This window comes from Macaca mulatta, chromosome 2 (genome assembly GCF_049350105.2).
Source record: "Macaca mulatta isolate MMU2019108-1 chromosome 2, T2T-MMU8v2.0, whole genome shotgun sequence".
In the NCBI taxonomy this organism is placed as follows: Eukaryota; Metazoa; Chordata; class Mammalia; order Primates; family Cercopithecidae; genus Macaca; species Macaca mulatta.
The window spans coordinates 20814163-20886251 of NC_133407.1; the positions used below are offsets into that span (position 1 = coordinate 20814163).

The window sequence follows — 72089 nt, forward strand, 5'->3', positions numbered from 1 at the left end:
AAATGCTCATTTAGAATTACAACTAGGTTTATTGTAACTAACTTAGAAAGCATAGAAAAATATAAAGAAAAAACAAATATCACTCCTTACTCAACCACCTAGCCTGCTAACATTTTTGTATATTTCATTCCCGGCTTCCTTCATAAGTGTGTGAGTGTGCACACATGCACATGCAAATGTGCATATTTGTGTATGCTTTACAAAATGAATCATAGTGCACATAGGACTCTATTGGCTGCTTTTTTTTTACTTTGTATTACTCATATGTTAAGATTGTAGAGTGCTGGATGCTAAGCCAATGCTCCACACCGTAGAAGACATACACAGAAATGAGGCCCTTCTACCCTGAATACGTCAGTGTGTATTTCCTTAAACCAAGAATATTTATGTATAATACAACCACAGCACAATTATCAAAATTGCAAAATTAACATTTGTAAAATATGATTATCTAATCTACAAACCTTATTTAAATCTTCCCAATGATCTCACTAATATCCTTTATTTCAAAAGTAACAAACAAAAATAAAACATGGTCCATGATCAAAACTTGGATTTAGTTGCCGTATCTTTTTAGTCTCCTTCAGTCTGAAACAGTTCCTCAATCATCCTTGTCTTTTATGACCTTGACATTTTTCAAAAAGTGCAAACTATTTATTTTGTAGAATGCTCCTGCATTTGGATTTGACAAGTGATTCTTCATGATTAGCTTCACTTTACGTCGTTTTGGCAGAATTCCACAGAAGTGGTGTTGTCCTTCTCACTGCATGGTATCAGAACATACATCTATTTTCCCCATAATTGCTGTTATTAACTTTGAGCACTTAGATAAGAGGTAGTGTCAGCTAGGTTTTTCTGCTGTAAAGTTGCTTTTGTTATACTTATCATTAGTAAACATCTTATGTGGAGATACGTTTAGGCTCTGTGAATATCCTCATTCTCATTAAATTTTGCCTACTAGTTCCCAAAATTTCTTAAAACTTAAACATGTCTTTCTCATTGGTTCATCATTTCTAAAGTGAAACTCAAACTGAAGTGAATTGTTATGCTACTGGCCTCTTTACCCTTTACCTTTGGAGGTAAATGGCATGATCTTATAACTTAATAATTAGTCCAGTCCTTCCCCCCGCAAAAAAAAAGACCAAAAAAACTCCAAACCCATCTATTATTTAGCCAGCATTCTTTTTTTTTTTTTTTTTTTCTTTTTTGAAACAGGGTCTCACTTTGTCACCCAGGCTTGAGTGCAATGGAAAGGACATGGCTCACTGCAGCCTCAACTTTCTTGGCTCAAGCGATTCTCCTGCCTCGGCCCCCCAAATAGCTGGGTCTACAGGTGCGCACCACCATGCCCAGCTAATTTTTGTACTTTTTTGTAGAGACGTGGTTTTGTTACGTTGCCCAGGCTGGTCTCAAACTCCTGAACTCAAGAAATCCTCCTGCCTCAGCCTCCCAAAGTGCTAGGATTACAGGCATGAGTCACTATGCCCGGCCCAGCCAGCATTCTTCAGGCTGTGGGAACATGAGGTTGAAAAGATGACCACAAAACTCTGGTTCCACACCTTGGGCTTGGAACTCACTGTTAACCCTAACCCACCCCAGAGAAGTCTCCTCCATTCCCTGCCTGATGACTGTAAAGATGGTGTCCATTAATGAAGTCAAGAATTTTTTTACTGCCCCAAACCATCTCACAATCAGAATTTTATATTTCGTGACCAAGCTAAGGAGAAACTGGACCGTAATTTAGAGGTTAGCAGATCTTTCTGATTCTTCCAAACAACTACCAAAGAAAAGGGAGGCTGTGGAGTTTATTCCTGTTACATGTTAGAATTTTTTCCAGCCAGTCTTCCCTGGCTCTGGCTTCTTCATCTCTGTCTTCTGCTGGCTGCCTCCTTCCCTGGTTCCACCTCCACTCTTCTCCATGGACCTGGGCCATAAATGAGTAATTCTGATTTTTCCAGTCAATTTCTTATATCCTCAGGAAAATTCTGGCCAGCCACTTTACAGATAGACCACTGCTAGGTTCTAATTCACATCTGTGAAAATATGCCTAAGAATGTATAGAAAGCTGTAGAGCAAATAATAGAATAGAACCAGATAAGCGTATTAAAAGAAAAAAGACTGGAAGGAAATACATTTATAGTACGTGTTACCAGTGTTTATCTCTGGTAGCACAGTGTTACCAGTGTGTTGTGGGATAAAAGGTAACTTTGTTTGCTTCTCTTTATAGGGAATACAATCTATTTTGCCTTTCTCTCTCCACTTCAGCGCACACTGGCCCAAATTCCACTTACCAGCCCCTACATTTCTTTGCCTGAGGACTTCTTGCTGCTGGAGCCCACTCTGCCATCCACAGGGCTAGCAGAAGTGACAGGAATACAATGCTCACTGGTCGCATCCCTGAACAAATGACTGATGACAGCTGGTGTATAAATACCCCAGTTCTTTCTCCTCTCCAACACAATAGCTCTGCAGCCCAGGCCTTACACTTTCTTTCAGAGCTTTACTTAACCACAGTAGTAACTGCTTGATTGTACAAACCTTACTGGCTGCCTGTACTTCGTGTCCTATTCCCTCACTTCCCTACCAATGATACCATCATATCCCAAATAAATGATTTGCATTTGTCTTTGTCTTTTGAAGTAACTGAAACTCAGACAATGTTTTTTTTTCTTTTAGCCATAAAGAGAGGTTACTTTTATAATCAAGAAAACCCAGTGCCAAGACCCACTGTGTCTTCTAATTCCCAGTGTCATTTCTCTTCCTCTCTCCAAATATTGAATAACAGAAATGCATTCCTCCAAAGTCCCTAAAGCGTGCACTACCCCTCCAGTTCTGACACCACCGATCTTATAAAAGAAAAGTTAAAATGAGGGCATTTTTCTTCTTTTTTTTCTAAGGGGGAAGAAATAATCTATTTGCACGTTACCAGTTGTGTCTCTTCATTGCCTATCTCACCCCTGTGACCTGATCTCTGGGTTTTACAAAGCTGGAGAATACAAAATAAAGTGTAACCCCATCTTTGGAAAACAGTCTGGCTGAAGAAAGTTCGTAGAACTGAGAACCCCATCTTTGGAAAACAGTCTGGCTGAAGAAAGTTCGTAGAACTGAGAACACCCACCTTCAGATATTTCAATTAAGAGAAAAAAGAGTCTATCCCAAGTGGACCTCAGAGACCTTCTTAAAGATGGCAACGCCAATGATGCTAACATTTATTGATGACTTACTATGTGTTAGGTTCCTTCTCAGGAGTTAACTCATTTAATCTTCACAACAACCTTATAAAGTATGAATTATTATCTCTACAGAGGAAAAACTGAGACACAGAGAAGTTGGGAAACTGGTCACGTCACCCAGTAAGTGATAGAGCATGGATAGGTGCTCTTTTCTCTGCATTTTGGCCTCTTAATTAGATTTCCTGACTGCTTTTTGCCACCGCTCCTCTTCCCTGTGCATGTACACAAACATACACACTGTGCCACTGACCTGAGAGAGCTCCTCTTCAGAAAACAAGATTCCTAGCACCCTATTCAAACCTTAAAAAGATATATGTTATCTTTTTATGTGAAACCGGGTGGCAGTGTCTGCCCCAGCCCTTGCCTCTAACTGCAACTAAGCCAATTCACTCTCCAGACATTTGGCCAATATCCAAGAAGAAAAGTACAAGGCAACCCAGATGGCCCCAGAAATAGACCCAGGTGGCTTTACTTCATTCCCACTTTGATCCTTACCTGTACCCATTTCCATTCTTAGCATGTTCCTTGACAATTACGGAAGCAACTAAGTGTGGCTCTTCTAGCTGGATCTTGGGCCACTGTCTTAGTTAAAGGTATCTTAACTAAATAGATAAACCAGGCACTATGAGACCCCAATTACAACCTCTCAGGCCAAATAGGGAATGCCAAACAGGAAGCACCAGGAAACAATCCCCACTTCATTCATGCCTGTAAGGATTTGTCAACTTTACAATATAAATGTGAGTGTTTTTAACCATATTTCTGAGAAACATTGGAGCACTTCACTGGGAAAATCCACTAAAGTAGAGATTGTCTGAGAACAAATAAAAGCAGTTATGTTATATGTAAACAGAAGAAAAATCCTCCAGCCTGCCCTTCTGCGCATTACTGATAGATGTGAGGATCAAGCACATTGCAAGCAAATCCAGTCAATCAGGATTTAGCACTCCTTAATTTCAAAGATTTCTTTGACACCCCAGTAACTGACTTGCCCCAGCTATGGGTCTAGGCAACCAACTGTAATAAGAGTTGAGAAGGCTCTTTTTAAGCAAACTGAATGTGTTTTAATGAATATTATGAATGATTAATGTCCAATGACAAAATTGTTAGTGATTAATAATAAAATAAGGTTTTGTACATTTTAAAAATTACAAATAGTTGATTTTTTTTCTTTCTTTTTTTTTTTTTTTTTTTTTTGAGACAGAGTATCGCACTGTCGCCCAGGCTAGAGTGCAGGGGCACGATCTTGGCTCACTGCAACCTCTGCCTCCCAGGTTCAAGCAATTCTCCTGCCTCGGCCTCCCGAGTAGCTAAGATAACAGGTGCCCACCACCACACCTGGCTAATTGTGTGTGTGTGTGTGTTTTTAGTAGAGACGGGGTTTCACCATGTTGGTCAGGCTGGTCTCCAACTCCTGACCTCGTGATCCGCTTGCCTCAGCCTCCCAAAGTGCTGGGATTACAGGTGTGAGCCACTGTGCCTGGCCCAAATAGTTGATTTTTTTTTAAAAAGAAATGCAATGATAATAAACACATGAAAAGATATTCAACTTGTCATTAATTAATTTAAATTCAAATTTAAACTGTATGTCATTTTAAAAAACCTATTGGACTGAGCAACACAACAATTCTCAAAGTTAGGTATTCCTATCCTGATTTTGCATACATTTATTATACATACATTTAAGTGACAAAATTAGAAACCCAGAGAATTTCAGATAAAGAGATATTTCTATGGTATTGGCTGGAGAAGAGGTGTTGAAGGGAATGGGTTGGAGAGGTTACTGAGGCAAACTTCAGTTTTTGGTAAAATATATTAATATTTTTGTGATCTTTGATTCCCATGGATAAATTTGGTTCTCAGAGGATTAAATCTATTTATGACACCTCAGTTGATACCTTCACCAACATTAGATTTTGTCATTCTAAAAATGTTTATTTCTGTTAGGCAAAACAGCTACTCACTGGTTTGTTTTTGCTATTTTTGTTTTGCATTCTTAAATTACTAGCAAGTTATATATATTTTTATGAGTATTATTTTCTCCTATGAGCAGTTTTGTTCATTACCACTTAATATAATGTTATTATTCCCTTCTTTACCATATAATATTTATTATGAGTATTTCTTATTCCACTGTTCTATTTCATTTTGGTTTCTGGCTTTTTGAATTATAGACGTTTTCTAATTTTTACAGTCAAAATTGTCTATCTTTTCCTTGGCAATTATAAAAACATCTTTTCTAAATTTAGAAAATAAGCACTCTCTTTAAAATATGATAAATATTCAAGTATGTATTCTTATTTTTCATTTTTCTCATTGAAGTCACCTGGAATTTATTTCTATATGCCATTTTAGGTATGGATTTAAAATGAAGTCTCCCCTCCCAACAATAGCTAACTTAATCTTCCAATGTCATTTAATTAAGAAGTTTTTTTCTATACTCATTAGTGGTGGCTCTCTCATTTTTATCCCCTAAAGTTTTTGCAGATTTCAAGATTCTGCACAGGATCCAGTTCAAGTTCCATCTGTAGTCACTGTCCCACCCCAATCCCAAATATATATCACCAATCTAATCCATAAGTCCAGCATTCTATAACGAAAACTTCACTTGAAACCAGTGGTCTTCATGTTTATTGCAACTCCACAATCTCAAACCACCTTCATCTCTTGACTGGACCAGGGCAGAAGCTCCATAACAAGTTCCCTTGCTTTTATTCTTGACTGGTTCTTCCCTTTCTATATGAAAGCCAGAGGGATAATTTAAAACCATAAAACAAATCTTATCTCTCCTCTGCTTACAATCTTCTAATAGCTTCTTACTATATTTACATTAAAACGTCAAATACTTATTCGGGGTCCACCAAGCCCTGTCGATTGGCTCCTGCCCACCTCTCTCACCTACCTTATCTCATGGCATTTTTCAGCCACACCAGTCCTTTATCGGGTTCTGAAATACGTTAAACTGGTTACCCCTCAATGCTGTTCTACCTGCTGTCACTGTGCTGAGAATGCGCCTCCTTCTGATTCTGTCTCTGGTGCGTCATTTGAGACTCATGGACTGTAACTCCTCAGAGTGGTCTTCCCTGAGCTCCCTGTCCATAGCGGCTCTCCCAGGCAGTTTTCCATACCACCCTGCATTATTCACATCATCACTGTCCTCATGGTCTGAAACTGCCGTGTACATTTACTTGTTTGTTTTCTGTCTCTCCTTTTACATATTTCTTCAAAGGAAAGACATGTCTGTCTTCTTCTTTACCATAAACATAGTACTTAGAATAATCAACGACACTAGTAGGGTTCAATAACTAGTTGTTAAATGAATGAATGTACAATTAGGAGTCTTTGGACAGGCATGGTGTCTCACGTCTGTAATCCCAGCACTTTGCGAGGCCAAGGCAGGTGGATCATTTGAGGTCAGGAGTTCAAGACCAGCCTGACCAACATGGTGAAACCACCCCCTCGCTACTAAAAATACAAAAATTAGCCAGGTGTGGTGGCAGGTGCCTGTAGTCCCAGTTACTCAAGAGGCTGAGGCAGGAGAATTGCCTGAGCCTGGGAGGTGGAGGTATCAGTGAGCCAAGATCGCACCACTGCACTCCAGCCTGGGTGACAGAGCAAGACTCTGTCAAAAATAATAATAATAATAATAATAATAAGTAGGAGTCTTGAAGTTGGCAAGCCAGTTCCCTTCCCCAGCACCTCCCCTCCTTATGCTTATGTCTTATGCAGTGATTTGTTGTTTGTTGTCACCCTAGTATTCATTTTATCCTTCCCCATTCCTTACAACCCTAAGTTCGTGAGGCCGTTTGTGTGCCTTTCCCAGGTCCCGGAGTGCCTCCATCTCTTTAGGCAGAGATTGGTTTAGTGATGGGCAGAATTCCCAATTCACGCTTGTGAGACTGGAGGAAAAGCTGGAGCCTTTTGAGAAAGACTCTGCCTTTTTCTTTGATATTGTTAAAATGTGAATTAAATTCAATATAATTCCAATCAAAATCCCAGCAGGCATTTTTTAATAAAGAAAGCAACAATAAAATGAAATTACTAACCATAAATGAGGATACACATAAATGCATAATTTTTTAAAAAATATTCATTGAAACTTCTAGTTCATTTATTCCCCCTTTTAATTTGTATTACAAACTCATTTAAAGTTATAGCTTTATAGATATTGATGAGCTAATTCTAAAATTTATATGCAAAGGACCTACAATACCTATAGTTTTGGCTACACCCCAATAGTTTAGATATGTGCTGTTTATGTGTTGTCATGACTCTTTTAAACATATTTTAATTGTATTCTACGTTTTTCTTTAGAGCCAATAATGTTAGCAAAAAGTGATTGGTTTGCTTTTTATAAATTCCCAAGTGGTAACAGTTCAAAATATTCAAATTTGTATTGCTGCTTTAAATTTTTGTCCCAGTCTTCAAAAAACATGGTCTTGTAACTTTAACTATTTTGGACTGGAAAAAGAAACATGAGGATTTGTTTATGGAAAAGTATATACAATTTTTATAAAATTTAATTAAATGCTTAGAAATCATTTAGAGTTAGTACTGCTCATTTCAGTTATATGTTGTCAGATTGCTTAGCAGCCTGTTATCAGACAGAAAGGCTATATCCCAATTTTTTTTTTTTTTTTTTTTTTTTGAGACAGAGTCTTGCTCGGTCGCCCAGGCTGGAGTGCAGTGGCCTGCTCTTGGCTTACTGTAACCTCTGCCTCCCGGTATCAAGTGATCAAGTGATTCTTGTACCTCAGCCTCCTGGGTAACTGGGATTACAGGCGCCCTTCACCACGCCCAGCTACTTTTTGTATTTTTAGTAGAGATGGGGTTTTGCCATGTTGGCCACACTGGTTTCAAACTCCTGAGCTCAGATGATCAGCACACCTCGGCATCACAAAGTGCTGGGATTACAGGCGTGAGCCACTGTGCCCAGCCCGAAAGGCTGTATCTTTACAAGTTAATAATAATTTAAATGTCCGTCATCTAATAGTGATATTTTGCCCATTGTTCATTGTGAGGATAAGAATAAAACCCAGGTATGTCCTCTGTGGTTCTTCCTCTATGCTTTGTATCAATAAAGCTTTTAAGAGGAAATAAGTAAGAGTTTAATAGTGATTGTAGGTGAAGAAATGGCTTTACTGTTCTGGTTGTCACACTCTATAACATATGAGAATCTTCAAAAGAAAAATAGTTGGCCACTTTCCTCAAGTTCAGAAAGAAAAATCTGAGAGGAATGTCACCATTGTCATAAATTTGAGGTACTTATTATCGTCTTTCCCATAAGCATTTTGTATTAATGTGTACACAATGAACTCCTACGTACAGGGAGTTAGTTAAAAGTATTTTGTCAGCTGGGCACGGTGACTCACTCCTGTAATCCAAGCACTTTGGGAGGCTGAGGTGAGTGGATCACCTGAGGTCGAGAGTTCGAGAGCAGCCTGACCAACATGGTGAAACCCTATCTCTACTAAAAATACAAAATTAGCCGAGCATAGTGGCACATGCCTGTAATCCCAGCTACTTGGGAGTCTGAGGCAGGAGAATCATCTGGACCAGGGAAGCAGAGGTTGCAGTGAGCTGAGATCGCGCCATTGTATTCTAGCCTGAGCAACAAGAGCGAAACTCCACCTAAAAAAAAAAAAAGTGTTTTGTCTTTCCTAGACAAACAGACCATACTGGCAACAGTGCTACCTCCCAAATTTACAAGTGAAGTACAGTGATTAAAGTGACATCCGTTCCCCCCATCTTCTTTTTTTCCCCTACAGACAAGGTCTCGCTCTGTTGCACAGGCTAGAGCGCAGTAGTTTTATCATAGCTCACTGCAATCACAAACTCCTGGGCTCAAGCCGTCCTCCCACCTCGGCTGCTTGAATAGCTAGAATTGTAGGCGTGCTTCACCATGCTTAGCTATTTTCTGGGTTTTTTGTTTGTTTGTTTTGAGATAGGGTCTGGCTACATTGCCTAGGCTGGTCTTGAACTCCTGGCCTCAAGCAACCCTCCCTCTTCATAATTCCAAAACACTGAGATTACAAGCATGAGCCACTGTGCCCAGCCTCTTTCCTCTTCTTGAGAGCCACAAGTTTAATTGTTATGTTCAGCAATGATAACCCTAGACGTTTAAAGAACTAGGCATGTAAAATCAATAAGCAACAATCACTTCATAAGTAATAATTATTTTATGTAACTAAAACTTTCACTCTTTCTAGATAACATTTTTAAAGAGGAATTTTTTTTTCTTTGACATTAAATTATCTTGCTTTTGTTGTTCCTTGGCTGGCTAGGTTTGTATTACCAGTAATGTTTGTAAATTCTCTAGTAAGAGTGACAATGTTAGAGAACCAATAGACTCAATACTCCTCAAAGTCATGGACCTAACCTTATTAACCTTGGTATTCTCAGGGTTAGCACACGGCCTGGAATATAGGAAGTCCTTCACAAATGTGTTAAATGAGGGGACCTAACACTTTCTAAATGGTTCAATCCCAGAAAAATTTCCTAGAATTCAAACTTGAATTCTGGTTTACAGTTTACTTAGTGCCAAATGTACAAAGACCTTCTTCTTATGTTGTTTAATGTAATGAACACAGGCAACCGAAGCGGGGACTCAAGACTGACTCACTGAGTAATCCCTGGAAATATTTAGCTTTGAGATCCTATTGAATTGGACATTCTAACTGACAGTGAAATCAAGTTTTTTAAACTTACTCATGCTTCCAGCTCAGTCAGCTTCCTTGGAACTTCTATTTTTGGTCCTAGTTCTTCTACTTCCTATATCTTACACACATACACACACAAGCACACACATCCTATTGGTTCTCTTTCTCTGGAAAACCCTGACTACTACAGAAGATAAAAGAAAACTATCACCTGCAAAACTTTTCTGGAAAAATTCGTATAATACCGTAATCTCAGCACGTAAAACAGGTTGGAAGTGCAGAGGACAGTACACAGAAAGACTGGCATTGAGATCAGAATTCATATAATTATAAATAATGGCAAATCGTAATAGCAATTGGAGTTATGAAATGAGTCTTAAATGTTCTTTCTTTAAAGGGAAAACAACATAATGAAAAGCATAAGAATATAAGTATAACATTGATGTAATGGACTTGTACCTAAATCTCAAAGACTGCTGCCAAAAATTCAAAAGTGAAAGTCAGTGAAGTGCATGAATTCATTTACCCAATCAATTTATATTTATCAAATATCTGCTATGTCTGAGGTTCTGTGCCTGACATTGAGGATACAGCAGCAAATGATACAGACAGTATTGATTCTGTCATGATGCTTACATTCTAGCTGGTTCATGTTTTCACAATAGAGAGTTTATACACGCTGTTTTGTTTCTTAGGCTGGAAATTTCTTTAGGCTCATTATATTGTTTAAATCCATTAAAAAATAATTATAAATGAAAGAGCTGTATTTTTAGAAATACAAATAAAGTACAGAGAGAGAGAAAGGGGAAACGAAAAATATAGACTGTACAACAAAAAAGGCAACAAGAAAGAAGTAAAAACATAAAATAAGATGGCAGAATTAAGACTAAACATAAAACATGACTGACTATATTACTATGTAAAATAGATTACTATAATACATAACTACTTTATTTGGCATAACTCTGCTAAAACATTTGACAATCTGATAATTAAATAGATGAATATAAATAGAAGAAAAAAATTTAAAATATGCTGAGAGTATTCCCAGGCCATATTCATTTCACACATAAAGTCTTATGGAAGTGATACTTGCATTTAAGTCATTTCATAGAAAATAAAACAAATTTCCCAAATTATTTTTACAAAGTTAGCACACAATTGCTATCAAAACCTAACTAAGAGAAAACAGACCTTATAAATAGTGATGTAGGCTGGGTGTGGTGGCTGACGCCTGTGTTCCCAGCACTTTGGGAGGCTGAGGCAGGAGGACCGTCTGAAGTCAGGAGTTCGAGACCAGTCTGGCCAACATAGTGAAACCCTGTCTCCACTAAAAATACAGAAAATTAGCCAGGAATGGTGATGCATGCCTGTGATCACAGCGACTCAGGAGACCAAGGCAGGAGATTCACTTGAACTCAGGAGGCAGAAGTTGCAGTGAGCCGAGATAGCGCCACTGCACTCCAGCCTGAGTGACAGAGTGAAACTCAGTCACAATAATAATAATAATTAATTTGAACAAATTGATTTTATATTTTAAAAAATGCAATATTATCCACTTTGGGAGGCTGAGGTGGGTGGATCATTTGAGGTCAGGAGTTCAATACCAGCCTGGCCAACATGGTGAAACCCCGTCTCTACTAAAAATACAATAATCAGCCGGGCGTGGTGGCACATGCCTGTAATCCCAGCTACTCAAGAGGCTGAGGCAGGAGAATCACTTGAACCCAGGAGGCAGAAGTTGCAGTGAGCTGAAATCACGCCACTACCTTCTAGCCTGGGTGACAGAGCTAGACTCCATCTCAAAAAAAAAAAAAAAAAAAGCAACATTATCTCAGATAAAATAAGAATAAATTGTGAATTATTTAATTTTGTGTATGTCCACAAAATACATACACTACATAAATATTTTCAAAGGTTTTCATATGTATTTTTAAATATATATATTACATACACTACATAAATATTTTCAAAGGCATTCATATGTTTTATATATATATATATATAGAGAGAGAGAGAGAGAGAGAGAGAGAGTTGTTGTTGTTGTTGTTTTTTATTTGAGACTGAGTCTGGCTCTGTTGCCCAGGCTGGAGTGCAGTGGTGTGATCTCGGCTCACTGCAACCTCCACCTCCTGGGTTCAAGTGATTCTCCTGCCTCAGCCTCTTGAGTAGCTGGGATTACAGGCACGTGCCACCAAGTCCAGCTGATTATTGTATTTTTAGTAAAGATGGGGTTTCACCATGTTGGTCAGGCTGGACTTGAACTCCTCACCTCGTGATCTGCCTGCCTCAGCCTCCCAAAGTGCTGGGATTACAAGTGTGAGCCATCGCACCCGACACAATTACCTATATTTTATAGATGTGTGTGTGCGTGTGTGTGTGTGTGTGTGCATGTATTCAGAATTTAGCCCCAGGCTAGAGGATTTAACACTAGAAGCATTCCCACTAAAGTCAGGTACAAGAGGAGGATATTAGCAGCAGCAGTGCTATAGTATAAATATTTGTATCCTCCCTAAATGTACATATGTTGAAAGCTAGTCCACAACATAATGGTATTAGGCGTGGAACATTTGGGAAGTAATTAGTTCATGAGGGTGGAGCCCTGATGAATGGGATTAATGTTTACAGAAGAGGCCCAGAGAGCTGTCTTGTTTCTTTCTACCATGTGATGACAAATGGAGCCTACCATAGAAGGCACCATTCAGGAACCAGAAATCAGACTTCCCAGCCTTCAGAACTGTGAGCAATACATTTCCATTATTTGTAGGCTACCCAATTTATGGTATTTTATTATAGCAGACCAAACAGACTCACATAAGCACTAGGATTTCACATTGATTTTGAGCAATAGTTCAATATTCAAGAATTAAATGAAAAAAGGAAGAAAATTATCATACCCTATGGATCACATCCTAGGAAGATGTTCATATCCTAGCAGGTGATGTTATAAAAGAATAATCAAGTGCAAAGCTACTCGAAGTCAAAAGAAAACTCAGATAGGCAGTCATTAACTTTTTTATTTTTTTCCAGCTGTGATCTCGCTCTGTCGCCCAAGCTGGAGTACGGTGGCGCAATCTTTGCTCACTACAAGCACCTCCTCCCATTCCAGGTTCAAGTGATCCTCCCACCTCAGCCTCTGGAATAGCTGGGACCATAGGTGCACACCACCATGTCTTACTAATTTTTGTATTTTTAGTAAAGATGGGGTTTCACTATGTTGTCCAGGCTGATCTCCACCTGCCTCGCCCTCCCGAAGTGCTGGGATTACAGGTGTGAGCCACTGAGCCCAGCCACAAGATTTTTTTTTTTTTCATCCATAGCTTTACTATAACAGATAATATACCATTTAAGGCTGGGTAGGGTGGTTCAGGCCTGTAATACTAGCACCTTGAGAGGACAAGGTATGAGGATCACTTGAGTCCAGGAGTTCAAGACCCAGGAGTTCAAGACCAGCTTAGGCAACATAATGAGACCCAGTATCTACAAAAAAACACAAAAATTAGCTGGCCTTGGGGGCCACATGCCTGTAGTCCCAGTTACTCTAGAAGCTAAAGTGGGAAGATGATTTGAGCCCAGGAGGTCAAGGCTGCAGTGAGCCAAGATTGCACCACTGCACTCCAGCATGGGCAACAGACCAAGACCTTGGAGAGAGAGAGAGAGAGAGAGAGGCACCAAGATTTTTTTTTTAAGTGGCACATTATTTTTGTACTATGGGGGAAAAACTACATTATAAAGCTAAGATAATTAAAATAGTATGTCACTAGTAGAGATAAAGACAAATAGTTCAATGGCAGCTAATGGGGTCCAAAATTAAACCAAAGTATGCAGGGAAATGTGGTACATATTTTAAAAGTGTTCAAATTAAGGATAATCAGTAAATGGTATTTGGACAACTGGTTAGATGATTGCTAAAACATAAAGATGAATTCTAACTGTTCTTTCCCTCAACATTAATTTCAAATGTGACAAACATTTATGATGTGGTTTGAAAGCACTGGAAAAACTCTGAAGGAGAGCAGGATTTTCTGTGGCTTCACGTAAACCCCAACATGCATCAGGAAAGACACTTAACTTTCTGTACAGAATAAAATCTCATTAACTAAATCAAAAGACAAATGATAACAGAGGAGGAAATATTTGAAACACTCAACATAGTAGAGCTATATATGTGGTATCCAAAACCCTCTTACTAAACTTAAACATGATACAGAAATTCATCAATGATTTTAAAAATGCAAAGCAGTATTGACTTATTTTCCCTGGCCAGACTGAGGAAGACTAGAGGATGAATAATAATAGCTGGTTTTGGTGAGGATTGAAGCATTTTTATTGGGATTATAAATTGGTATACTATTTGTGGAAGAGTGTCTATTACTGTGTATCAAAATTTGAAACACAAATGTATTTCAATCTAGAGCTATGAATTCTAAGGATGTATTGTAATGAAATAGTAAGGCAAGTATGTAAAGATGTTCGTGCAAGAATGCTCATTGTGTGGTGTCACTTATAAATGAAAAAACTAAACTAATATTTGTATATTTACGCATTACGTATGTATATAGTGTATATGTAAATGTAGTACATTGGTAAATGGATATTTATGTAACTCCAGAGTCAATCATATCTGGAAAGATATATAACTCCATAGTTAGAATGTCGATTCACATCATTTTAGATATTAAGGTAATTATTGCCTCAAAATGTAGGGCAGGCCCAGTCATCAGCAGCTCGGAGAAATCCCCAATGATCCAGATTCTTTCCCTGTATTTGATTTGTTGTTTGATCATTGGGTTCCCCTAAAAAGATTTCCCTCATGGTCCCAAGATAGTGCCAGAGGCAATCACACCACTTGCTTGCTTTTTCTACTTAAGTAGGAATGTGAAAGAATAAAACTCTCTCCCAAGCATTGACTCTAAGTCTTTCCCTTCTGTCTGGGCCAGGAGCATCTGCAAGGAAATGACACATACTGATTGTCAGCCTCTCCTTAATGCAGCTGGGATCACTTTTCCCAGAGTCTTATGAGAGGGATGGATGCCTAAATAAAACAGGAATTCTTTTAGGAAAAACAAATGCAATGAGGGAGACACGAGGTAGGCACCCATTGGTGCCCTATAACCACCACTGTTCAGAGTAGTTATCACTAAGGGATTGGATTATAGATTGTGTTTTGTTGTCCTTGTTTTTACTGGTTCTCAATTGCTTTTTTTTTTTTAATGAAGATCATATAACATTATAACATCAGGTGGGAAAGTTTTTCCCTGATTATATTTTTTGTATAGAAATAATATATTTGTATAGAAATAGATATATTATTATATAAATATTTATATTTTATATAAATATAATATAATAATATTATTTTATATAGTAATATATTTATTTCTATGTATTTTAGTATGTATTTACATATGATATATTTTTACTTTAAAGATCAGTGGAAAATCCAGACTTGAAAATGTGCTGATATCAGTAACTCTACCTTCACATACTAGAAATGTTCAACCTAAGAAATTGTTTTAAAGTCATAAATTTAGAAGATGAAATGTAAGCAAGGGGCTTCCTCTGCATTCTAAATATTCCCTAATCCTTGTCTGCTTTGCCAACATGCTTCTCTGTGGGTGCTCAACAATTTGTAGGGGAAGTGTATTTATAAGTATTTAGTGTTGAACAGAAGAATACAGAAAAGTAAGTGTATGCTACAGCATAGCTTCTATCTATCTCCTTTTCATTTTTCCTGCTTTCTTTAACTTGATATCCCTTCCCTTAATACTCCCTAACATTATTACAATTAAATATTGAGAATATAAGGTACCATCTTCAAATAGCCCAAAATTTTTAAATGTTACTAATGTTCTTAAAAACTATAGTCTGACCTCCGTCCCAGCAATCCCACTCCTGTGACAGGCCTGACAGAAAGAAGATACTGATATTCACCAAAGGACATGTACAAGAATGTTCATATCAGCCCTATGTATAATAATCCAAAAACTAGAAACAACACAAATGTCTTCAATAGCAGAATGGAAAAATTATATATTTATGCAATGAAATATGACACAGCAAGGAGATGGAACAAATGCACATATGCAGTACAACATGAGTGAATCCCAAACACATGTTGAATGAATGAAGCCAGGCACAAAGAAGAACACAGTATAAGATTCCATTTATATACAACTAATCAATGGTTACAAAAGTCAAAATGATGGTTACCTCATGGGAAGCAGTGAGCAGAAGGAAGAATGCGAGGCATCTGGGATTTGGGCAATAATGGATTTCTTAACATGGATGCTGGTTATACAAGTGTGTTCAGTTTGGTAAAACTTATCAAGTTGTGAATTTAGAATACTTGTACTTTTTTGTATGTATTGTACTTTAGGTTTACTTTTTAAAGTTTACTTGGAAATTATGGCCTGAAAATATGCAGTTTTAAAAAATTTTTAAGAAATAAGAAAGAGATGATAACTTATTTCTTAAAAATAAGAGGTGATAACTGTATATTTTTATTTTTAAGGAAAAGATGATAACTGTATATTTTATCATCTCTTTCTTATTTTAATGGGTAAGAATACTCTTGGCTATATAGTATTGTCTTACCACATGATTCCTTCTACTCCTAAAATATTACAAAACAGATCAAGCGGAGAAGCAGATCCCAACCTACCACTTAATTGAGTTCTCAAACACTTTCTCTCACTTCTCACCCTGTACCCCTCCCTTCAACACTTCTGAGTCTCAGTTGGCTCATGTGGACAATTTTCTCAGGCTCCTATTGTAATTAAGCCCTCAGTGGGTTTATGCCCTATCTCTGCAACTTGGTAATGGTTTGAGTTAAAGTAACTTCGCGTTCAATGTCTCAATTTTCTCACCTATAAATGTTGTTAATAAATAATTGTTCCTACCTCATATCATATCATTGTAAGGACTAAATGAGCTAAAAGGTGTAAAGCACTGAGAGTAGTGAGCTCATTGGACAACACTGACTTGCATTAATTCTATGACACATCTTTTAACTTCTTAGAAATCAGATGTATTCTACAAGCAATGGTGTCTTACCATCACTGTTGATGAGGTGGCAGTTCTGACATAGCTGTCACTGCTTGTGAATACAGCTTTTATTTTCCATTTTATGTGAGCATGAGTGAAATATGAAAATAATACTTTCTCTAAATAAGCAATTATTGGCCGGGCACGGTGGCTCACACCTGTAATCCCAGCACTTTAGGAAGCTGAAGCAGGTGGATAACCTGAGGTCAGGAGGTCTAGACCAGCCTGGCCAGCATGGTGAAACTCCATCTCTACTATTATTAAAAAAAAAAAAAATTACCAGGGCATGGTAGCGTGTGCCTGTAATCTCAGCTACTCAGGACTCAGGACGCTGAGGCAGGAGAATCACTTGAACCTGAGAGGTGGAGTTTACAGTGAGCCAAGATCATGCAAGCCAGCTTGGGCAACAGAACGAGACTCAATTTAAAAAAAAGTATTTCAATAAACACAAAATTAAAATTCTAGGACACAGCTTTTGTTTTCTTTGTGGTAAACACATCAGTGATGCATATCAATGGATGGCATCTTAGATTTGTTGAAATGTCCTCACGTAATACCTCATGAAATTGCTGTCAAAAGTTTTCTAGCATTATTCTATTTTTCATATATTTTCATACATTATTTAACTTTAAAATTGTGTGTAAAATTCCATCATTTAAAACTAGATATTTTTTAGTGCTGTTTAAAGCTTCCCTATGGAATTGGGCAATTGAGAGACTTCCCAGGGATGCAGGGAACTGTGACTAGATGCTCTGCATCATATATTTCCTTCTACTTGTCAAATGTCTTCTTTTTCCCTCCCCCACTGCCAATCCCAGAGCATCAGCAGATTCAGGGCTGGTCACAGGGTGTTCCCACACGCCTTCTCCTGACTGCCACCTCCCTATTGCTGTCTCAGCTCAAATGTCAACTCTCCATAAAGAGCCTCCAACAACCCACAAGCGCAGTGACTTTCCAACTTTGCTGCGTATTGGAAGCAGCTGTGGATCTTTAAGTAATCCTGATGCCTTGTCTCACCGCCAGAAATTCTGATTTAATTGTTCCGTGGTGCTACCTGGGCATCAGGATTTTTAAGAACTCTCCAGATTATTCTAATATGCAGCCAAGATTGAGAATCACCGCCTTACCCCGTTTGACTGATATTCTGATATTCTCTTATTTGCTGGCTTGATGTTGTCCGGATCCAACATCATCCACTTTTGTACCCCAGCACCTCCTGCATTGTCTGACACACATACTAGGTCAACAAGTGTTTTCTAATATTGTGGAATCAACTGAATCTTACAGTGCGACTTCTGAGAAGTGTAAGGAGCTTCAGCATCTTCAAGAGTTGCCACTGGGACCGAGGAGAATTCAAGAAGTATTTCAGATGAGGTCCCTCCCTGGACCTTAGGTAACAAGCAATTCCTGGCCCACAACTGCCCAACCCTATCCAGGCCGCAGCTGGCAAGCAGAGCGGGGTGTTAATGGGGCTGACGGTCCCCTCTAGGTCCTCCGCTTTGATCTGACCTAAGGCAGCACTGGGACGGTCTAGCAGATCGCTCCCTGGCCCACGAGCTTCTGATCACAGGGCAGGGTATGCGTGCTTGTTTACCTGCTTTTGGGGTCTCAGAGGACAAACAATGAAGGAGTCTCAGAGAAAGGGAAACTCTCACAGCGGGGTTCCGCACACGCAGAGCAAGGGAGCGCTGGGTCTTCTGCGGCGCAAATCTTTCCACCCGCTGCTCGCTTCCGGGGGATGCGGGATAGCCGGCTGCTGGCCGGGGAAAGGACTACAGATTGTGGGCGCACTAAGCTGTAAGGAAAGGCCTCAAAGCACCAATATAATTTTTAAGCCATTTCCCGCCAATTGTAAGCCCGGGATGTGCCAAGCTAGCAAAAACTCTGACGTCTCCAAGGAACTAACTTAAAGATTTATTATAAGTGAAGAGAGCAAGGTGGTGAATAGAGTGTATAAAAGCGGGCAGATGGATGGGGGACAGATAAAGAGAAATTCAGGTGCGTTTACGTACTTGCTGGTGCAAACGTAACATTATAGCCCAGAAATACACAGGAGAAACTAAAAGTGATTGCCTTCACTTCGAGGAATTGGGAGGTGCAAGAGGTGGCAATCTGGTGGGTTTTGGGTTGCTTGGATTTTTTTTTTTTAACTCATGCAAGTACGTTAAGTATATATTGATTTTACGTTATATAATATATACTACCTATAATGTGTTGTTGATATATTGATATATGTATGTAAGTATTATCAGTTGTTAGAATCAAGGTGTCTAAATTAACTTCTGCTCTGGAAGATGACCTAAGGGTACAGAGAAACAGAGAAGACTCTCGGCGTCAAGGACCAAAGAGCGAGGGTGAGAGGAAATATGTGGGGTCCCCTACCCACGTATCTTTTCCCAGAAGCCAACCTGGAATGGATGTGTATTTGTAAGGGGCGGTGATAAGACAAACTGACGCGCTCGAATACCTGAGTGCCACCCCGACGGCATTTGGAGATCTAAGCCGTCAAAGGCTGGGGGTGGGGAGGAGGACAAAGGAGGGGGTGGAATTGCGAAACCATAGCCCTTATCCTTCTCCGCGTAATAAGCGCCAGGAACCCAGCCCCTAAGAGAGCCCTGCCTGACTGCAGACGCCTGGGTTTGAGCCCCTACGTGGACTTTTTTTTTTCTTTTTCCCGGGCTGCGCGGACCAGGGCGTGGATGGGAGCGACAGTGCATCACGGGGGAAGCATTCGCCACGCGCTCGGAGCCCTAAAAGACTCCTCTGAGGCGGAGTTGGTTGTTGTGCTGGCAAGTGCGCAGTCCCAGAAAGCAGTATTTCGGGATTAGGGCGTCCGCCGAGGTTCCGAGCTCAGAGGAGGGAGAGACCAGAGGAGGCTTTTCGTTTCCCAGCCCTTGCGCAATTCGAAGGCTTCAAACGTCTAGGGGGAGACGAGAAGCGCTCCTAAAGTCCCCAAACCCTAGCTTTAGAGCGCGCTTTCATGCGGCAGGCAGGGGCACCGCGAACCCCAGCGAGGAGTAGGAGAAAAGGAAATTTATCTGGAAGGGGATGAGGGAGAGAACTGGCTGTTGCTTCGCCGAGGCTCTCTCTTCGGATCGCCCCTCAGTAAAAGCTCGGGGCTGAGGGATCAGTTTTCTGTTAAAGGTTTCAGAGTTCCAGGCAGAAGGTACCACCTTCTCCATCTTCTAGGTCCTCCTGGACTTAAAGGTTCACAAGTTGTGTAACCTCAGGCAAGTTATTTTATAGCTCTGAGCCTGGGTTTTCTTAACTGTAAAGGGAAAGATGCTAAAAGCACCTACCTTCAAGAGGTGGGAGTGAGAGCCTAAATAGGATGATGTATGCCAAGGGCTTGGCCCAGCCCCAGCACTTAGAGAGTGGACAACCCATGTCGTGATTATGCCAAGCAAGGATGACCGATTCTACCCCAAAGTTGGGATTTACAGCGGAGTCATGGAGCCCGGTTTCCTCCAGAGACTCATTCTGAAGGTCCACCGGCTGTAGATGGGCACTGAATGCCGTTCGCTGGCTTCCTCCGAAGATTCACAGGGTCCCCGTTCCATAGCCTACGTCTGCCCTCACCCCCCCTCAAAGAAAACAACGACCCACCCCTGCCCCCATTCACACGTACTTAATCCCCCCACTAGGAGCCCCGCAGCCCAGACCGCTCGAATTCACATCCCCAGGCTACCATTTTCAGCTGGGTGCTTTGAGCCAGGGTCTTCGCCTCTCTGAGCATCACTTTAGTCTTCTGTAAAATGGGTTATAACAGTTTAGGGTGCTGTTTCTTTTAAAAGATTATACAAGTAAAGCAGAGCAAAGTCAGCTGCTGCTGCTTTTCTTATTCTCCTCCTTTGTGGATTTGCAGATAAACTCTGTTCTTGAAAAGTCAGCCCTAAGTGGTGGGAAAATGATCCTAGCTGCTCTTTGTTGCCCCTTTACTGTGGCTCCTTCATAATCTGTGGGGGGAGGGAGTTCCAGGGACCGTCCCGGCCCCTGCCGAGTGATTAAGCAGCCCAGGCCGGCTTGGCCTTCTGGGCCTCCTCCGGACTTCCCTCGACAGCCGCTCTCTGCGGTAGATCTTGCTCTGCACTTGCTCTGTCCCCTTCATTTGCAGATGCCGCCACTGAGGCCCGCAGGGACCCACAGCGAGTGGATCCAGATGGCCTCTTTTTCTGGACGTCGAGTTAAGGGTGCCTTCTCCTGGAGCGAGAACCCTGCGGGAGGCTTCCGACTACTCACTTAACTCCTTCGTGGTCAGGCCTTTAACCAAGTAGGTGGAGAACAAAAGCTGAGCTAAATACCCTATTTTCTTTCTTTGACAAGTAATCGGCCGGAACGGCAAAATCCCAGCGGGTGGCGGGAGATACTGGAGGCCTTGGGAAAAACAGAATGCTAATGGCCGCCTGGAGGGGGCGGAAGGCACAGCCTGGTTAGGGCGCCCCGGCCGCCTCGCTTTGAAGTGCACCTCTCCAGCCGAGCTCACCGGGAGGGCACTTGATTTCCCCTTGCAGGGAAATAAAAAAGAGCTGCTAGAGAGTAACTGGGGACTCTCTTTGGTTCTGACTGACTCACTCCTGCTTCCTACCCCTGGTTCAAGTTGCTTTTGACCTGTTTGCTCCTGGCCTCCCCCATCGGACTGGGAATCCCCGGGAGGAAAAAGACGAGGGTTTATTCATCCTCATTTAGCTCCAGTATCCTAGTAAGAAGGGTAAAAAGTAAGCTCAGTGGAAGTGTAATGGCGAGTAGCAGGAAAGACTTCCTATGTAGGTGCCAGGTACTACTCTAATTGCTTCATATTAATTATGCTGTTATTATACAAGTGGGAAAATGCACACAGAAGTTAAAGAGCTTGCCCAGACTCGCAAAGATAGTAAAGGTTACAGCCACAAATACATAGAATTCTGAATACAAGATTTTGTTTTCTCTTAGAAGCCTGAAAAGGGAGACCTTTAAGAAATGACGGCGTCGGTTTTCTATCCTGTTGTGTGTCCTTCCTTTCTCCTTCCCTCTCACTGTTTCTCACTTGGTTATCTTATGGGCTTACTTATTTTTGCTGAGTAATTCCCCCAACCCAAACTTCCTCTCCCTACTTTTCTCACATAGGGTCTGGATGGGCGATTCCAGCTACTCCTGTCATATTGAAGCCTTGGTCAACAGGATTTGGGTTCTGCCCACCTGTTGTGTAGACATCTTGCTGCACCTGTATCACAGGGGTGCCTTCTGTTGAAACATTAATTTTCATAGACTGTCAACTCTGTTAGTAACATACATTCAGGTAAACATTTCTCCTTGGTGACTTGGTGTTCGCTTCCCTTAACAGCTGTACTACAATTTCAGCACTAACTTTTCTTTTTTTCTATTTTGCTATGGAAGAAGCTTAGCATGAACATACAGACAAAAGCCATGCAACAATGTAAGACCCTTGAGATAGAAAAGGTCTTAAAAAATGATATATTTTAAAGACTGAAAAAGATGAAAATGTCAGGTCTATTAATTTAGAAAGATCTTTGTTTTCTTTTTCTCTTAGGAAAAAAAGTTACTTCAGTCCTTATGGTTATAAAGGCTAAGACCTGACACTGTCCCTAACCTATGTTAGCTGTCCTAGCACACAGATTTAGTAAATCTTCCGATTTAACTGATGAGCACCTACTGTGCTCCAGGCTTTTCAGGGTAGAAAAATGAGCAAGATAGATGGAGCCCCATATAACTTTCATATATAACGTAGCAACAATTAGCTAAACGTTCTCAAAATACACTTTCTTGAGAGTGTTTTACTTTCTTTGCCTAATGTGGCTTTTCTTATTAGTATATATTCCCATATATATGATGAGGAAGGAGAAAAAGATGATGACGATGATGATGATGAAACAGCAGCTAAATACAGAAATTCATTAGCAGTTTAAAAAATACTTTCATCAAAAAGGTAAGTCATGATTTTGTGCTATTGCCAAAGATTCCTGATTCAGTCTTTAGGAAAAGATAATTTATCTTGGTAATAAGCAACTATTAGTGTGTTTATCTATTAACTTCCATTTCAGGATTCCTTCACCTCCTCATATTTTAACAGTGAACCACAAAGTGCGTTAGCAATATAGATATATAGACTTAGAGCAAAGATAATAGTTTAAATTAGTCATTTTTATTGAAAAAAATACCATGGGTTTAATATAACACTTCACATCACACATTTGTAGCTCTGATTTGGGGTTTTGTTTGTTTGTTTTTGTTTTTGTTTTTTGTGTAAAGCAATTGGTCAGTGTATTTTAGTGTCATGGTGAAATATAAATTCTAAAAATTCTTATAAAAGTGAATTTTTTGGTGGGAGTATCTTGCTGTTGTCAGCAGAATCAACACTGCTTGTTTTTGCCAAGATGTTTTATCTTATGGGACATTTTCTTTAAAAAAAAAAATGAAACATGAACAACCTAACGGTGATTAAAGCTCCCTCCCTTTTTGGAAAGTACAGCAGAGGTGGCAGATCTGGCCATCAGAGAACAAAGGACCAAAGAGTGAACCTGAGATGGTGAAATAAAATGTAACATCAACAAAGAAAGGGCCATAGATAAATAGTAAAAGGACCAACTCACCACAAAAAACCCATTGACGTTTTCCCAGAGTCCAGGCGAAGCGCTGGTGACCGGTTAATGTTGGAATGTTTTCCTAGGGTTAAAAGGAGAACCGGCAGCAAGTCTGCTCAGAATTTACAAAGTGTTTGAATAACATGGACAGTGTTTTGATAACACGTTTTTAGTGGGGGTGAAAATAATAGTATTTATTGGGACATTTATATGGGCCCCCTTGGTTGTGGGGGGTGGGTGGCACATGGGGAGAGGTAAGCCATATATCATTGCACTCATCTATAACTCACCTCTGTAACGTATCCATATGTGTGTAAATGTATTCAATGTATAATAGTCCTGTTCCAACCAAATGCTTCTCAGTTTTGCTTTTAAAAGATCAATGCATGGATAATGGTTACCTTTAAGGGGGAGAAAGAGATAAAGAGGTCATCTGGTCAAGTTGGCAATAACTTTGACCAAGACAGTGGCATGAAGTTGGTATTATTCCTCAGAACAATACAGCGTGAGATCTTTAATATGCTCACACACAGACTTGACCTTGGCTTCCTGGTAGCCTTTAAAGATTCCTGCTTGCTCCATCTCAGGCTGAAAGGTGCAAGATTTGAGTTAATCCAGCCGGTATTTGGGTCTGGGGTTCCAAAGGGTCTCCATGTTTCCTCCCCAATGTTGATGTTTTTGTTCAATGTATTCCAATACACTGTCAGTAGAGCCACATAAAACCAGGCACCTTTCAATAAATGTCTCATTTGGATTTCATGAAGCTTGGGGTGTAATTGAAATCAAACAGCAAACAGGCTGGAAGGTTCTGTTATTTGCCCACCCAATCTAAGGAGGGTGCTGCCTGACATGTTCACTTAAGCCACTGCTTTGGCTTTCTTTTCTATTCCTACTTCTGGAAAGGAGTGCCTGGATTTTAAAGTGTGGCTGGGACACATGAAAATATTTTTTATGTCTCTTCCCCTGGCTATAAGTAATATTGAGCCAGCAAAAGGAAAGCCCATTTCAAGCAGGAAATCACAGACTTGCTCAGCTGTAACTCTCCGGGCATTCTAGACTAGTATATTCTAAATGTAATAATAATAATAATAATAATAATGTGATTAGCTAATTAACACAGAGGAACCATTAAATGAGATTTTTTAAATCTTCAGCCAGAAAAAAAAGGCCTGTAGCTGAAACAGTGCTTTTCCTTATTTTAAAGAGAATTTGTAACATATACTTACAAATGTAATACAATATGTAATATAATATTATGTACATATTTTCCATGTTCCAAAAATCCTGGGTCCTAGAGTAGTTTTATAGAAACTGAATTTTTATTCTCTTTGAATTTGTCTTTGCTTCTCCAGTAAAATATGTTGAACTTTGGAAAAATAATAGATTTTTTGGGAAAGTGGGTAGATATAAACCAAAATTTCCTGCCCCCAAGAATCAATACAAATTCTAATTATACACATCGTATATATATTTAATAATTAGGTGGTGCTCATACTGAACTCATGCGCTTTCAAAAGCTTGCTCTGGGGCTGGAATAAAATCAGCCCTTTCTGATGTGGCTCGGGGGACAGCTGGCCCGCGTTATTCGCGCCAGAGTGGGTCGGAACGATGCCTGTTGCCTGCGATGGCACTTTGCCACGAGAAGCGCTTCCCTGGCCGCGTCAAAAGCATTTTGAAGGGACACCGAGGCCCGTTTCTTGCTTTGTGAAAGCACAAAACTGTCATGTACCTTTGGCCACCCTAGCTCCAAATAACATGAGATTAGGTCTTACATTAGGGAGATTTCTCATCCGTAGTTTTCGCTTAGACATCTTGCAACTCAGGTTAAGGATAATGTAGAGGATCCCACGAATAGTAATCAGGACCCGCCAGCCCAGGGATAGATAGTCGTCAAAACCGCCCAAGCGGCGCGGCCCCTTTCTTTCCTTGAGCTCCCGTACCCCTCACGGGATCTCCACGTTGACAATCATGAAGTCTTCACAGCGCTATACTATTTGAACAATCAATGTTCGAGACTTCCTTGGGTCAAAATAACACTAAAGCAGGGGAGGAAGGCACGGACAGTGTAGTAACCAAAACAGCCGTGCCAAACACGAACTATACTGATGGGACGAAATGCAGGAAGCGCAGGGCAGAACGCGCTCAATACCAGCTTTCTGGCCACTCTGGCCCAGGACCTACAAGGCCACCGCCCCTGCCCACTAGTCTTAACTTGCCCCCTCCCCTGTGGCTGTGCCTTGACCCTGAAAATCTTCGCGCACTCCTGGGTTTCACCACCACATACACGCCAGCGCGCGAGCGCGCGAACACACACATTAAAAACACACACACACACACACTGTGATAAATGCCCTGGAGAGTCCAAGTGCATTAAGGACCTCGTTCTCGGAGACCCCAGACATGCCGATGTTGGTGCTGCTGTGGTTGGAAAGCTGGGTTGGAAAGCTTCGCGCTGTTCTACACTTGTGTGTGCGCGCTCAGCAATCCTTTGGCCACCTCATCTGTTGTGGGCGAAGAGTTTCCCGTGTGATCGCGTTCGGTTGGGGAAGCAGAGTCCCGACATCTCAGCCGGAAAATGCGCTCCCGGAGCGATTACTGGCGGCGTCTGTAATTGCTTATTAACAGCGAATATTCAGGCTTCTCCTTATCCGCAACGAAACGTGCCCCCCGCTTCTGTAATAATGAAACAATAAAATATGACGGCCCCGCTCTTGACTCTATCTGAGGAAACGCAGCGAAGAAACAAGCAGCTGGAGTTTAATTCAATATCAAACTGATTATTTCACTAATTATTCTACCTTCTGTATTAGCCGCAGAGTAGAGGCTCAGGGAATCCTAACAGCGGGGCTGCTAGGGAACCTTTGTTTCTTGGTGTCAGGCCTAACTGAAGATGGTGGTGAAGGGACGGAATCCGGGATCAGGAAAACTGAGCAGCGTGGATTTTAAGTTGTGGGGAATAAAAGTGATTGTCTCCGCGAAAGCAGGTGTGTTGGCGTGAGTATCAAGTGGGTGTTAGCTCGCTTAGTTTCACTCTTGTCCTGTCCCCAGTACCCTACTCTATCCAAGCTTCTGATTTAGAAGCTGAGGGCTTAGGTCCTAGAGGATGGCAATGTGCTCTGGCCCTCCCCGGAACCCCAAAAGCTTAGCGCGAGTTTCCTCTCTACAAACCTTTCCCACTGGGTAAAAGGATGGGAACAAACAAAAAGTGGCTCCTGTGCGTTGAAGGCCAGGGATTCCGCCTTCGACAAGAGGAAGGTGTGCCTTGAAGTTACAGCTTCCGATGAGGAAAGAGACTTCCTTGGGCCTGTCTCCAACTCGCCCCAGTTTCCCCAGCCTCCGGGACGGGCGCTTCCCTGCAAGCAATCAGCTTGAAGAGGCTTTCTCTGGCCTCTAAAATCTGCTCCAGCCATCTCATTCCTCCAGCAGAGGGCTGAGATGACTAATGTGCCAAGGATGGATATCGCTACGGAGACCCCAAAACTTGTCCCCCTAAATTCCGGCGAAATTACAGACACCAGGATTGATTCTCACAGCGGGACGCAGTCTCAAAAAAAAAAAAAAAAAAAAAAAAAATCAGGCTAAAGGAAAAGAAAGTAGCAGGCGACTTGATCCAATTAGTAAATGCCTAATTGAATTAGTGTCACCTCCATCAGCCAATAGGAGGGTCTCCGGGCTGTGAGGCCGCGAAGCCCCTCCCTGGCCGCAAATATATAAAGCAGCTAGTGACAGCCCATAAGTTTCCAAGTGGTCAACTTGACCGATGCTTTGGCAATCGAAAAAGGGCAGAAAGGCGCGGGCTAGTGGGTGGATGGGGACAAAGATCTAAGTCCCCTTCTTCCAGAGTGTGAGTCTGGGAGGAGGGTGGGGGTCCTGAGGAGCAAGAGGTACGAGGAAGGAAAAGGAGAGGGCTTCTGGGTTAGTTTCTACCTTCTGCTTTCCAACTCACGGCGCTTTCCTTCCGGAAAGGACGCTGGATTCAGGGCGCGCCAGTGCGCGCAGTAGCGGCCCGCGAGTCGGCAGGTGGGTAGCCCCGGCGCGGGAGGAAGGGGAAGTTACCTTCCCCTCGGAAGAGGGCGCTGGCTCCCCCATCCTGCCTTTATAATAAGGCCACGGGAGGAGAGGAAGCAGCCAGCTGCCGTCTGCGCTTTGCAAAGCATGCAGTTAGGGGAGCAGCTCTTGGTGAGCTCAGTGAACCTGCCTGGCGCGCACTTCTACCCGCTGGAGAGTGCGCGAGGCGGCAGCGGCGGGAGCGCCGGCCACCTCCCCGGCGCGGCCCCCTCTCCTCAGAAGTTGGACTTAGACAAAGCGTCCAAGAAGTTTTCCGGCAGTCTCTCCTGCGAGGCGGTGAGCGGGGAGCCCGCAGCAGCCAGCGCGGGGGCCCCCGCGGCCATGCTTAGTGACACCGACGCCGGGGACGCATTTGCCAGCGCTGCGGTAGTGGCCAAGCCGGGGCCCCCGGACGGCCGCAAGGGCTCCCCCTGCGGGGAGGAGGAGCTGCCTTCTGCCGCTGCAGCCGCCGCCGCCGCCGCCGCCGCCGCGGCTGCGGCCACTGCGCGCTACTCCATGGACAGCCTGAGCTCCGAGCGCTACTACCTCCCGTCCCCCGGGCCTCAGGGGTCGGAGCTAGCTGCGCCCTGCTCACTCTTCCCGTACCAGGCAGCGGCTGGGGCGCCCCACGGACCTGTGTACCCGGCTCCTAACGGGGCGCGCTACCCCTACGGCTCCATGCTGCCCCCCGGCGGCTTCCCCGCAGCTGTGTGCCCACCCGGGAGGGCGCAGTTCGGCCCAGGAGGCTCGGGCAGTGGCGCGGGCGGCAGCAGCGGCGGGGGCGGCGGCCCGGGCACCTATCAGTACAGCCAGGGGGCTCCGCTCTACGGGCCGTACCCTGGAGCCGCAGCGGCGGGATCTTGCGGAGGACTGGGGGGCCTGGGGGTTCCAGGTTCTAGCTTCCGTGCCCACGTCTACCTGTGCAACCGGCCTCTGTGGCTCAAATTCCACCGCCACCAAACTGAGATGATCATTACGAAACAGGGCAGGTGAGCGCAGCGTGGAGGGGCCCCTGGGTTCGGGGATAAATGAACGTGTGGTCCTGGGGAAGGTCCGGGATGAGGGAGCTAAACCCAGCCGTTCCGCGCGGTGCTGAGAGTTTATCACCGCGCGCAATAAATCTCCGTAGACACCGCATCTCCAATGCGGTGTCCCTCTCTGTCAGTGCACCGGCGGCTCTTGGCAGGGTGCCGATGTTACGGCTGTACGCCGCTTTTCCCTCCCATCATCCTCACCTGAACAGACCTGGAGGAGGCGGAAATGGAAATTAGGGCATGTACACAAGCTGGATTCGTTAGATCCTCCTGCTCGGCGGTATGCTGGTGCATGGCTGCAGGCAGGCAAGGAGCCACGGCTAGGGAAGGCTCAAGAGCTGGCCACCTGAGCGCAGTAGATGGGCTCCCGCAGTTTTAGGCGCCAGGGTCTCCACGGGGCGTCTCCAGGAGGTGGGCGTGAGGGCTAGAGCGCCGGCCTCGGAAGCTTGGTCCGAGTAGGTGGTTAGACCTGCCCTGGAGCCAGACCTGGCTCGGGTTCGGTGCGCGAGAAAGTTCTGCTATACATCCAACTGCTAACACTGGCTACTTCTGGGGAAAGGGAGGGATGGGTGTTGAGAGAGGAGCACTCAAAGGGGACTTTTAGCCTAAAGTTTAATATATATTTTTAACAAGAATAACCTCATATTGTTCTCTGGTACTTTTTTAAATGGTGCATTTAAAAATTAGTAGTTTTTAACATTCTAGGAGAAAAATTGTAATGAGCGTCTGAAAGGGCCGAGAATATGAGCGTTCAGAAGCATGCGAATTTGGGATATACTAATGTTGGAACAAGTTTTGTGTGTGTGTGTTTTGTTTTGTTTTGTTTGAAAAGAGAGAAAGGTTCCAAGAGTTGCCAACTCAAAAATATTTTACATAGTTTCAGACCACTTGATCTACCAGCCTTCTGTTCATTGCAAACTTTTAGATGTGCTCCCACCCTATCCCAGGTGTCTGGGGAACCCGCCGGGGTCTGGGCCCGTTCTAGGACATCCCAATTTAAATCGATTTTTCTGGTTCTATTCCCTTGCACAGGCGCATGTTTCCTTTCCTGAGCTTCAACATAAACGGACTCAATCCCACCGCCCACTACAATGTGTTCGTAGAGGTGGTGCTGGCGGACCCCAACCACTGGCGATTCCAAGGGGGCAAATGGGTGACCTGCGGCAAAGCCGATAATAACATGCAGGGTGAGCAGAGAAGAAACTCGGTCCCGGTCCCGGGAGGAACGGGCGGGAAGAAATCGGAACCCTCGACTCAGACAACTCACATTTAAATGTAGCACTTTTTTTTCCTTCCATTCTGAGGCCTAGAGGTGTTAGTATGAGTTTCTTTGTGTTGATTGTTTGACAGAGAGGAGAATTTGCTAAGTCAGATTTCTTGTCTGCCAATATATAGATATTTAGAACCTTTAACTAAGACATCACCCCACCCCCCCCATCCCTACGTTTAAGAAACTAGTAGTCATAAGCTCTCCAGGTGGGAAGGGCTCCTGGGATTCTAATGTTCACTTGAGAAAGCCCAGCCAAAGTTTTGTTCACCCATAAATGTCCAACTCTCTTCCACTGGATGTTGCCCTTACAGCTTTAGAAGGTCCCAAATTGACCTTCAAGAGTCATCTCCTGTTAGCTCCATTTCTAAATTCTGAAATGCCATTCAGGCGAGTCCCTAGTGCAAGGAAGGCTGGAAGCACAGGGGCCTGGGAGGCATATCCATGTAGTCCTGCTGGTCTCCACTGGCCTCTTTAAGCAACTTTTGCTGGGAGACCAGCTGTAAGTCTAGCTCTTATATCTTGCCCATAGCTAAGAGACATCCCTCCCCTTTCCCCATTTGTAAACAGCCCTATATGCTTGGGTTTTGTGTTTTGTTTCATTTTCTCTTAGGCAACAAAATGTATGTTCACCCAGAGTCTCCTAATACTGGTTCCCACTGGATGAGACAGGAGATATCATTTGGGAAATTAAAACTCACCAATAACAAAGGCGCAAATAACAACAACACCCAGGTAGAGTGACAGAGCAGGAGGGGGTATCTTCTGGCTCTGACTATAAGCCTTTTTTCTAATAAGAGTCCCTACTCTTTTCACTGTATTTATAATATTTGCATTTGTGACCTGTTTGCTCGCCCATTTCTAAACCTTTTTGTTCTTTTGACCTTTCTCATCTTCACTTTCTTATTGGATTCAATAACAGTGAGTTGACTATTAAGAACAGAAATACCGAAGTATTTGGGGAATTTAGGAAACCAAGAGGAAAGCATATCTATCAAAACCACATACCCAGCTATGTTTTAAATTTCAAAAAAAAAAAACAAAAAAAGTAGGGGGGGTAATAATGAAACCTTTAAAGTTGCGATAAACAAAGCTGTTAGTGCGAAGCGTTTAGAAGTCCCATGCCAAAATACATAATTTGTCAAAATCTAATTTTGTTGAACCACTGAGAGATTTTTTAGATTTAGCAACTTTTTTTCTGTACTCTTTCCAGATGATAGTCTTACAGTCCTTACACAAATACCAACCCCGACTGCATATTGTTGAAGTTACAGAGGATGGCGTAGAGGACTTGAATGAGCCCTCAAAGACCCAGACCTTTACCTTCTCAGAAACGCAATTCATTGCAGTGACTGCCTACCAAAACACCGACGTGAGTGTCCCAAACATCTCAAGAATCTCTAAAGCTAAGGTCCAGCATGATAAAGCACTCAATGACTGTTTTTCTCCCCTATCTAGATTACTCAACTAAAGATTGATCATAACCCCTTTGCAAAAGGCTTCAGAGACAACTACGATTCGTAAGTACAGCTTTTATCCGCACTTGCATGATCATCTCTGAACAGGATATACATCAACAGGCACTTTGCTGAGAATATATTTTAGGAAGAGCTTTGACCTTTGGGATTTTTACATATTTTTATTTTCCCAATTTTTTTTCCTTTACTAATCTTGCTTTAGAATTTTCTCAGAAGGATTGTGTTAATTTCTGAAGAAATGTTAAGGACTTAAAAATGAAGAGGTTTTTTTAGCATTTGAGTGAAGACTTGAAATTTTAACAATCTGCATTTATATACCTTTCTTTTCATTTGATCCACTTTTTCATCCTCCCAAGAGGAGATATTATTACTCTCTCACAGCCCCACTTTTTTTTTTAACATAAGAAAAAACTGAAACTAAGAGAATGTAATTTCACAACATGAAACAGCAAGGCCCTGCTGTTTTTAAAATCTGAGTTTTCTACCACCACAGCCAGTGTTTTTTCCATCACATTGACAAAGAAGGTTTGATCTGAGTTTTTCATGTTCTAGGACTAGTAAAGGTAGATTTTCTGTAGTTTAAATACTTGATGCCTAGGGGGAAACTTTTTCTTACATGGTGGGAAATTTTTCCCAGTAAGCCAAGCATCCAGGTAAATGACCACTGCATCTCCTGCCTCTGTCCTTTTAGCCCAACAGACCAGCACTTTCAGTACAGATAACCAACGCAAGCCTTTTTCATTTCTGGGAGGTGGTTTGTTTGGGGACAACATTAGGGTTTTTTTTTTTAAGTGTTTCTCTTTATATTGTAGCATGTACACCGCTTCAGAAAATGACAGGTTAACTCCATCTCCCACGGATTCTCCTAGATCCCATCAGATTGTCCCTGGAGGTCGGTACGGCGTTCAGTCCTTCTTCCCGGAGCCCTTTGTCAACACTTTACCTCAAGCCCGCTATTATAATGGCGAGAGAACCGTGCCACAGACCAACGGCCTCCTTTCACCCCAACAGAGCGAAGAGGTGGCCAACCCTCCCCAGCGGTGGCTTGTCACTCCTGTCCAACAACCTGGGACCAACAAACTAGACATCAGTTCCTATGAATCTGAATATACTTCTAGCACATTGCTCCCATATGGCATTAAATCCTTGCCCCTTCAGACATCCCATGCCCTGGGGTATTACCCCGACCCAACCTTTCCTGCAATGGCAGGGTGGGGAGGTCGAGGTTCTTACCAGAGGAAGATGGCAGCTGGACTACCATGGACCTCCAGAACAAGCCCCACTGTGTTCTCTGAAGATCAGCTCTCCAAGGAGAAAGTGAAAGAGGAAATTGGCTCTTCTTGGATAGAGACACCCCCTTCCATCAAATCTCTAGATTCCAATGATTCAGGAGTATACACCAGTGCTTGTAAGCGAAGGCGGCTGTCTCCTAGCAACTCCAGTAATGAAAATTCACCCTCCATAAAGTGTGAGGACATTAATGCTGAAGAATATAGTAAAGACACCTCAAAAGGCATGGGAGGGTATTATGCTTTTTACACAACACCCTAAAGAGTTATTTTAACCTCAAAAATTAGCTAACTTTTTGCAGATGGACTTGGTGGTGTTTTTTGTTGTCTTTGCCTAGGTTGCCAAAAAGATGTTTGCCTTCCACCTTGATGCATCCTGTTTTGTGCAATTCTCTAAAAGAAGGTGCCAAAGCTTTTTGATTGCTGCAGGTAACTGAAACAAACCTAGCATTTAAAAAAAATAAGATTAATGGAAGACTTTAAGGTATTTTAAAATTCAAAGGGTATCCAAGGTTCTGTATTTATTTATTGGAGAGACACTAACCATTCAAAGAAGCAGGCTGTGAATATTGAGTGCCCAGTGCTATCAAATTAGTTAAAACCTTTGATTCTCATTTCTATTTGTAAATTCTTAAGCAAATAGAAGCCGAGTGTTAAGGTGTTTTGCTTCTGAAAGAGGGCTGGGCCTTCAGTTTCAGCAGGAGACGTTTTGCTGTTACATTCTGCCAGGGGCAAAAGATATTAGGCCCAGGAGTCAAGAAAAGCTTTTGTGAAAGTGATGGTTTCACCTGACTTTGATTCCTTAACCCCCGGCTTTTGGAACAAGCCATGTTTGTCCTAGTCCAGGATTGCCTCACTTGAGACTTGCTAGGCCTCTGCTGTGTGCTGGGGTGGCCAGTAGGACTCCGGAGGGAGCAAGGGAAGGAGTCACCAAAAAAAATAAGAGAGAATTTAAAAGTGTACAGTTGTGTGTTTAGATACACTGTAGAATAATGTGGTATATATTGTACAAATAGTCTACATAGATGTCTGGGGTAATGTAAAACTGGTGCTTTGGCTTTGTAAAGAATTTGCAAATCACTTGACAGCTGCAGGGGCAAGGGGAGAGTTTCATCATCCCCATGATATTTGGGAATATTCTGTTTACTTCTTAGATAGTTAAGAATGTATTCAGCTACTCTGTACTAACTTGAACCATGTTTAAGGAAAACTCCTATTTCATCCTCTTCTTGTGCCATCCCCTCTCCCTAACTTGGTAATGTGAAGAAACTAAAACCTGATACCGCAGCTCCTATAGGCTTTTTAGAGATCTTGGATTTTTATGTACAGTCTTAGTCATTTTTAATAAATGTGGTTCAATAAGGGAACGGGCATAGCTCTGTCTTCTGTACTGCTGGGGTTTTCATCTTTGTGTTAAAGATCTCATTTTGCTTCCTCCATCGTTTTCAGCTTTAACACGGCCTCACCCATCCCCTACCTCCATGGAAGGCTCTAGAATCTCTAACTGGATACTGTAGTCATGCGGGGGTGGGGATGTTTTGTTTATCTTCTTTTTTCCTTGAAATGGAATGGGGCTATTTCCTCACCCCACTGGGAAGTCTGGACAATGGGTGTTGGCGGGGCGGGGGTGGGGGGGAAGGCCAGGGGGAGCGGGGGAGGGAGTATTGCTGCTGATTGCCCACAGCAGACTTAACGAAGCCTCGAAAACCTCCGCTCCTGGTTCTTGGAGACCAGGCTCTGTCAGGGCACCTGGCCACTTAGTTCTCTGGGCGTTTATCTAGGCTTACTTGGGGCCACCCATCCTTAGGCCCAAGTAGGCTCCCTGGGAACCCCCGTGACCCTTTGAGCGCCCACCAGTTCCGGGTCCGTGGGGCGCGGCGGCGCGGGGGGCTGCACACAGCTCTGCGCCCACCTGCGGCTTTCTTCTGAACCCAGACACTGCGCACCCGCCGTCGCGGGCTGCCGGTCTCGGTAGCTGCAGTCAAACTCCGCCCGGACTCGGACTGAGGCACAGGCTAGGGACGGGCGTGGCACTTACAAAGGAGGATTCCAGTCGTTCCGCGCACCGCTGCTCTGCAAACAGTGACCTTGGAGCAGTTCACCTTACGCTTAGTTCCGTTTATTTGGCACACGCTCCACGGGAAGACGAAGGACAGCCCATTCCCTGACTGAACCCTGGGCGGTCCAAAGAGTCAAACCAAGGAGTGGGGTGGAGGGTCTCCTTTGTCCCCCACCCCACGCCAGACGTCCCGCCAGGCTTATCTGCAGATGGCTTCAGGCCCAGATTGCAAAACTTCCAGCCCCTTCCTGGACCCTCCCGGGGTAAAGGTCTGGCTGGGAGGGTCATTCTGCTAACTGCGTAGCGCGGAAATGCAGCTGCTAAGAGGATTAGCTGCTGGGAGGCGAGCAATCAGCCGGGACCTCCTCCCCTTCTGCGCCCAATTAAGACCGCCAGGGCCTTGTACCTCGATTGTCCTGTCTCCCTTCCCCTCCATTCCTCTGCGGCCCGAGTTCTTCCCGCGCCATCCGTGACCTTGGGGGCTCCAACTCCTGCTCCGCGTTTCCGAACGGCCTGCTCAAAACACTTTGGCAAAGGCGCCCCGAACTTTACCAGGGAGCCAGGGACAAAAGCGTTGAAGATGTGCTTTTTAATATATATGTATTGTGGATGACAGCTTTAGATTCCGGAAGGGAGACTCATAGCCCGCCTATCCTGGTCAGCGCCTTCCCTCCACCCCCAACAGCTCCTTACATCTGCATCCAGCCACCGAATATTGGGAGATGCGATGGAATTTCAAAAACAGTGTTCTCCTATTTCTGCCCTCTAGAAAGCCCCAAAGTGCTAATCACTGCCGGCATAAAGCAGATTCTGGCCCTAGTCTATTTCGGGTCCTGTATATTTTTGCACCGTACAGTAAAAAGAACCTGGTACTTGTGAAAAGTCCCTCACAGTGTTTAATAGAAACGTAAGTGGCTGAGTGGCCCCAATTAACACCTTGTGATAAGGCATTCCTAAGATGGAGTGTCAGACACCAAATTGTGAAGAGATGTATCTAATTAATCCTCCTAGGATGACACCGATAAACAAGCCTCTATTTAAATAAAGATCAAGGGCTCGGCGCCCGGTTTGTTTACATTCTCCGCCAGGGTCCCCGCGTATGCGCCGGTGCAGGCGGTGTTCCCTGCGCTGGGAGGAGATACTGGCTTGGGGGTCTGCTGGCTCGTCCTGGTTCACATCTCCGTTCTTGCCCCAAACAAAAAACCACAATGAAATCAATAAATTGCAATGAAACAGGAAAAAGCAGAGCAAAGAGGACCTGACTCGGAGTTGGAAATATTGTTATTTGCCATTTTCCACTGGTGTTCTTTCCATCACTAAACACTTTTTGGTTGTTGGTTTGCGAGGGAAAAAAGGAAGAAGGGGGAAAAGCAGCCCACATGTAGCCTCTGGAATTCTTTTCTGCTCTGGGGAGAATTCCGAGCAGGACCTTCCTCCGGTCCCCAGCCCGCCCCGGCACGAGTTCGCTCTGGGTGGTTCCAGAATTCCCCCTCCTGGGTGTAGAAGCTGGGAATTGTTGGGATGTAGAGCAGCTATCCTGGGGGTGGAGCGGGGAGCCGCAGACGTCTGGAAGGGAAACTGGGAAAGGCGGGAAGAGTCAGAAAGAACTTGGGAGGAGGGGAAGCTGCAGATTAGCGCGCCATATTTTCAGCCCATGTTTGGGCCCGGATTTGGAGCCGGTTTCAAGTCTGCAGCAACGTATCTTCCAAACCCTCAATGGAGAATTTCGAGGCTCCAAATCTGTTTTTGGTCCGGGTTTCCCTTTTTACAGCCGTCTTTGATTGGCTTTAAACCTAGGTGAAAGCAGACTCACCGTCTTCCCTCTCTGCATTCTCTTCTTTCCGAATTAAACCTGCGGAGGGGGAGGAATGTAATTTTTTAAATCTCTGCGGGTGTCATCGAAACGCTCTGGAATAAAAACTCCCGCATGCCCTTTGATTTTTATCGACATTCAGCTACCAGTAGGAACAAAAATTTAAATATTTCCTTTCCCATTCGCCTGGACACTGTGTCGCTTCTCTTTCCGGCTCGCGCCGCGGTGTCTTCTACCCGGCTACACAGCGACTCCAAAAGTTTAGCTTTCATCCCGCGGAGATTTCGAAAGCTCTGGAAGGCTGTCTTTAAAAGGGAATTTGGAAAAATCTGTTGCTGAGCAAGATTGAGTCCCATTCTATAAAAACCCATCACCCCACCGTTATTCCTCAAGTTTACACTTTCAAATATGCGAACCCTGAAGGTCCAGCCCAGGAGTCAGCCAATCCCAGGACCCGGTCCACCGGCGCGTGTCTTGAAAAGAATGTCGGAGGTCAGATTCCCTCCTGCCGCTTGCAGAGGCCTCGGCTCAGCGCACACATCTGGGGTTCTCAGGGCTTCCCGCGCGCCCGAACCCTACGAGCGCTGGATTTTCTTCCGGGCGCAGGAGGTAAGCGATTCTTGGACAGCCTGAAGTTACAGGCACCTTTTTTTTTTCTTTCCCCCTCACCCCCAACAAGACGATAGGACTCCGGCCTTGCTGGTCATCGAATTTTTCCTTATTACGGCTTAAATGAAAAAGAAAACACGACGTGGCCGAGCGCGCACACACACATCCACCCACTTCTTCAACGCTGGGAGTCCTCCGTGTGTCGCCGAGGGCTCGTATGGAGTTCGCCAAGGGAAGGATTCAGCTGCCCAAATGCTAACCAGGCCTTCAGCAATGGTCCCTAAAGTGCCCCCGCGTCACATGGATCTCTGACCGCCGCCGAACCTGTATTTGTTTCATCCACTAAGTCTTACCAATTTATGCATTTATGCACAGCAGGGCTTGCACAGTGACTTTTGTAACTTTGAGTTCTACCCAGGTTTCCCCACACAGTTGGCGTGGAGGAGGACCCCACGCCTTGCCCTTGGCCACCAGGTACCGCAGCAGTTTCCGCGCGGGGCTGCAGGCTCGTCTCTTTTCCGGGCCGCGGGCAGCCTTCGCCATCTGGTGGCCGTGGAGAGTAAGGATCTCCCCAGCCGAAGAGGGGTCCTCCACGCTTAAAGCCGCTTTGTCAGGTCCTGAACGGTTCTGCCAAAAAAAAAGATATTTCATATATATATAATTTATATTTATATATTTATATATAAACAAATATATATTTATATATAAATATATATTTTATATATTATATATTTATTTATATATAAATATATTTTATATATAAATATATTTATATATTTATATATTTTATTTATATATTTATATATGAATATATATTTTTATTTATATAGTTATATATATAAAACTGTCATGTTATTATCTCACCTACAAAATCAACAATCATTTCTGAATATCAGGAAATATTCAGGTATGTTTTTCTGGTTGTCTCATAAAGTTGTTTTTGTTTTTCTTTTTGTTTGCTTGTTCCTTACAGTTGTTTGTTTTAATCAGGATCCAAACAGATCCCACACATGTGATTGATGTATCACTTAATTCTCTTATCTAGAACTCTCCCCTCTCAACTTTTCTCTTTTATTTTTCCTTGCAATTTATTGAAGAAATTGGGGCATTTGTTCTGTCTAGTTTTCCAGGTTCTGGATTGCAGTTCTGTGGTGTTAACATAGTCCTCTGATTCTTGTTTTTCCAACAAAGTGGCGTTTTGTTCATCTGATCCAGATTCCACTTTTTTTAGTAATAATATTTTATAGGTGGTAATATTCCATGAGGAGGCTCATCATGTTGAGTTGTCTCTTTTGGGGGCATGTCATTGTACACTGATGACTGTCAGCTAGACCCATTATTTCATTAAGGGGTTGGCAAAGGAGGTAAATTCCAGTACAGCCATTATTATCAATTACATATACATGAGAAAATTTTACTCAATGACACTTTGAATGTGACATTAAACAGAGTAAGCCAAAAAGCCAAGATCTTTGCTCTTTATATATCATCACAGGAAAACAGAGAGGCCTTCTGGGGAACATGGGACACAGAAATCTAAGTGTAAAATAGAAAAAATGCATAAATTGGTAAGACTTAGTGGATGAAACATATTTATTAAAACAGTCTAATATGCCCCAAATTGCTAAGAAATCACATTAAACCAATGCATAACAGTGATAAAGTAGGTTTCCATCTGCTTTTCTACTCCCAGGGCAAATTATCAATTTCCTAATCCCTTTAAAAATGTATTTCAATAACTCATAAGGAGGAGCATCATATGGAAATCATAAGTGCTAAAAAAAAAAAAGGACTATTAAATAATTTGGTTGTTAAGCGGGGAGGGGAGTGATTTCATTTATGACAAGAGAAGCGGTTTCTTACCACTTCGTTTGGAAAGGATTAAGGGAGGAATCTGAGGGAGAGAAAGGTGTGGGAAAAGTCCAAGTTGCTATCCACAATTCACAGCCTAGAACTTCTAGAACCGGAATGGAGTTGATTACTGAGAGAGACCATCACGGAAATTCAAAGAATAACAAGGGTAGATTTGAACATGTAGATACCATTGCCACCATCTTGTTCCCTTCCTCGTCCCAGACACTAAATTGTAGACTATTCCACAAACCTTCAGGCAATCAGAATGTTTCCTGCAATGGTCTTAGATTGCCACCATTTCTTCTTGAAATGACTCAATATTAATGTCATAAGTATATAGCCTTCTCTTGACTAGAACTTCTTCCTAAATCCCTAAATCAGTCATCATTCCTTGAGTCACTGAATTGGAGAGCTGGGAGGCACCTTAGAGACTGCTCTAGTTCTATAAACCCCACTATACAGAGGCAAGAACCAAGTATCACTATGGTTTTGTGGTTTGCCAAGCCCCTTGAGGAACTCATTGATTTGGCAGTGTATCATGGGTTAGACCCTATACTTTGGACATACAATATTTCAGAGGCTTGGGAAATATGTTTAGTCATGAAAACATTAAATTTGAAAATATAGTTTTTATTATTGTTTATGTTTTTCAGAGGATGAACAATATTTGAAATTCAAATGTATCCATGATTAATTTTTCTTCTTTTTCTTCTTCCTCTTCTTTTATTTTCTTTCTTTCTTTCTTTTTTTTTTTTTGAGACCGTGTTTCAGGTGCAATCATAGCTTACTGCAGCCTCAAAGTTGTAGGCTCAAGCAATCCTTCTACCACAGCCTCTCGAGTAGCTAGAACTACAGGTGCACACCACTATACCTGGCTAATTTAAAAAAAAAAAAAAATTGTAGAGATAGGTTCTCACTATGTTGCCCAGGTTAATCTTGCAATTCAGGGCTCAAAATCCTTCCACTTCAGCCTCCCACTTTAGCCTCCCAAAGCACTGAAATTATAGGCATGAGCCACCACACTCAGCCTTTTCTTAAGCCTATCATGGAGTGGTGCCTTCTTCATTGCACACTTTGGCCTATATAGCTTTGGGGTAGTGAATCCACAGAATATATGTTCTTCACCCTACATATTTGCTGGTTTTCTTAATCTTGGCAGGACAGTTTTGTCTTTATCTTACAGATCTAAAACCCAAGAATGATCTTTGGCATTTTACTTCTTTCAGGATTCAAGTTCCTCTGCTGAAAAGACGATTGTTGATAAAATTAACCAACAGTCTGTGCTCATCACTAAATATTTAGAAGACCACAGACACAGACTACATAGCTGTTATAGAAGAGCACAGAGAAGCATGGGTTGAATTAGTGTGCAAAAATGTGTATATATGCTTGTATGTGGGAGTGTGTATTTGTTCCCCAGGGCTAATAACTGTAAGCTGAGATTACAGAGTGCAGAAGACAACTGGGAAAAAATGGTTAAGGTGGTATCTGATATTTCCATTAGGTACTCTTCTGTTCAGAGCTGTCAAAACAGATTCTGTGAATTGACTAGACTACGGAAGGTGATCCTAATGACATTGATGAAACACATATCTGAAAAACAGAATTTAAATAGAAGAGAGTCTCTAGAAATACAACTAAATCTTAATCTGGAGATACATGTCTCAAAATAACTCTCTCCCATTCCTCTTTCCCTCTCAACAAAAACAAACTCACTGGGAAAGGACAAGCAAGCATTTCCAAGCCTTGCAATGCCCTGTTCCCCATCAGAATTTTAGAAAAAAATATATACATATATGAATCACATTCTTAGGCTGGCAATAAGGTCCACTAGGTATTTGGTTTCTCTACGTTTGCCAGCTTCCTTGTATGTAGGCAATGTTGCCAGATCCAAAGAGAGAGTGGAGTGGATAAGACCATTTGACAAAGGCTGCAGCTTTAGGAAGAACTTAACCAACCTTTGGTAAACCATCAAGAAGGAGGCCAGACTCTCTCCTCCCACCCTCAAATCCCCTGCCAGTGCTCCTGTTTGGCTGAACCCAGTGAGAATCCAAAGGGCTAAACAATCTCTTGATACAGTCATAGAGGTCAACCTCCTGTATGGAGGAGGCAGGATGGCACAGGGCATGATAGAAAAGAATGAAGGGTGAAGTTTGGGGGCAATGAAGAAGAAATCCAGCCCACCTATCACCCTCCAATGTCTGGATTGCTAAAGATTACCCTCTTAAGTACTCTGAAGTTGTTTTGAGATTCCCCAAGAGGATGTTTCAAGAATAGCTGAAAATTTTGGGTTTTTATGTGAAAATCCCCCTACTTTTCGGTTTTGGCAACCTACTTGAAAAAATTAAATAATCAAAATACTCCTGTGAGGAAGATTTAGCTATGGAAAGCTTTTGACCACTGATCTAGAGCAATGCTATGATTTTAATTGAATTTCGAAAATGTCAAAAGCATGGCCAGGCGCGGTGGCTCATGCCTGTAATCCCAGCACTTTGGGAGGCCAAGGCAGGCAGATTACCTGAAGTTGGGAGTTTGAGACCAGCCTGGCCAACATGGTGAAACTCCATCTCTACTAAAGACACAAAAAATTAGCTGGGCGCAGTGGCAGGCACCTGTAATCCCAGCTACTTGGGAGGCTGAGGCAGGAGAATCACTTGAACCTGGGAGACAGAGTTTGCAGTGAGCCGAGATTGTGCCACTGCACTCCAGCCTGCGTGACAGAGCGAGACTCCTCTGTCTCAAAAAAAAAAAAAATTGTCAACAGCAGATTTTTGCTCTAATACCAGATGGAGTAACAGGGATATGAATTAACTTTCTGCTTGAAAAAAAAAACTAAACTAAAAATCAGATATATATATCTATATGGCTTCCACATATATATGGCAACGTAAAATAGTAATCTATTAAAGAAGAGAAATGAGTGAGGAAAGCCCTAATGTTTCTCCAACTTACTGCCTGGAGAGTTTCCAGGCCTCAGCTTAGAGTGGGAATGGGGGCCTGGACAAAGCCCAACAGTCTTCTTGATTTGAGGAGACAAAACTGTAAGGGTGAGGAGGCCAAGATGGCTAGAGTTTTTGGAGCAGAGTTCCAGAGAAGAGAGACTAGCACAGAAAGAAAAATCTGGAGAACTGAATAGGATCTTCCTCAACTCCACCTGAGTGTTGATCAGCACACACATGTGAAGAAAATACCCCAAGCCCACAGGATTAGGCAGGATTTCTCAACCTCAGCACTGTTGACATTTGGAGGCAAAAAATTCTGTATTGTGGGAACTGCATTGTAGGATATTTAGCAATATCCTGATTTCTACCAACTAGATGCCAGCAGCACTACCCCCAGCAGCTGTAACAACCAAAAGTGTCTCCACACTTTGTCAAATGCCCTCTATGGGGCAAAATTATCCCAGCTGAGAACTACTGGATGAGAGGTATTAATACCAGTATTTACACTGACTGAGGATTGTCCCCTTTCCCACTCACCAAAGTGGAAAACTTCATAATTCATGAGGTATCAGGAAAAGAACTCAGAAGGGTCTTGCTTCAGTAGTGAGCTAAAGTAGTACTGGACTAAACGCTGCTCTGGTTTTATCTAACTAGGCTTATTAACAATAACTGAAACTTAACTATATCCATGAAGAAAGCTCAAGTTATACGTATAGTAATAAAAATAACAACCAGCACAGAACAAGCAAAAATTTTAAATGTATAGTAGCCAATCAAAAACGGCCAGACATTCAAAAAAGCAGGAAAATACGACCCACAATAAGGTAAAAAAAAAAAAAAAATCTATCTAAACCAACTCAAAGTGACAGATGATAGAATTAGTAGACAAGGATGTTAAATAGTTATTATAACTATATTTCATGTGTTCAAAAAGCTAGAAAAAAGGTTGAGAATGGTAAGTAGAGACATGGATGATATTTTTAAAAGAACCAAATTGAACTTCTAGAGATAAAAACTATAAACGTCTGAAACTGAAAAACACTTGGTGAGATCTGTGGCGTATTATACATTGCAGAAGAAAAGATTAGTAACCTGGAGGTATAGAAATTGAAAGGATATAAAATAAAACACACAAAAACAAAAAGCTAGAAAAAATAAACAGTTTTAGTGGGCTGTGGGATAATTTCAAGCAGACTAACATGCCTGTAATTGGAGTGCATCAAAGAAAGGAAAGAGAAAAGGGTACAGACAAGATATTTGAAAAAATAATGGTCAAAAATTTCAAATGTGGTAAAAAATATAATCCACCAATCTAAAGAGTTCAATTAAATAATACAAAGAAAACTACACCAAGGCTTATCTTAATCAAATTGTTTAAAACCAGTGATAGGGAAGACATCAAAACAGTCAGGGGGACAAGAACACATTATGGGCAAAAGAACAAACATATTAGATTAAGTTGGTGCAAACGTAATTTTGGTGTTTGCAATTACTTTTAATGAAAAAACCGAAATTGTGTTTGCACCAGTCTAATAAAAATGATAACAAAAAATAAGTAAGCTGGATAACATTGGAACATCTTTAAAGTACTGAAAGAATAAGTAAAACCGTCAGCCTAGATTTTTATACCTAAGGAAAGCATATTTTAAAAACAAAGGTAAAATTACTTTCTCAGACATACAAAAGCTAAAAGAATTTATCATCAGCAGACGTAAGCTACAAAAAAAAAAAAAAAATGTTAAGAGAAATGCTTCAGGCAGAAGGAAAACGACACCAGAAGGAAATTTGAATCTAAACAATGTAGGGCACTAAAAATGTTAACTACATGGGTAAATATAAAATACTTATTTTCTTATTTTTAAAATCTGTTTAAAAGAAAATTGACTGTTTAAAGCAAAAATAATAAGATATTCTAGGTTTTTTTCTTTTCTTTTTTTTTTTTTTTTTTTTTTGAGACAGAGTCTCGCTATGTCGCCCAGGGTGGAGTGCAGTGGCCGGATCTCAGCTCACTGCAAGCTCCGCCTCCCGGGTTTTTACACCATTCTCCTGCCTTAGCCTCCCGAGTAGCCGGGACTACAGGCGCCCACCACCTCGCCCGGCTAGTTTTTTGTATTTTTTAGTAGAGACGGGGTTTCACCGTGTTAGCCAGGATGGTCTCGAACTCCTGACCTCGTGATCCGCCCGTCTCGGCCTCCCAAAGTGCTGGGATTACAGGCTTGAGCCACCGCGCCCGGCCGGTTTTTTTCTTCTATAAAAGCTTTTGTTAGCTTTATTTTTATTTGTTTTTTTTCTAGCAGCCCTCATCCAATTATGTGGTGTTTATAACATATATGGAAGTAAAATACATGCTAACTATAGCACAGATGCTGGGAGGGGAGAAACAGAAGCATATTGAGTTATTACCCTATGCATCAAGTGGTATAATATAATATCACTTGAAGGCAAACTATGATAAGTTCAAGAATCATAAAACATATTCGATTAATATAAAGTAGGCACAAAAAGAAGAAAAAGGAAATGAATAAGAAACAGAAAACAAATAATAACTGTGGTAGATTTAAACCCAACTGTATTAGTCAGGGTTCTCTAGAAACAGAACTAATAGGATAGATGTATGTATGAAAGGGAGTTTATTAAGGAGTATTGATTCACATGATCACAAGGTGAAGTTCCACAATAGGCCATCTGCAAGCTGAGCAGCAATAAAGCCAGTCCGAGTCCCAAAACCTCAAAAGTAGGGAAGCCGACAGTGCAGCCTTCAATCTGTGACCAAAGGCCCGAGAGCCCTGGCAAACTACTGGTATGGGTCCAAGAGTCCAAAAGCTGAAGCACTTGGAGTCAGATGTTCAAGGGCAGGAAGCATCCAGCATAGGAGAAATATGTTTACTACAAACCCTAAAGCAACCACTAAAATAACACAGCAAATAATTATAGCTAATAAACCAACAAAGTACCACCGTGCCCAGCTAATTTTCTTATTCTTTTTTTTTTTTTTTTTTTTTTTTTGAGACAGAGTTTTGCTCTTGTCGCCCAGGCTAAAGTGCAATGGCGTGCTCGGCTCACTGCAACCTCCTTCTCCCAGGTTCAAGCGATTCTCCTGCCTCAGCCTCTCGAATAGCTGGGATTATAGGCGCCTGCCACTACACCCGGCTAATTTTTGTATTTTTAGTAGAGATGGGGTTTCACCATGTTGGCCAGGCTGGTCTCGAATTCTTGACCTCAGGTGATACACCTGCCTCAGCCTCCCAAAGTGCTAGGATTACAGGCATGAACCACTGCACCCGGCCAATTTTTTAATTTTTTTGCAGAGACAGGGTCTCACTATGTTGCCCAGGCTGGTCTTGAACTCCTGGCCTCAAGCAATCCTCCCACTTCAGAAATCCACTTTAAATATAAAGACATGGACCTGGCATGGTGGCTTACACCTATAATCCCAGCACTTTGGGGGCCAAGGCAGGTGGATCTCTTGAGGCAGGGAGTTCAAGACTAGCCTGGCCAAGATGGTGAAACCCCATCTCTACTAAAACCACAAAAATTAGCCAGGTGTGGTGGCACACACCTATAGTCCTAGCTACTCAGAATGGTGAGGCACAAGAATCGCTTGAACCTGAAAGGCGGAGGTTACAGTTAGCCGAGATCTCACCGATGTACTTCAGCCTGGGAGACAAAGTGAGACTCTGTCTCGAAATAAATAAATAAACAAATGGACACACACAGGTTAAAATTTAAAAGGCAAAAAAGATATAACATGCTAACACTAATTAAAAGAAAGCTAGAGTGGCTATGTTACTATCAAAGTAGATTTTAAAAAATAAAGTGGGTCATTTAATAATGATAATGGGATAAATTTATCAAAAGATCATAATAATCCTAAGTTACTAGCAACAAACAATAGAGATTATTATTTGATGTAACATTCAAAAATGAATCAATGTCATTCACCATATTAATAGACTAAAAATGAATAACTATTATTGTCTACATAGATGCAGAAAAAGCATCGGACAAGATGGGCGGCCAGCCGGGCCAGCATTCCTGGCTCACTTCAAGGAGTGGGTTGGCTGTAGGGAGGAGCCCACCGTAGAGACCGAGAGAATCCAGCCTCATCTCCCAGATGAAAATGAGGATCACAGTGACAAAGATGAACAGCCTCAAGTGGTGGTTTTAAAAAAGGGAGACCTGTCAGTTGAAGAAGTCATGAAAATTTCAGCAGAAATAAAGGCTGCCCAAGCAGATGCAGAACCAGCTCCAGCTGAGGGAAGAATCATATATCAAAAACCAGTGAAGCACCAGTCAAGCATCCCTCGGAAGGTTTAACAGCAAGCTCAAAAAGGAAGAAGACAAATTAAGATGAAATAAATCAGGACTCAGTCAAAAAGAACTCACAAAAACAAATCAAAAACAGTAGCCTCCTTTCTTTTGACAGTGAAGATGAAAATGAGTAAGTGTAAATATTTTGAATTTATTCTACTTTGAAAGTATATGGGATATTTTTTTAAATAACATTTTTTTTCTATTATAAAAATACTACAGGCTGGGCGTGGCAGCTCACGCCTGTAATCCCAGCACTTTGGAAGGCTGAGGCGGACAGACCACTTGAGGTCAGGAGTTCAAGACCAGGCTGGCCAACATGGTGAAACCCCACCTCTACTAATAATACAAAAATTAGCTGGGTGTGGTGGCAGGCACCTGTAATCCCAGCTACTCGGGAAGCTGAGGCAGGAGAATAGCTTGAATCTGAGAGGCAGAGGTTGTAGTGAGCTGAGATCAGGCCATTGTACTCCCGCCTGGGTGACAGAGCAAGACTTCATCTCAAAAAAAAAAAAAAAAATAGTAGAAGTTACTTATAGAAAATTTAGGAAATACAGGAAAAAATTTAATAAACTACATCTATTCATCAATACCCCTCTGACTTAATATGCCAACCCTAGAAATTAGCTAGTATTAACATTTTGTTATTTCCCCTGTGTGGGTGTATATATATGTAAATTATATTTTTAAACAAAATACATTTTGTTTGTGTAAACAAAAAAAAGAAAAGGTATTAGACAAAATCCAACATTCATGCCTGGCAAAAACTCTCACCAAACTTGAAATTGCAAAGAATTCCCTCAACCTGATAAAACATGTCTTTGAAAAACCTAGAATTAACATCATATTTAATGGCAAAAGATAGAATGCTTTCCCCCTAAGATCAGGAATAAGATGGCTCTATTTCCACTCACCATTACACTGGAGGTTCTAGTTTGGTCAATGAGGCAAGAGACAGAAACAAAAGGCTCTTAGATTGGAAAGATTGAAGTAAAATGGACTTCTTTTGAATATAACATGATCATCTATGGAGAAAATCCAATAAAAAGGCCATTACTAATAAATTTTAGGAGAGTTGTAGACTACAAGATTAATATACAAAAGTCAATTGTATTTTTTATATACTAGCAACAAACAATCAGAAATTGAAATAAAAATACTATTTAATAGCATCGAAAATAAGAAATGCTTAGGTATAGACCTGACAAATTATGTGCAAGACCTATGCCCTGAAAACTACAAAACACTACTTAGAGAGATGAGAGAAGACCTAAATAAATAGGGAGATTCACTGTGTTCATGTCAGAAGGCTCTATATTGTTAGAAAATAAATTCTCCCCAAATTGATGTATAAATTCATTAAGGCTTTTATTTTTATTTTTTTTAAAGAAATTTTGAAACTATAATTTCAAACAGTGGCTGTAATCCCAGCACTTTGAGAGGCCAAGATGAAAATATTGCTTGAGCCCAGAAATTTGACAGTAGTCTGAGCAACACAGTGAAACCCTGTCTCTACAATAAATTTTTAAAATTAGCTAGACACAGTGGCACACCCATGTTCCCAGATACTCGGAAGGCTGAGGTGGGAGGATCACTTGAGCCCAGGAGGTGAGGCTACAGTAAGCCGTATTCACACCACTGCACTCCAGCCTGGGTGGCAGAGCAAAACCCCATCCCCCCAAAAAAGAAATTGCTAAGCTGTTTCTAAAATTTTTCTGGAAATGGAAAAAACCTAGAATAGCCAAAAACCTGGAAAAGAAAAAGAAGAAGAAGAAGAACGTTAGGGAACTTACATTGTCTTTAGGAATTATTATAAACTACAGAAATCAAGATAGTATGCAACTGGCATTAAGATAAAGCAATGGAACTGAATACTGTCTAGATGGAGACCATCACAACTGATTTTCAAAATGATACAAAAGCAGTTCACTGGAGAAAGGGTAGTCTTTTTAACAAATGGTTAACAAATATATTTTCTACAAATATATTCATAAAAGTTTTATTTGTAATAACTTCAAACTGAGAAGACCCAAGTATCCATTAACCTGTGACTGGATAGACAAATTGAGGTATATCAATGGAATGAAATACCACTTGGTAATAAAAATGAATGAACTATGATACAAGAAACAGCATGGATGAATCTCAAAATAATTAAGCTAAGTAAAAGAAAGAAGACAAATATGACTATGTAATACATGATTTCATTTATGGAAAATACTAACTACTCCTCGGTGACAGAAAACGGATCACTGGTTACTTGAGGCTTGACAGAGAGTTATGGGGAAAGAATTTTAAAGGACCATGAGAAAACTTTTGAGGTGATAGCTTACTAATCAATCAACTATTAAATTATAACATAGTAAGGTAAGTGTTATGATATAGGAAGATTAAGGTATTATGGAAGCACAGGAGAAGTGTCAGCGGTGGGATGAAATGGAAATGATATAGAAAGGAGATCACAAAAGGCTTTCTGGATCAAAGACATCTAAATTGAGACTCAGACAAAGAATCAGGCAGTATTAGAGCAGTGAGAGGATATGACTCCACTTAAACTTCCCAATAGGCAGGTCAACTAATTCACTTACAATGCAAAAGATTTCCTCATGTCAAATCTTAATCTCCACATACTGCCTCTGGCCACCACTGATTTGCATTTTATCATTTTAAATTAGATTAATTTTCTCTAAAATTTTATATAAATAAATTATATAAAATGTGTGCCTTTTTGTATCAAGCTGCTTTTTTTTTCTTTTCATCTGACATCTTTTGCTCTGGTCAATTTTTTAAGATTCATCCATGTTTTTCTATTAATAATTTGTTTTATTTTATTGCTGAGTAATATTCCATTGAATGGATGTATCCAATTAGTATATTCATTCACTCGTTTGGATATTTGGGTTGTTTCCAGTTTGGGGCTATTACAAATAAAGCTGCTATGAACATTCTTATGCAAGTCCATATGTTCTCATTTCTCTTCGGTAAATACTAAGGAGTGGAATTGCTGGGTCATGTGGTAAGTATATATTTAACTTTACAAGAAACTGTGAAGCTGTTTTCCAAAGTGATTGTAACTTTTTACATTCTCAGCAATAATGAATGAGAGTTCCACTTGCCTCATAACCTCACTAACACCTGGTGTGGTCAGTCTTCTTAATTCTAGCCATTTGAGTGCATGTGTAGTGTTATAACATTGTAGCTTATTTTGTATTTCCCTGATAACAAATGATGTTAAGTATGTTTTCATGTACTTATCAGCTATTTATATATTTTAAGTTTTGTGGGTATATAGTAGGTGTATATATTTGTGGAGTACTTGAGAAGTTTTGATACAGGCATGCAATGTGAAATAAGCACATCATGAAGAATGGTGTATTCCATCCTCTTAAGTATTTATCCATTGAGTTGCAAATAATTCAATTACACTCTGTATTTTAAAATGTACAGTTATTAATGACTATAGTTACCCTGTTGTGCTATCAAATAGTAGGTCTTATTCATTCTTTCTATTCTATTCTCCCCACTATTGCCCCACTACCCTTCCCAGCCACTGGTAACCATCCTTCTACTCTCTGTGTCCATGAGTTTAATTGTTTTTATTTTTAGATCCCACAAATAAGTAAGAACATGCAACGTTTGGCTTTCTGTGCCTGGTTTATTGCATTTAACACACTCATCTCCAGTCCCATCCATGTTGGTGAAAATGACTAAATCTCATTCTTTTTTATGGCTGAGTAGTACTCCATTGTGTATACGTACCACATTTTCTTTATCCATTCATCTGGTGATGAACACTTAGGCTGCTTCCAAATCTTAGCTTTTGTAAACACTGCTGCAACAAACATAGGAGTCCAGATATCTCTTCAATACACTGATTTCCTTTCCTTGGGAAATACACTGGGATTGCTGGATCATATGGTAGTTCAATTTTGAGTTTTTTGAGGAACTTGCAAACTGTTCTCCATAGTGGTTGCACTAATTTACATTCCCACCAACAGTATACAAGGGTCCCTTTTTCTCCACATCCTTGCCAGGGTTTGTTATTGCCTGACTTTGGATATAAGCGATTTTAACTGGAGTGAGATTATATTCTTATTCTTATTGTAGTTTTGATTTGCATTTCTCTGATGATCAATAATGTTGAGCACTTTTTTTTTTCTTGATGAAGTCCCTCTCTGTCACCCAGGCTGGAGTACAGTGGCATGATTTCTGCTCGCTGCAACCTCCACCTCCCAGGTTCAAGCGATTCTTCTGCATCAGCCTCCTGAGTAGCCTGCATTACAGATGTGCACCACCATGCCTGATTAATTTTTGAATTTTTAGTAGGGATGGGGTTTCACCATGTTGGCCAGGCTGGTCTCAAACTCCTCACCTCAGTTGATCCACCCATCTTGGCCTCCCAAAGTGCTGAAATTACAGGTGTGAGGCACTGCACCTGACCATTGAGTACCTTTGTATAAGCCTGTTTGCCATTTTGTGTGTCTTCTTTTGAGAAATGTCTATTCAAATCTTTCGTCCATCTTTTGATCAGATTATTAGATTTTTTTCTATAGAGTTGTTTGAGCTCTTTGTATATTCTGATTGTTAATCCCTTGTCAGACAGGTAGCTTGCAAATATTTTCTCCCACTCTGTGGGTTGTCTCTTCACTTTTTTGATTGTATAATTTGCTTTATAGAAGCTTTTTAACTTGATGTGATCTCATTTGTTCATTTTTGCTTTGGTTGCCCATGCTTGTGGGGTGCTGCTCAAAAAACCTTTGCCCAGATCTATGCCCTGGAGATGTTTCCTTATGTTTTCTTGTAGTAGTTTCATGGCTTGAGGTCTTACATTTAAATCGTTAATCCATTTTGATTTGACTTTTTTTTTTTTTTTTTTTTTTGGAACGGAGTCTTGCTCTGTCACCCAGGCTGGACTGCAATGGCATGATCTCGGCTCACCGCAACCTCCACCTCCTGGCTTCAAGCGATTCCCTGTCGCAGCCTCCTGAGTAGCTGGGATTACGGGTGCCGGTCACCACACCCAACTAATTTTTGTATTTTTAGTACAGGTGGGATTTCACCAGGTTGTCCAGGCTGATCTCAAACTCCTGACCTCGGGTGATCTGCCCCCTCGGCCTCCCAAACTGCTGGGATTACAGGAGTGAGCCACCACGCCCGACCTTGATTTGATTTTTGTGTATGCCAAGAGATAGGGGTCTAGTTTCATTCTTCTGCATATGGATATCCAGTTTTCCCAGCACCATTGATTGTAGAGACGGTCTTTTCCCCAGTGTATGTTCTTGAACCTTTGTTGAAAATGAGTTCACTGTAGGTGTGTGGATTTGTTTCTGGATTCTCTATTCTGTTCCATTATTCTATGTGTCTGTTTTTTATGCCAGTAGCAGTATAATTTGAAGTCAGATAATGTGATTCCTCTAGTTTTGTTCTTTTTGCTTAGGATAGCTTTGGCAATTCTGGATCTTTTGTGGTTCCATATAAATTTTAGAATTGTTTTTTCTATTTCTATGAAGAATATCATTGACATTTTGATAGGGATTGCATTAAATTTGTAGATTGCTTTGAGTAGTATGGACATTTTAATAATATTGATTCTTTCAATACATAAACATGGAATTTTTTTTTTCATTTTTTGGTGTCTTCTTCCATTTCTTTCATCAGTGTTTTACAGTTTTCATCATAGAGATCTTTCAGTCTTTTGGTTAGATTAATTTCTACGTATTTAATTTTATGTGTAGCTATTGTAAATGGGATTACTTTTTTATTTCTTTTTCAAATTTTTTGCTGTTGGCATATAGAAATCCTACTGGTTTTGTATGTTGATTTCATATCCAGTAACTTTACTGAATTTGTTGATCAGATCTAATAGATTTCTTGTGGAGTCTTCAGGTTTTTCCAAATATAAGATCATATCATCCACAAACAAGGATAATTTGACTTGTTTCTTTCCAGCTTGGATGCTCTTTATATCTTTCTCTTGTCTGATTGCTCTAGCTAGGACTTCTAATACTATGTTGAATAACACTGGTGACATTGTGTGTCCTTGCCATGTTGCAGATCTTGGAGGAAAGGCTTTCAGGTTTTCCCCATTTAGTATGATACTAGCTGAGCATCTATCATATATGGCTTTTATTATCTTGAGGCATGTTCCCTCTATCCCCAGATTTTTTAAGGTTTTTATCATGAAGGGATGTTGAATTTTACCAAATGCTTTTTAAGCATCAATTAAAATGATCATATGTTTTATATCCTTCATTCTGCTAATATGGTGTATCACATTGATTGATTTGAGTAAGTTGAACCATCTTTGCATCCCAGGGATAAATCCTAGGACATAATGAAGAGCTTTCTAATATATTGTTGAATTCAGTTTACTAGCATTCTGTTGAGGATGTTTGCATCAATATTCATCAGAGATATTGGGCTGTGAGTTTTTTTTGCTTGTTTTCAGGGTTTTTTTATTGTGTGTCTTTATCTGGTTTTGGTATCAGGTTATTACTCACCTTTTATAATGAGTTTGGAAGTGTTCCCTTCCTCTCTATTTTTTAGAATAGTTTCAGTAGGATTGACATTAGTTATTTAAATGTTTGGTAGAATTCAGCAGTGAAGCCATTGGTTCTTGGGCTTTTCTTTAGTGGGAGACTTTTTATGACAGCTTTGATCTCATTACTTGTTATTGGTCTGTTCAGATTTTGGATTTCTTTCTGGTTCAACTTTTGTAGGTTGTATGTATCTAGGAATGTTTCCATTTCTTCTAAATTTTCCAATTTATTGGCATACAGTTGCTCATAAAAACTACTAATGACCCTTTGAATTTCTGCAGTATCAATTGTAATGTCTCCTTTTTCATTTCTGGTTTTATTTATTTAAATCTTCTCTTTTTTCTTAGTTTGGCTAAAGGCCAATTTGTCAATTTTGTTTAACTTTTTTAAAAATCAGCTTTTTGTTTCACTGATCTTTTGTATTTTGAAAATTTCAATTTCACTTATTTCTGCTCTAATCTTTGTTATTTCTTTTCTTCTACTGATTTGGGGGTTTACTTTGCTCTTTTTTTTTTATTTAGCTTTTTAAGATTCTTTGTTAGATTATTTGCAGGTTTTTTCTCTTTTTTGATGTAGGCACTTACAGCTATAAACTTCCCTCTTCATACTGTTTTTGCTGTATCCCATAGGTTTTGGTAGGTTGTATTTCCATTATCATTTGTTTCCAGAAATTTTTCAATTTTCTTCTTAATTTCTCCATTGACCCACTGGTCATTCATGAGCATATTATTTAATTTCAATGTATTTGCATAGTTTCCTAAATTTATCTTGTTATTAATTTCTAGTTTTATTCCATTGTGGTCAGAGAAGATGCTTGATACTATTTCAATTTTTTACATGTTTTAAGTCTTGTTTTATAACCTAACATATGGTCTATCCTTGAGAAAAATCCAGATGCTAAAGAAGAGAATGTGTATTCTGCAACTCTTGGATGAAATGTTCTGTAAATACTTTTTAGATCCATTTGGTCTAGAGTGCACATTAAGCCTGAGATTTCTTCATTGATTTCCTGTCTGGAAGATCTGTTCAATGATGAAAGTATGGTGTTGAATTCTCCAGCTATTATTGTACTGAAGCCCATCTCTCTCTTTAGCTGTAGTAATATTTCCTTTATATATCTGGGTGCTCCTGTGTTGGATGCATATATATTTAAAATTGTTATATCCTCTTGCTGAACTGTCCCCTTTATCACTCTATAGTGACCTTGTCTCTTCTTATAGGTTTCGTCTTGAAACCTGTTTTGTCTGATATAGTGATTCCTACTCTTTTTTGGTTTCTGTTGGCATGGAATATCTTTTGCCATTCCTTTGTTTTCAGTCTATTTGTGTCTTTATAGGTGATGTGTATTTCTTGTAGGCAACAGATCAATGGGTCTTGTTTTTGTATCCATTCAGCCAGTCTATGTCTTTTGATTGGAAAGTTTAGTCCATTTACATTCAATGTTATTACTGATAAGTAGGAACTTACTCCTGCCATTTTATTACTTGTTTTCTGGTTGTTCTGTAGTCTTTTCTTCCTTCTTTCTTACGATCCTGTCTTCCTCAAGTGAAGATCATTTTTTCAGGTGATATGATTTAGTTTCTTGCTTTTTATTTTTTGTGTATCCATTGTATGTTTTTTGGTTTGAGATTACCATGAGGCTTGCAAACACTATCTTATAACCCATCATTTTAATCTGATAACAACACTATTTGCAAAAACAAACTAGCAAAAAGAAAACTATTAAAAAAATCACCTTAACTTTGTTACCCCAATTTTTTAAACTTTTTGTTGTTTCTATTTGTATCTTATTATACTATGTCTTGAAATGTTGTTTTTGTGATTTTTGATTGGTTCATTTAGTTTTTCTACTTAGAATAAAAGTAGTTTACACACCGCAGTTACAGTGTTATAATATTCTGTGTTTTTCTGGGTACTTACTATTACTAGTAAGTTTTGTACCTTCAGGTGATTGTTTATTGTTCATTAATGTCTTATTCTTTCTGAATGAAGTACTCCCTTTAGCATTTCTTGTAGGACAGGTTTGGTATTGATGAAATCCCCCAGCTTTTGTTTGTCTGGGGAAGTCTTTATTTCTCTTTCATGTTTGAATGATATTTTCACCAGATAAATAATTCTAGGGTAAAAATTTTTTCCTTCAGCATTTTAAATATGTCATGCCACTATCTTCTGACCTGTAAGGTTTCCACTGAAAAGTCTGTTGCCACACATATTGGAGCTTCACGGTATCTTATTTGTTTCTTTTCTCTTGCTACTTCCAGGATCCTTTCTTTATCTTTGACTTTTGGGTGTTTGATTATTAAATGCCTTGAGGTAGTCTTCTTTGGATTAAATCTGCTTGGTGTTCTATAACTTTCTTGTACTTGGATACTGATATCTTTCTCTAGGTTTGGGAAGTTACCTGTCATTATCCCTTTGAATAAACTTTCTATGCCTACCTCTTCCCCTACCTCCACTTTAAGGCCAATAACTCTTAGATTTGCCCTTTTGAGGATATTTTCTAGATCCTGTAGGCATGCTTCATTGTTTTTTATTCTTTTTTCTTTTGTCTCCTCTGGTTGTGTGTTTTCAAATAGCCTCCCTACAAACTCACCAATTCTTTCTTCTGCTTAATTCATTCTTCTATTAAAGGACTCCGATGCATTCTTCGGTATTCCAATTGCATTTTTCAGCTCCATAATTTCTGCATATTCTTTTTAATTATTACAATCTCTTTGTTAAATTTATCTGATAGAATTCTGAATTCCTTCTCTGTGTTATCTTGAATTTCTTTGAGTTTCCTCAATGCAGCTATTTAGAATTCTCTATCTAAAAGGTTACCTATCTTTGTTTCTCCAGGATTGGTCCCTGGTGCCTTATTTAGTTCATTTGGTGAGGTCATACTTTCCTGGATGGTGTTGATACTAGTAGATGTTCTTCGGTCTCTGGGCATTGAAGAGAGGTATTTATTGTAGTCTTCACTGTCTGGGCTTATTTGTAGCTGTCGTTCTGGGGAAGGCTTTCCAGATACTTCAAAGGACTTGAATGTTGTGATCTAAGCTGTTTCTGCTTTAAGGGACACTCCAAGCACAGTAACACTGTGTTTCTTGCAGACTTGTGGACCACCAACACCTTGATGGTCTTGGACTAAATCTGGGAGAATTCTCTGGATTACCAGGCAGAGACTCTTGTTCTCTTCCCTTACTTTCTCCCAAACATACAGTCTCTTTCTGTTCTGAGTCACCTAAAGTTGGGGATGGAGTGACACAACCACTCCTGTGGCCACCACCACCATGGTTGTGCTGGGCCAGACCTGAAGCCAGTGTAGCACTGGGTCTCAACCAAGGCCTGCTGTAACCACTCCCTGGCTACTGCCTATGTTTGACCAAGGTCCTGGGGCTCTACCATCCACAGGTGCCAAAGCCAGTTAGGCCTCTGTTCTTCCCCTCAGGGTGGAGAGGTCCCCCAAACCCTCGGAGGGTCCAGAGGTGCTATCCTCTACCTGATGTCTTACTGTATTGTGACTGAGCTGGAACCAAAACCACAAGATGCAGTCCTTCCCACTCTTCCCTCCCTTTTCCAAAGGCAGAGGAGGCTTACCCAATAGCCACTGCCACCCCTGGCTACAAGAAGTACTGCCAGATTACCACCAATGTTCCCTTAAGGCCCAAGGTCTCTGAAGTCAGCTTGCAGTGGCCTGGGACTCACCCTTAGGACAATGGGCTCCTCTCTGGCCCAGGGCAGGTCCAGAAATGTTGTCCAAGAGTCAAGCTCTGGAATTAGGGTACCCCAGAGCCCTCTTGGTGCTCTACTCTCCTGTGGCAATGTTGGTACCTATGATGCAAGACAAGGTCCTCTTTACTTTTCCCTCTGCTTTTCTCAGGCAGAAGGAGTTTTGCTCTGCAGCCACCACAGCTGGTTATATGTTGAGTCTCACCTGAAGCCAGCAAGTCTCAGAGGCTCACCCAAGGCCCTTGATGTAGGGCTCTTTAGTTAGCTGAATGATGCCAGTACTGGATCCTTTCCTTCAAGGCAGCAGTTTCCCTTCTAACCCAGGCTGTGTCTAGAAATGTCATCTGGGAGCTAGGACCTGGAACAGGGGCCTCATGACTCTGACTGGCTCCCTATGCTGCTATGGCTGAGCTGGTATCCAAGATGGAAGATGAAGTCCACCCCACTCTTTCCTCTCCTCTCCTCAAGCAGAAGGAAGGGGTTTCTTTTGGAGACACTAACTGTGCACCCTGGAAAGGGATGATGCCAGCACTTCCTTGGCTGCCCTAGCTTGTGTCTCAGTATGTCACATGCCCTCCACACCCAGTCCACTGTCTCTGGACCTACTTCCTCCCTAGAACTTGCCTAAGAGTTGCAGTACTTAGGACCTAGACAGCCTTTCAAGCTTACTTAGCGGCCAAGAGTACTTTGGCCCTCCATGGTGAGATTTGCAGGAACTCAAGTTCCCACCTCTGAGATCTATGATTCCCCTCTGGCTAGGGCTGGTTGAAATGCTCCCTTTGTGGGTGGATGTCAACTGAGTTTGGTCCGGTTTTCCTTTCTGCTCTAACAGGATAGCACTGAGTTCAATACCTCACAGTTGCTGCTTTCTCCCTCCCCCAGTTCCCAGAGGTGCTCTCCACACCCCACTGCAGCTGCCAGGGATAGGTAGGGGAGGGGTGGCATTGGTGATTCAGGACTACTTTTTCTATTTCTTCATTGCCTTTTTCAGTGATATGAAGTTAAAACCAGGTACTATGAGTGCTCACCTGATTTTCATTCTTATGAAAGTGTTTTTTCTGTGTAGATAGTTGTTAACTTGGTGTCCTTGCTTGGGGGGCAATCAGGGGACCTTCTATTCTGCCGTCTTTCTCCACTCCCTCTCTATATATTCTTCTTTGGGAAGTATCTAGTTAAATCTTTTACTCATTGTCAAAATGTGGTATTTTGTCTTCTTCTTAAGTTCTATTTAATCTGTAAATTTATATGAATGTTTCTTAATTTGTAAAGTCAGTTTCAGGAGGAATTTTAAATTTCTTATTGTATTGAATTTTCAGAGAATGTTGTTTTAAAATGGTTCCTTTTTTTCTTTTTGAGACAGGGTCTCATTCTGTCACTCAGGTTGAAGCATAGTGGTGCAATCATAGCTTACTGCAGCCTCAATCTCATAGGCTCAAGTGATTCTCCCACCTCAGCCTCTTGAGTGGCTGTGAATACAGGTGTGCAGCCCAACTAATTTTTTTATTTTTTAGAGATGAAGGTCTCACTATATTGTCCAGTATGGTCTCAAGCTCCTGGGTTCAAGCAATTGTCCTGCCTCAGCCTCTCAAAGTGCTGGGATTACAGGTGTGAACCACCGCGCCCAGGGAAAATAGTTACTTTTTAAAATCAAATTGTATTGGTATGTAAGTACATAAAAAAAATTAATCCATAAATGTAGAGAAGAATAAACAGTCTCTCTGGATTACAAATTGTATATAGGGATATTAAATCAAATTTGCTGTTTACATTATTTGAATTCCTTCTGTCCTTCATTATTTTCTGTTTACCTGATTGGCCAAATTCTTTAAAAATGTGCTCTCAAAATTTCTAAAATTATCGTGTTTTCATTCAGTTTGCCCCGTATTTTCAGAGACCTTTCCTTAATGTATTTCACCAAATGTTAGTGCTTCACACCAACATCTCTGATTCTCCTCCTTTCAAGCACATGAGAAAGCAGTACTTTTCGCTACCTCCCACCTTGAGGTTTCGCATGGCAATGTGCCTTGTTATGACCAATATGTTTCTGATTGTTTGATTGCTACTGTACTTTTCTCCTTAATGGTAATCATGAAAACATGTGTTGATAAAGAAGCATCACATGGAGGATAGCTGCCTTATAAAGTTTCCCAGACTTGCAACAGAGATTGTTTGAATAATAAACATACTGTGCTAGTTCACTGAAGTTTTTATGATTATTTGTTATTCTACAGCATAACCTAGGTTATTCTAACTAATGGAACCATATTATTCAGTGCATAAATGCTTATAATTGTTAGATTTTTGTCTTGGATTGTACTTTTTATTTTTACAAATATGCTTCTTGCTTTGTTTAATGCATCTGATACTGAATTCACTTTTATCTGATATTGATAGTGTCACTTTTGGTTTCTTATTTTTTAATTTTTACCTAGAATATCTTTATCTTCAATTTTAATCTTTCCCTGTCACTTTGTTTTCAATCTTTTTTCTATTTTAACAATTGTTGCATTCGGTTTTTAACAAAAACTAAAGATTATAAAATTATATCTTTTGATAAATCTGTTTATCTGTTCATGTACATTTATTAAAATCTGTTCATGTAAATTTATTGTAATAAATTACATATTTGGTTTTATTCCTTTCATCTTGTATTCACTGTTTTACTTTGTGCTGATTATCCTTTTGCCATTTTCTTTTCTTTTCCTTTTCTTTTTTCTTTTTTTTTTTTGAGACAGGGTCTCATTCTGTCACCCAGACTGGAGTGCAGTGGTTTGATCTCGAGTTCAAGCGATCCTCCCACCTCAGCCTCCCAAGTAGCTGGGACTATAGGACATAGCTGCATCTGGCTAATTTTTTACTTCTTTTTTTTTTTGTAGATAAAGAGTTTCACCATGTTGCACAGGCTGGTCTTTTACTATTTTCACACTTTTGTTGGCTTAAGTGTGTTTTATTACTTATCACTTATTTTGCTCATAATACAGAACTTTGAGCATGGTTGTGTCAGGGAAAGCTCACCTCTGCTCCATGTGGCTTCACCTGAGTAAGATCAACTGAAGGTTAGAGGATTTGTTTCCAAGACAGCTCACTAATATGGCTAATGTGTTAGTTCTGGCTGTCAGCTGAGAGCTTAGCCAGGGCGGAGGGCTGGGGGCTTCACTTTCTCTGCAAGTGGCTTCCCATGGTAATTAGATTTCACTGGTGAGCATCCGAAGAGATAGAGATTGTGTTCTAGACAGAAGCTATATTGATTTTTATCATCTTCCCTTGGACGTTCCACAGTGTCACTGCCTCTGTTGGTTGTGGCAGTCTCAAGGACCCATGCAGGTTCAAAAGAGAGTCAAGATTTGGAAGAGCATGTAAGATGGGAAATGTTATTGCAACCTTTCTTGGAGAATACAGCAGAGATAACATTCTTCCCTCCACCCTTTGAATATTACCTCTGACTTTATATTCTGTTTTCTTTTTCTCTCTATCCTTGGGTTGTCTTAATTACTATAACTTTTTTTTTTTTTTTTTTTGAGACAGAGTCTCCCTCTGTCACCCAGGCTGGAGTGCAATGGTGCAATCTCGGCTCACTGCAACCTCCACTTCCCTGGCTCAAGCAATTCTCCTGCCTCAGCCTCCCAAGAAGCTGGGATTACAGGCATAAGCCACCAGACCCAGATAACTTTTGTATTTTTAGTAGAGACAGTGTTTCACTGTGTTGGCCATGCTGTTCTTGAACTCCTGGCCTCAAGTGACCTGCCTGCGTTGGCCTCCTGAAGTGCTGGGATTACAGGCATAAGCCACCATGCCTGGCCTAATTACTATAACTTTTTAATAAGTTTTCATATCAAGTAGAACTAGTCATCCTTTTTCTCACTCTTTTCTGCTTTGATAGTGTCTTAGCTATTCTTGGCCCTTTTCTCTTCCTATAAATTTTGGAGTCATCTTGCTGATTTCCTTAAAAAGCTCTGATTATTTTTGTATTGAGATTGCATTGAATCTACAGATAAATTTGGGAAGAACTGACTTTTTTATGATGTTAGATCTTTCAAGTCCTTAATGTGTTTTTTTGTTTGGTTAGTTGTTGTTCTTACTGTTTTTGAGACAGTCTCCCTCTGTCACCCAGACTGGTGTGCAGTGGAATGATCTCAGCTCACTGCAGCCTCAACCTCCTGGGCTCAAGCAATTCTTTCACCCCAGCCTCCTGAGTACTTGGGACTGCAGGGATGCACTTCCATGCCTGGCTAATTTTGTATATTTAGTAGAGACAGTGTACTGCCATGTTGCCCAAGCTCGTCTCACATTCCTGGGTTCAAGCGATCTGCCCACCTAAGCCTCCCAAAGTGCTGGGATTACAGGCATGAGGCACTGTGCCCAGTCAGCATTTTTTAAATTATAGATCGTTTAAAACTTCTTTCCATAAGTTTGTAAATGTTCTTCATAAATGTCCTATGCATCTCTTATTAAATTTCTTCATAATTATCTTATCTGTTGTTGCTGTTTTAAATCTTATATGTATTTAAATTGCATTTTAAAACTGTTATTGGTATACAGAAATGCAATTTATCTTATATCCAGCCATATTGCTATATTATCTTTTTCTTAACATTTCTCTGTAAATTGTTTTTAGTTTTTTATGTAACCAGTAATATCATTGGTGAATAACAGTTTGTTTCTTCCTTTCTAATCCCTTTTCACATTTTCTTATACTGACTAAGGACCTCCAGAATAATGCTGAAAAGAATGGTGAAGGCCGACATGCTTTTCATATTCCTGGCTTTGACAACCACCCCCAATTATAATTTTAAATAATTCTCGGGCCAGGCACAGTGACTCACGCCTGTAATCCCAACACTTTGGGAGGCCAAGGCAGGAAGATCATCCGAGGTCAGGAGTTCAAGACCAGCATGGCAAACATGGTGAAACCCTGTCTCTACTAAAAATACAAAAATTAGCCGGGCATGGTGGTACCGCCTATAATCCCAGCTACTCAGGAGGAAGAGACAAGAGAATCTCTTGAACCTCGATTCTCTTGCCTCAGAGTGAGGGTGCAGTGAGCCGAGATCTCACCACTGCACTCCAGCCTAGGCGACAGAGCGAGACTCTGTCTCAAAAATAAAATAAAATTATTGAGTCTACAGAAAGCCAAAAGAAGGTATATGAACACGAACACCCATGTTCTCTTCATCTGATTTTTTATAATGGGGATTACAGACAGATGTTCTGGTCCTAACATTTCAGGTAGTAATTTTCACCAATTGAATACAAGTTGCTTTTATTATATATCTGAACTTATCTTGCAGGACAGTTTCGTTAAAATTTTAGCTTTTACTATATTTATTACAACTTACATTTTTTTCTGTTGTAAAATATTGACAGCTTAAGCAACAAGAGTTTTACATGTATTTGAAAAACTGAGAGTGAGTCAAAATCAATTGCCTACTCTGTTAAAATTAGTACAATTAACAGCATATACTATCATTAGAATACTGCTCCCTGCACCTCTTAAAATTATCTTAGACGTCCTGGAGATTTCTGTGAGAACAGACTTGTTTTTGAGTTACATTATTGTAAGTGCTCAGAATATTATTCCTTTAAGCTTAATTTACTATCAGTGCTTTTGAAATGGTGCCTCTTTTTTTTGCTTATAATTCTTTGAAGCATAATCTTAAAATAACATTGCCTTCCTGAAGAATTTAATAGTCTTATGATATATGACCTCATTTTATCTTTTTTGTTGAAATGTCAAGTTTCCTATTATACCACAGAAAGCAAGAAATGTCAGACATTATCATGTGTACAGAGCTTTGGCATGTCTGAGTGAATTAATTGGGGAATAAATAAGTATTGAATGGTTGTCCTTGTCTTCATAATAAGCCAAATTTAGATAATCTTGAAAAAAAAAAGTCACAGAAGATTGAATTCTAAGATTTTTTTTTTAACAGTGGGTTCTGAGGTCAGAGTGTCAGAGTTTAGATCTTCTTTTGGAGTTTAGAAAAGTATTTGATTTTTTTACAGTGGGGTTTGCAGATATGGGACGATGGCTGCTTTTTTATTTTTTTTAACAACATACATCAGTAGTTTTTAATTTTGTTTGATTTTTTTTTTTAACCTTGGGAATTGCAGCTAAAGAAAAGTCATTATCACGCCAAGTTTAGCTTTGTTTCTAAGCAAGATTTCAGGTTAAGTAGAAGGTGAGAGAATTTTTTAAAATGTATGTGTTAAAAGGTTTTTTTAAAGAGTTTTAGGTAAAAGTTTATACTTTGGTAGGCTGATTTCATTGCAAACTAAGTCAGAAAAGACAATCATATATGCAAGCTTTAATTTTCATTTACGTTGCAGACATCTGAAATAAAGTCACTTTTTCTTTCTTTAGATTTCAATTGTTGTACTGCAGATAATTGTATTAGAGTTAACCTATTTGTGGAATTAAGATTTAAGCAAGAAATACGAATTTGTGTCTTTAAGGATTCTCTGTGGGTGGGCTTGGGCTTCTTTCTCGGTGCCTTTGTTTTCTTTTCTTTTCTTTTTTTTTTTTTTTTTTTGAGACAGAGTCTCGCTCTGTTACCCAGGCTGGAGTGCCGTGGTGCGATCTCGGATCACTGCAAGCTTCGCCTCAAGGGTTCACGCCATTCTCCTGCCTCAGCCTTACCGTGTTAGCCAGGATGATGCCTTTGTTTTCGCCCTTCCTCTGCCTTCATTTTATAATGGTATCTTCTCTTTAAAGTCACGAGGCTTACACGGTGGCTCACGCCTGTAATCTCAGCACTTTGGGAGGCCAAGGCAGGTGGATCACTTGAGGTCAGGAGTTTGAGACCAGCCTGGCCAATATGGTGAAACCCCGTCTCTACTAAAAATACAAAAATTAACCAGAGGTGGTGGCGGGCGTCTGTAGTCCCAGCTACTCTGGAGGCTGAGGCAGGAGAATCGCTTGAACCCAGGACATGGAGCTTGCAGTGAGCCGAGATTGTGCCACTGGGCTCCACCCCAAGGCACATGGCTTGATGAAGCACAGTTAGCACAAATAATGTGTTCCAGATGTCCTCGATTCTCACCGCACTTCTATGATAGTAGGTACTATTATCCCAATTTGACATATGAGATAACTAATGACTGGTGAGATCTAAAGTCACATGACTCTTCAGTGCCATGCACAGCTCACTCCAAACCCAGTGATTTCCCCATTTTCTGATGTCCCCTCTCTTTTCTCCCACCAGTCATTGTTTTTATCAAGAAAAAGATCAACTTCTTGTAGACATGGTCTGCGGGTTCTGTTTGAGCAGTGTTGGGAAAAACTAAATCTGCTGGTCAGTTAGGGGAAATGCAGCAAAGTTAAAAAAAAAAAAAAAGTCATCTTTATTCCCTGGAGGCTCGTCTTTCTTCATATTTTAAATTCTTTTCGTTGCCCACTAGAGGGCAGATCTGTGTCATCGCTGCCTTTTTTTTCTGAGCAAAATGAGGACACTCAGGCAAGCAGGAAGAACCTGAAAACTGAGATCAAACATTTCCTTGAAAATTAAAATGTGAATGCTCTTACCTCCTCAGTACAAAAGTGATTAAATTGAAGGTCAGGAAAAAGTTCCTGTGTGCCTTGTTCTTGTTTCTGATTCAAGAACACTGTTTCCTTCACCCTTTCTGAAATCCCCAGCCTTTTAGTTTAAGGAGCAGGACTTGCAGGATTTAGGAGATGGAAACAAAAGGCTTGGGAACAGGTCGAGTTCTTCTGTTGGCTGGAATTCTCAAGCGTAGTGCTTAAAGTAATGAGACAGTGGGCTGTTCTATTCATGCCACTGTGTTTAAGCACTCACCGATATGATCTGCTTGTAGTGGAGTTCCAGAGGGAAACTGAGACCCTGGTCTGTGGTCTGGCATGGTGAGCATGCCCAACAGGCTGCCATTGTCCCTGATGAGCTCCAGCAGGGTAAAGCAAGTGTCCATTTCTGTGTCACTGTTGGCCTTAAAAGTCCTGATTCCTAGTAAAAACCACGTGGCAGCCTGGTGCAGTGGCTCATGCTTGTAATTTCATTGCTTTGGGAGGCTGAGGCAGGAGGACTTTGAGTCTAGGAGGTCCAGGCTATAGTGAGCTGACAGAATGAGACACTGTCTCTAAAAAATAAAAACAAAACAACAAAAAACCTACTTGGAGTCAGCATGTGGGAAAAGGAAAAGGGAAGGAGGTGATCTTGGTTATATGAGCTGCCTTCATGAACATGCTAGAGCTTCTATCTCACATAAGCTTTTAAGTGGCCTATGACTGAACTGGATCACAAGATCCCTAAGTGCAGTTGGAAGAGAGAAAACATTATTCAATTTTCCAGAACTCAAAGTAGAGATAGTTTAAGAAAAACAAAATTAAAGGGTGTCCCACACCCTCATCTGTTTATTTTGGTAGTGGTGGTGGTGGTTTTTTTGTGGGTGTGTTCATTTGTTTTTTGAGACAGAGTCTTGCTCTGTCGCCCAGGTTGGAGAGCAGTGGCACAAACACTGCTCACTGCAGATTCAACCTCCTAGGCTCAAGAGAATCTCCCTTGTTAGATCCCTGAGTAGCTGGGACCACAGGTGCACACCACCACATCTGGCTGATTTTGTTTATTCTTTGTAGAGATGTGGTCTCACCATGTTGCCCAGGCTGGTCTCAAACTCCTGGGCTCAAGTGATCCTCCAGCCTTGGCCTCACAAAGTGCTGAGATTACAGGCATACAGGCATGAAGCATCTGGCCTGGCCACCCTCGTGTGTTTTAATACAGAAGTTATGAGTGAAAACAAGTTACTCAGAGCAAGCTCCACGCAAAGCAAAGAGAGAAGAAGCCAGGGTGGATATATACTAGAAGCTGAGGGTTTCGACTGATCTGTAAAAGTCACTTGAAGCCACTTACAGTAGTTCCCCCTTATCGGCAAGGAATGTGTGCCAAGATCCCCAGTGGATAAGACTGCAGCTAATACGCAACTCTATGTATACTATGTTTTTTCCTATACGTACATACCCATGATAAAGTTTAATTTCTAAATTAGGCACAGTAAGAGATTAACAAAAATAACTAATAACAAAATAGAACAATTATAACAATATACTAAAATACAAGTTATGTTGGCCAAGTGCAGTGGCTCACGCCTGCAATCCCAGCAACTTGGGAGGCTGAGGCAGGCGGATTAATTGAGGCCAGAAGTTTGAGACCAGCCTGGCCAACATGGCAAAACCCCATCTCCACTAAAAATACAAAAACTAGCTGGGTGTGGTGGCACATGCCTGTAATCCCAGCTACTTGGGTGGCTGAGACATGACAATTGCTGGAACCTGGGAGGCAGAAGTTGCAGTGAGCTAAGATCATGCCACTGCACTCAAGGAAAAAAAAAAAAAAAAAAAAAAAATGCCAGGCGCAGTGGCTCACACCTATAATCCCAGCACTTTGGGAGGCCAAGGCGGGCTGATCACCTGAGGTCGGGAGTTCTAGACCAGCCTGACTAACATGGAGACAGCTGTCTCTACTAAAAACACAAAATTAGCCAGGCATGGTGGTGAATGCCTTTAATCCCAGCTACTCCAGAGGCTGAGGCAGGAGAATTGCTTGAACCTGGGAGGCGGAGGTTGCGGTGAGCCGAGATCACACCATTTGCACTCCAGCCTGGGCAACAAGAGAGAAACTCTGTCTCAAAAAAAAAAAAAAAAAAAAAGGTTATGTGAATGTCGTGTCTCTCTTTCTCTCAAAATACTGTAATATTTTCAGACCACAGTTGACTGCAGGTAACTGAAACCTCAGAAAGCAAAACTGTGGATAAGGAGAAACTGTTTACACTATATTTAGACTTTGGGCACTTGGGATTTTTAGGCACCAGGACGAATTTCTATTTTTGTTTCTTTATGATGTAGCTTCCCTAAGATTTTTTGCCAAGGAAAGAGCAAAGGTATTTCTCTGAGTACCATCTTATTTCATATTTGGGAGAGGTAAAAGGATGGAATAAGAGGATCTTGAACTCTAAGACTGTTTCCATTGCTCACTTGCTGTGTAGTATTAAAAAAGCTTCTTACTCTCTATAAGCCTCAGTTTCCCCATCTGTAAGAATCAGAATGTTGATACAACCTCACACACAGGTAAAGAGAGGTTGGGTGAGGAGACAAACGTAAAACGCTAATGTAGTACCTAGCACATCACACATCTACAGTAAAGGCGAGCTATTCTATGACTATTTGTGAAATTCTACCGGGAAGAGTCTCTTTGATACTCACTGCAATAGTAGTAGCTACTGAAACCCCTCCCCTCAGTGGCTTCTGGACCTTGAGTGTTCTCACTTCTTGACTGTTTTCTTTAATTTTTTAAAATTCATTTTGTTTTCTTTTCTTTTTCTTTTCTTTTCTTTTTTTTTTTTTTTGAGACAGTCTCACTTTGTTGCCCAGGCTGGAGTGCAATGGCACAGTCTCGGTCCATTGCAGCCTCTACCTCCCAGGTTCAAGCGATTCTCCTGCCTCAGCCTCCTGAGTAGCTGGGACCACAGGCGTCTGCCACCACACTGGGCTAACTTGTTTTGTTTTGTTTTTTGTTTAGTGAAGGGGGGGGTTCACCATTTTGGCCAGGCTGGTCTTGAACACCTGACCTAAGGTGATCCGTCTGCTTCGGCCTCCCAAAGTGCTGGGATTACAGGCGTGAGCCACGACGCCCGGCCTCATTTTTTTCTTCTGGTGAAGATTTTCCCTTTCACCATTCTGGTAGACATCACCTTATATAACTTTTCACCCCACTCACCCAGAGAAGCTGGAAGAAAGGGAAAGGAAAAATACTTCGCTCCATGGGACTCCGCTCACTCTCTTCCTTCCACGCAGCAGAGCAATGATGAAACCAAGGTCAGAGAGTTGGAAAGGCCTTAGGGGAGAGCCAAGACCTGAGTCATATTTTCATTACTATTAAAATTCTCACCCGCCCAAATCCTGCTCCTTACAAGTCCTGTATAATTTATTTCAAGGCCTGTGCCTGGGTGTCTGCTCTAACATGTACTTATGATGCAGCAAAAAATCATTTTACTGTTTTTGCTCTAGCGCTGGCTACGGGGCACAGGTCTTCTCCCGGGTTAGAGACTACTCACTCAGACTTGCCTTTCTCCTCAACATGGCTTTTCCCCTCATCATTCCTTTTCATGTCAGTGGAGATGGGCGTGAGGAAACCATACACTTCTATCCTTGTCATTCAGCCATTTCTGAATCCTAAGGAACTTCGTTACTAGAATTGTCCTCTCCCAGATAGGATCTTTTATTTTTTTCTTCAACTTTTATTTTTAGTTTTTGGGTACATGTGCAGGATGTGCAGGTTTGTTACATAGCTAAACATGTGCCATGGTGGTTAGCTGCAAGGATCATCCCATCACCTAGGTATTAAGCTTAGCATGCATCAGCTATTCTTCCCTCTCCCCACTCTCCCTTTGCTCCACCAAATAGGTCTTTATGGCAATACATAAAAAGGAGCTCACCCTGCATTAGTGACTTCAGAATGTGTGTATGTTTAGGGGTCTATATACATGGTGTATATGTGTTTGGTTGAGGGTAAGTGTATATGTTGGGCATGTGTTGGGGTTAGTTGAGATGGAACACAAAACTGGATCACAGATATTACAGCTCTTAAAATGTATCAGCAAACATTTACTGAAGCCGTAATCTACTGAAAGCACTGAGATAAAGGAATGCATTGCTACATGTGGTTCTTAACCTTGGGATTTTACTATAATCAATACAGAGAGAGAGGATGTGTGAATATATTTAAAATAAAATGAGCAGAGATAATAATTGACAATTGAAAACAAATGCTTTGGGAAATTAAAAGGAGGAGGGATTCACAAAGGTCTGATGGGATTCTAAAAGGCTGCAAGGATAACACAACATTTTAATTGGTCTTTGAAAAAAAATAGGACTTAGATAAGCAGAGTAGAAGGGCAGCCTCTGGAAAGGCTTGCTTCACACCTAAATACACTGCATTACTGGTGGATCAGTCAAAATTATTTTGGTTGTCAGTGGCCAAAAACTCATTCAAATTACAGAGGAAATTAAAATGATCCATGTAACTGAGAAGTTCAAGGTATGATGCTAACTTCAGGTCTCACAAAATGCCATCAGGATACTGTCACCTTCCCTTGGCCTAGCTCTTCTCAGTGTTGGCTTTATTTTCTGGTAGGCAGTCTCTGTAAACAGGACTATGCAGAGCTTCAGAATGAAGTTCTACCAACACAAGACATAGCACGTTTTCCCCAGCAGTGCCAGAAACCTCCTGGATTCTCATTAGCTCGGTGTGGGTCCAGTGACCATCTCATCTATGAATCTGTTGCTTTAACTTGAGGTATGGAATTCTCTAATGGCCCAATCTGAGTCATGTGCCCACTCCTAGAGCCAGGTGGTCAGAATAGTCCAACCTGAACCTCGTGAACTGAGAGTGGAAGAGGGATGGTTCTGCAAAGGGACTCAGGATCCCATCACCAGAAGAAAGGAATGGATTCTGAGCAGACAAAAACAACAGAGGTTCACTGTCATCTCTTCCTTCAGCAATCTGTTGATGATGGCTCCTATTAACTCCTTTCCTGAGTTTCATAATTCTTTTATACTAATACGAGAGGTTCTTGAACATATAACTTATCCTTAATTGTAGACCCTAACTCTCAGCCTGTAGAAGTCTATTCTACATTTACTGATAGGAGACACTTGGGATAATTAATTCAAGCACTCAGGGAAGTGAGCACTAGCAAATCCTCCCCATTCAGAATGAAAAGTGAAATTAGGGCTGAACTGTTTTCTTCTATTTTCTGAACTATTTTCTTCTAACTATTAATAGCTATGATTTTTTTGACCAAATAGTTGAGAAAGAATGAGACTCTGGCATTCATGACTTATCTCCATGAGGAAATCCTGCCTCTTGGGATGAACCTAGGAGGTTTCCATAGGAAGTGTTCAATTCAATAGAAAATGAAAGTTTAAAGACATTTCTGGATATTTTTGTTCCCAGGGATGAGATTTACCCAGGTCATGGCTCTCTCTACCCAAGGAACAATGTCATGATTTTATTATTTCTTAATAGACCAACACTCAGGATCAAGATAGAAGTGCAAATGAGCTGAATAGTGCTTGCAAATTGGGACTTGGCAAACGTATTTGGCAATGAGCCACGTACTTTTTCATTCTGAAGGCTTGGTGTTGAAAAATGCCTAAAGCTACACTCAGCATCTGCATCATTAGGGTCTAGGAAACTAGGCAAATTCACTGGTCTGTCATTTTAAACTATAAGCCAATTTGTTTCTCTAGACATTACATTTGAGCCTTTAATGAAGTAATAGATATTTTATAGATTCAGAACTATGTCAGGGTTCAAATGAGCTTTATGTTTGTTAGCATTTATTTTTATCTTTTGTGTTTAATCTTTATTTTTCGTATAATAGTGTTTTTAAACCCTTTTTCATTTAGACCAGACAGTGGCAAATATACTCATATGTATAAGCAAATGTAGAAAAAATGTTTTCTATGTTCATTTTTATCCAAGGCCATATCTATGTAACACCACCAAATTTGTAATTTCCTAAATGAATCAAAACTTTGGACACCATTTATTAAGCTATTATTTTCTTAAAAGGCAATTCAGATTTCACAAACTATACATAAATATATTTTCCTTCAAAAAATATGAACCATTATAAATAAAGCTAGTTTCCTCCTTTCTCCCCCACCCCTAACTCCCAGCCTGGATTTTTCACCACCTTCTCTCTGGTAAACTCTGTTATTAGTTCTGGTGCACGTCCTTCCCCATACGTGTGTGCGCGCGCAAATACACACACATACACACAAACACACACCTACGCCTACCCATAGAAACTTCAGAATATCACTCAGTGTATATTTACATAAAAGATACCATACTGGTTCAGGTGCAGTGGCTCACGCCTATAATCCCAGCACTTTGGGAGGCCAAAGCGGGCGGATCACTTGAGGCCAGGAGTTCAAGACCAGCCTGGCCAACATGATGAAACCTTGTGTCTACTAAAAATACAAAATTAGCCAGGTGTGGTGGTAGGCATCTGTAGTCCCAGCTATTTGGGAGACTGAGACAGGAGAATTGCTTAAACCCGGGAGGTGGAGGCTGCACTGAGCCAAGATCGTGCCACTGCACTCGAGCCTAAACAACAGAGAAAAACTCCATCTCAAAAAAAAAAAAAAAAAAGATGATATCATACTAAACATATTTATCTACAGCTTGCTTTTTAAAATTCAACAGTATGTCATGTAGGTCTATTGATATTTTTACATATGCAGCTAGTCCGTCCCCAATTTATGGACATAGAGATGGCTTCTGATCTTTTTCCATTATAAACAAAGTCATTGCACATATCTTTTCTAATTTGTTGGCATAATAGTCCCTTAGAGTCCTGATAATCCTTGTCATTCATGTAAGGTTGATGGTATGTCTACCCCTTCATTCCTGATCTTAATAATTTGAGTCTTTGCCAGGTGCGGTGGCTCACGCCTGTAATCCCAGCACTTTGGGAGGCCGAGGCAAGCGGATCACGAGGTCAGGAGATGGAGACCATTCTGGCTAACACAGGGAAACCCTGTCTCTACTAAAAATACAAAAAATTAGCTGGGTGTTGTGTCAGGTGCCTGTAGTCCCAGCTACTCAGGAGGCTGAGGCAGGAGAATGGCGTGAACCCAGGAGGCAGGGGTTGCAGTGAGCCAAGATCGTGCCACTGCATTCCAGCTAGGGGGACATAGTGTGAGACTCTGTCTCAAAAATAATAATAATAATAATAATAATAAATAATAATAATTTGAGTCTTCTTTTTTTTTCTTAGTCAGTCCAGCTGAAGATTTGTCAATTTTGTTGATCATTACAAAGAACCAACTTCTGGCTTTGTTGGTGTATTAGTCCATTCTCACACTGCTATAAAGATACTACCCAAGACTGGGTAATTTATAAATAAAGGAGGTTTAATTGACTCACCATTCTGCATGGCTGGGGAGGCCTCAAGAAACTTAAAATCATGCCGGAAGGCAAAGGGGAAGCAAGCATCTGCTTCACAAGGCAGCAGCAGGAAGAAGCAAGCAAAGGAGGAACTGGCCAAACACTTATAAAATCATCAGATCTCATGGGCCCTCACTCACTATCACTAGAACAGCATGGGGGAAACTGCTCCCATGATCCAATCACCTCCCACCAGTTCCTTCCTCAACACCTGGGTTTTACAATTCAGGATGAGATTGGGTGGGGACACAAAGCCAAACCACATCAGTTGGTTTTCTCTACTGTTTTTCTATTCCCTATTTCACTTATTGTCCTCTAATCATTATTTCTTTCTGTTTGCTTTGGGCTGTTTGCTCTTTTTTTCTAGTTTCTTAAGGTAGAGGTTTAGGTGATTGATTTGTGATCTTTCTTCTTTGTTAATATGGGCATTTGCAGCTATAAATTTATCTTGGAGCACTGCTTTAGCTACATAACATATGTTTTGTTCTGTTTTTCTTTTCATTCTTCTCAAAGTTTTTAATACTTTCCCTCTCTCCCCTGAGGGTTCAATAGTTCAGACTGGCTAGACACAGTGGCTCATGCCTGTAATCCCAGCAGTTTGAGAGGCTGAGGCAGGAAGATCTGAGCCCAAGAGTTCAAGACTAGCCAGGGGA

At 41.0% G+C, this 72089-nt stretch overlaps 1 protein-coding gene and 1 pseudogene across 2 annotated transcripts; both read left to right on the forward strand.

Moving 5' to 3' along the window:
• The first annotated feature begins 27251 nt into the window (after positions 1-27251).
• On the forward strand, positions 27252-33999 carry EOMES (eomesodermin). Of its 2 annotated transcripts, none has more exons than XM_015132320.3 (6): positions 27252-28553; positions 29631-29785; positions 30479-30600; positions 31079-31237; positions 31324-31385; positions 32156-33999. In XM_015132320.3, the coding sequence occupies exons 1-6, from the start codon at positions 27673-27675 to the stop codon at positions 32892-32894; spliced, it is 2118 nt and encodes a 705-aa protein (XP_014987806.3). In that variant the 5' UTR covers positions 27252-27672; the 3' UTR covers positions 32895-33999. The 2 variants fall into 2 exon arrangements, with proteins under 2 accessions (XP_014987806.3, XP_014987807.3); XM_015132321.3 differs by having other exon boundaries at positions 32213-33999.
• Positions 34000-45869: 11870 nt separating this feature from the next.
• LOC100429325 (uncharacterized protein KIAA1143 pseudogene) lies at positions 45870-46354 on the forward strand (annotated as a pseudogene).
• Positions 46355-72089: the final 25735 nt, after the last annotated feature.

What these genes read in the sequence shown, in the direction of transcription:
- EOMES (XM_015132320.3), top strand. Translation starts at nt 27,673, where the DNA reads ATGCAGTTAGGGGAGCAGCTCTTGGTGAGCTCAGTGAACCTGCCTGGC. An exon ending in ATCATTACGAAACAGGGCAG is followed by an intron (nt 28,554 to 29,630) that starts GTGAGCGCAGCG and finishes TCCCTTGCACAG; the next exon opens with GCGCATGTTTCCTTTCCTGA. An exon ending in CAAATAACAACAACACCCAG is followed by an intron (nt 30,601 to 31,078) that starts GTAGAGTGACAG and finishes TACTCTTTCCAG; the next exon opens with ATGATAGTCTTACAGTCCTT.